The sequence below is a fragment of the Musca vetustissima genome, unplaced genomic scaffold (genome assembly GCF_032173495.1).
Source record: "Musca vetustissima isolate MV318-11 ecotype Yass unplaced genomic scaffold, APGP_CSIRO_Mvet_v1 utg5888, whole genome shotgun sequence".
In the NCBI taxonomy this organism is placed as follows: Eukaryota; Metazoa; Arthropoda; class Insecta; order Diptera; family Muscidae; genus Musca; species Musca vetustissima.
This window is the reverse complement of record NW_026885167.1, coordinates 441892-513980: the sequence shown is the minus strand read 5'-3', so window position 1 is coordinate 513980 and position 72089 is coordinate 441892. Positions and strand designations below refer to the sequence as shown.

General features: G+C 33.5%; 2 protein-coding genes and 2 non-coding genes across 4 annotated transcripts in view; 1 reads left to right on the top strand and 3 right to left on the bottom strand.

Annotated features, from left to right (window-relative positions):
- The window catches only part of LOC133332307 (probable cytochrome P450 4s3), a 12190-nt gene extending 845 nt beyond the window's left edge, over positions 1 to 11345 (bottom strand). Inside the window, exons 1-3 of the mRNA XM_061540710.1 lie at positions 11195 to 11345; positions 4156 to 4609; positions 3390 to 4099 (exon numbers count right to left, since the gene is read on the bottom strand). Coding sequence (XP_061396694.1) covers positions 3390 to 4099; positions 4156 to 4609; positions 11195 to 11345 — 1315 coding nt within the window. The remainder of the gene's footprint in view (positions 1 to 3389; positions 4100 to 4155; positions 4610 to 11194) is intronic.
- Positions 11346 to 24021: 12676 nt separating this feature from the next.
- LOC133332300 (MAP kinase-activating death domain protein) lies at positions 24022 to 66633 on the bottom strand. The gene is made up of 22 exons (XM_061540703.1): positions 66443 to 66633; positions 64331 to 64695; positions 63563 to 64085; positions 61869 to 62230; positions 61667 to 61793; positions 60994 to 61026; positions 57469 to 57566; positions 56997 to 57180; positions 56071 to 56937; positions 55810 to 56010; positions 55556 to 55612; positions 52068 to 52431; positions 51609 to 52003; positions 51051 to 51542; positions 49023 to 49139; positions 48608 to 48865; positions 48311 to 48550; positions 47208 to 47480; positions 46981 to 47148; positions 29942 to 30014; positions 29729 to 29775; positions 24022 to 25394 (listed from the first exon to the last, which is right to left on the bottom strand). Exons 1-22 carry the CDS (start codon positions 66563 to 66565, stop codon positions 24141 to 24143), a joined length of 6621 nt encoding a protein of 2206 aa, XP_061396687.1. The 5' UTR covers positions 66566 to 66633; the 3' UTR covers positions 24022 to 24140.
- Positions 28885 to 28955, bottom strand: Trnag-gcc (transfer RNA glycine (anticodon GCC)). The gene has a single exon. It is a non-coding gene; the product is annotated as a tRNA-Gly (tRNA).
- Positions 29245 to 29315, top strand: Trnag-gcc (transfer RNA glycine (anticodon GCC)). The gene has a single exon. It is a non-coding gene; the product is annotated as a tRNA-Gly (tRNA).
- Positions 66634 to 72089: the final 5456 nt, after the last annotated feature.

The following is a 72089-nucleotide window of genomic DNA, read 5'->3' as shown; positions in this document are numbered from 1 at the left end:
CTTTTGGAACATACAAAGGTTCTCCTAAGATTATTATTGTAACCGACAATAATATGCACATAATATATATATATATATATGATATAATCTGTACATGATGTGAATAGTGTTCAAAATGTGTTGCCAGTGTCCGGATTTCTGCACTTTATGAATTATGAATTATAAAACTTCAAATAAAGGCTTCTTGTCAGAGAGAGAGATAGATAGAGAGCGAGAGAGAGACTGAAAACAAATTTTGAGTGTGTTTGGTGTTGGCTTTCTATGGCACAGAAACTCTTTATCATTTATCATGCTTCGGAATGTCCGATTTTGGTCAAGTATGCACCGTTTTGTTCTATGATTTGTTTCCATTTTAAAGGTAACTTCATAATGCCTCTCTCATAGAAGTCCTGCTCTCTATTTGCAAAAAACTCTTGTAGTCGATTTTCACAATCCTCCCTAGATAAAAATTTGTATACCCTTCACCACACTGTGGTACAGGGTATTATGTCATTGAGCATATGTTTGCAACAGGCAAAAGGAAACGATATAGACACACGGTTCCTTTTGAGAATATGCATAGAATCACTTTCTGAGTCGATTAAAATTGCAGGTCGCATTTATCATCCGATTTGGATGAAATTTGGCACAGCACACTTATTTGGCCCAAGGACGAACCCTATTGAAATTGAAGGAAATCGGATCAGATTTAATTATAGCTCCCGTATATAGTTTCGGTCGATTTAAGGGGACCCCCCATTCTCGGTGTCAATTTTTTTTTATTTAATTCGAAACTACATTAATTCAATAATGTCCCTACAAAATTTCAAGGTAAAATCTCAAGAACTCTTGAAGATATAGCCGATTTATTGTGTCAGCATCAAGTGACGGCTAAAGGGCTTCTCAAACTTTAAACGCGTTTTTCTCTTTTGCGAATGACGAGCACGATAACTTAAAAACTAATAACCCAATCGATTCCAACTTTTTACACGTTTCTCTGTGAGTGTATAGCTATCGTATGAACTAGGATAAAGCCAATCGGTGAAGATCTTCCTTATTTTTTAACTTGGTGTTTGGTAAAAAAATCGGCGATTTTCCAAAAATATTTTGTCAAAGGTCCGCCATTTTGTTAATTTTAGAGCGAAGTCAATAATCCTAGTTTATACGAGAGCCAGACATGTCCTCTTTCTAACACCGTTGGAATTTTCAGATTCCGATGTTCGAGTGAGGAGTTATCATGCCCGCCATCGAAAATAAGGACTTTTCTTTGAACACAAAAAAAAAGAAAAAAACAACAAATTTTGGTAAATTATTTTTCTTCCTTTTTAAATCTTCAAATATATATATGTGCAAACTTACAAACCTTAACAAACATTGGTATTCATTTACCAGCCCATTTAAAATCTTAAAAATAAAAAATCGAGAAAGGGGCGGGGGTTCCCTTAAGGTAAATGGTGCGCCAATGTCCCTAAATATCTTTTGATTTGCATTAAATTTGGCATAAAGTTCTGAATTATGCCCAAAAGGATGTGTGCTAAGTTTCGTGAAAATCGGTTCAGATTTAGATATAGCTCCCATATATAGTTTTGTCCGATTCTATGTAAATGTTGCTCCAATGGCCCTATATACCTTTCGATTTGCACGAAATTTTGCATATTATACTGAATTATGTCTAGAATGATGTGTCAAGTTTCGAGAAAATCGGTTCAGATTTAGTATAGCTCTTATATATATTTTCGTCCGATTTAAGGTATCTAAATTTGGCACCGTGTACTCAATTGAGTTTGGAATGACGTGTGTTAAGTTTCGTGAAAATCGGTTCAGATTTAGATATAGCTCCCATATATAGTTTTGTCCGATTCTATGTAAATGGTGCACCAAATATGCGAAATATTGCATAGTGTACTGTATTGAGGCTAGAATGATGTGTGTCACGTTTCGAGAAAATCGGTTCAGATTTAGATATAGCTCCCATATATATTTTCGATTTGCACGAAATTTGGCATAGGGCACAAAATAAGCTCCTATATATATTTTCGTCCGATTTAATGTAAATTGTGCACTAAAGACCTATAGTTTGGCCGACCGGCACACAATTTTGTACAATGTACTGGAGTTACTATAATTGAATGTTTTGTACGTTGAAGTACTTTTCGTGCCTTTGAGATGGAAATTTGTCCCTATCATAGATCGTGTGTTAAGTTTCGAGAAAATCGGGTTAGATTTAATTTAAGTTCGTTCAATTTCATGTCAATGTTCCTTCGAAAAGGGGACGTCTGCTTCTACTTGTATTCTAAGTGAGGTACATGTACAATATGGAAAAAATAAACTATGAATGTGTAAAGTCTTCAATTTTCTCACACCTTACAAGGAAATGAGGGACTTCTATAGCTTCTCAATCCGAGTGTGTAAAAGATATTCATCTGATGTATTTAGAGAACGTGAAATCTGATATTGCAAACAATTCTGCATCTTTAAGTCAAAAATTACGATTTTTGATTTATGCCGGTCTTGCATCAAATGATCGGTATGTGAATGGGGTATGCTGCACTAAATTTTGTCTTAATGAAAAAAACGTTGAGTTGGGTGACGAAAATATATATGATGGGTATATATAAATCTGAAGCGATTTGGGCAAAACTTAATATACATCTTCGAGACTCAATTATAAACGCTGTGCAACTGTACCGATGTGAACGAAATTGAATACACCTCTTAGACTCAATTCTGTACGCTGTGCAAAATTTCGTCTCAATCGGACAACAATTGGGCATTTGGTGAACATTTAAAACTATTCCGTACGATGGACGAACGTTGGGTCTTTGTTGCATCTTTTACAAAAAATCAAATGAAGTCATGTATGAGGACTACATCTAAATCTGATCTGATTCGAAACGTAATACACGTCATTATAGGCTCAATTTGGTTCGATGTACAAATTTTCCTCTAAATCAAACAAACGTTTCGTATTTTGGACACAATTTATATGAAAATGGTCGATGGTACCAATGGGGCGTTATATACAAATCTGAAACGATTAGAAATTTAATACGTAGACCCTAGACCCAATTCGGGTCTATCGGACAAACATTGGGTGTTTGGTTCACCATTTAGATGTTATGGTTCAAAAATAAATATGGGACTTATATCTAAATCTAAACCGATTTTAAGGAACTGATCCGATTGCACGTCATTTTAAATTCAAATCAATATGCTATGCAGAATCTTGTGTAGATAGGAAAAAGACAGAGTCTTTCGTGAACCATCCACATAAAAACAGACCAAAATATATGAGAGCTATACCTAAATCTAAACAGATTTTAACGAAACTTGACACACATCAAGGTTTTCCAAATTTCGTCTCAATCTTACAATCCTTAAATATAAAAATCTTTTCTCAACTAACTTACCAATACAGTTTCTCGGCCCAGCACTAAATGCAACAAAACTGAACGGGTGCAAATCTTTTTCATTCTTAAAATATCTTGAAGGATCGAATTTTTCCGGATCGGGATAATAGGTTTCATCACGATGTACCATGTAGGCTAAAATACTGACACTAGCACCCTTGGGTACCGTCAGCTGACCAACTTGTAAATCTTCGTTGACAGCACGTGAATAGAATGGCACCGATGGGTATAAACGTAATGTTTCCTTAATGATGGCCTCCATGTAGGGCATGGATTCTTTTTCACGACCCTCCATAGCCATTGCCTCTTCATAGGCTTGCTTTTGCACTTCCGCATGTTGCGATAACAAATAAATAGCAAAACCAATTGCAGAACTGGTCGTGTCATGTCCCTCAAACATGAATGTATCAACTTCTTCACGAATTTCACGATCCGATAGTGGGACACCTTCCATTTGTGAAATCAGCAGCATGTCCAAAAATGCGAAACGTTTCTTTTGACCAAAACTATCACAAGACTTCTCGGCTTCCTGCATAGTTGTGATTTTGGAATCTTGTAACATTTTACGCCTTAGTTTAATTACACGATTGGTTTCGTCATGTAGAATTTTCAAGCAGGCATCACGCTTGCGGCCATCCTCCGTGAATTTAAAGAAGACATTATTCCTTTGCCAAAAGTTAAAGGAACGTTTGTGTAAAATGTGACAAATTCTAAAACAAATAAATAAATTATTTCAAAGAGTTTCAAATTTACTTCTCACACTCACTGTTGCACCGCCTTAACATAATCCGATTCGGATTGCATTTGTGCATTCTTCTTAATACCCATGGCCGTTTCACAAATAACATCCAAAGCGAACAGCGTAATATAGGGATAAATATCGAATTCTTCGCCATTCGCCTTCTCCTCTAGGCGACGCATTAGGATACGACAATTTTCCTCCATTGGTCCTTTAAATTCACTTAGAATACGAAAATGAAATGCTGGTGTCAGGAATTTTCTTCTTGAATGCCATGATTCTCCACCATTTGTTAACAGACCCTTGCCCAGCCAAGGCTCGACACTACTGTAATTCCTAGATTTATGCAAAAGATTATTGTTGCCCAACAACTGTTTGACATCCTCTGGGTCGGTAAAGAAAACCATCAAATCTTTGCCCAACCAAATGCGGAAGGTTGCGCCGTGTTTTTCACGTAACTCCTTAAACCATGAAAGGATTTCTGGAAGAAATTAAAAAAAAACAACAAATTATTGCAATTACAAATTATAAAGCATTAAGAAAATAACCAAAGGCAGACTGGGCCAACTACATGCTACAGTGCATATATCTACCGTACATGTATATTGGATAGGGATGTTTTTATTTCAAGCTACAGTAATATTTACCGACTTAAACCAAACTAATGTGCACCATATGTAGTTTTTAGAGTGTTTAAACAAAATTTAACACACGTCCTTCTAGACTCAATTCAGTACTTTGTATTCCGCCTCGATCAGGCAAACTTTGGGAACATGGTGTACCATTTGCATGAAATCTCGATGTCAAAAAAAAATTAATATGTTTTTTTTTAATTAATTCGAATCTGTACTAATTCAAGAATGGCCCTACAAAATCTCAAGAAAAATCGGTTCCAAATTTTGACACGTTTCTCTGGGAGTGTATAGCTATCGTATGAACTAGGATAAAGCCATACAGTGAAGAACTTCCTTATTTTTAACTTAGATAGTTGTAACAATAGGCGAATTTCCAAAAAAATCAAAGGTCCGCCTTTTTTTAATTTTGGATTCCGGATTTCGATGTTCCAGTGAGGAGTTTCATGCCCACCATCAAAAATAAGGACTTTTCCTTAATCACTAAAACCCACAACAACCAAATTTTGGCAAATTATTTTCTTATCTTTTAAATCTTCAATTATATATGTGTAAAGTTGCAAACCATAACATGCTTTGGTATTCGTTTACCAGCCCAATGAAAATCTTGAAAATTTTAAATCGGGAATGGGGAAGGGGACCTTCCCGGCTGAAAATATATATTGGAAATATATCGAAATCTAAACCGATTTCAGTGAAACTATGCTATTATAGAATCAATTCGTTGTTATTATAAAATCAAGCGTTTCAATCTAACAAACCTTAGGTATTTGGATCATCATTTAAATTCTTTAAAAATTATACGCCTATAGACATTTTAAAAAATCTACGCCTATAGACATTTTAAAAAATCTACGCATATAGACATTTTAAAAAATCTACGCCTATAGACATTTTAAAAAATCGACGCATATAGACATTTTAAAAAATCTACGCCTATAGACATTTTAAAAAATCTACGCCTATAGACATTTTAAAAAATCTACGCCTATAGAAATTTTAAAAAATCTACGCCTATAGACATTTTAAAAAATCTACGCCTATAGACATTTTAAAAAATCTACGCATATAGACATTTTAAAAAATCTACGCCTATAGACATTTTAAAAAATCTACGCCTATAGACATTTTAAAAAATCTACGCCTATAGAAATTTTAAAAAATCTACGCCTATAGACATTTTAAAAAATCTACGCCCATAGACATTTTAAAAAATCTACGCCTATAGACATTTTAAAAAATCTACGCCTATAGACATTTTAAAAAATCTACGCCCATAGACATTTTAAAAAATCTACGCCTATAGACATTTTAAAAAATCTACGCCTATAGACATTTTAAAAAATCTACGCCTATAGGCCCTTTATAAAATCTACGCCTAAAAATCTTGGTATCCTCTACAAGAATCTGTGCCTATAGGCCCTTAAAACATTTACGCATATAGACCCTTGAAAAAGGGTATAACAAACCTACGCCTATATACCCTTAAAGGGAACCCCACCCATTCTCGATTTTAATTTTTCAAGATTTTCAATGGGTTGGTAAATCAATACCAATGCTTGTTAAGGTTTGTAACTTTGCACATATATAATTGAAGATTTAAAAGAGAAGAAAAATAATATACAAAAAAATTTTGTTATTGTTTTGTTGTTGTTTTTTGTAATTAAAGAAAAGTCCTTATTTTTTATGCCGGGCATGGTAACTCCTCACTGGAACAACGGAATCCGAAAATTTCAACCGTGCTAGAAGGAGGCTCTCGTATGAACTAGGATTATTGACTTCGCTCTAAAATTAACAAAATGGCGGACCTTTGAAAAAATATTTTTGGAAAATCGCCGATTTTTGACCAAAAATCAAGTTAAAAAATAAGGAAGATCTTCACCGATTGGCTTTATCCTGGTTCATACGATAGCTATACACTCACAGAGAAACATGTAAAAATTTGGAAGCGATTGGGTTATTAGTTTTTGAGTTATCGTGCCCGCCATTCGCAAAAGAGAAAAACGCGTTTAAAGTTTGAGAAGCCCTTTAGCCGTCACTTGATGCTGACACAATAAATCGGCTATATCTTCAAGAGTTCTTGAGATTTTCACTTGAAATTTTGTAGAGACATTCTTGAATGAGTGTAGAATTGAATTAAATAAAAAATTTTGACCCCGAGAATATTATTTTACAAAATCTAATATTTTTAAAAATATTTTTAAACAAGTAAAACCGTGGTGCAGTTCTGCCTGGCCGAACATTTTTTATCCTCCGCCATGAATGTTGGGGCTATGACAAAAGGTTGATCGATATATTCCATCTTCAATGTCAAACATCCCAAGAATAGTAGCAAAATTCCAAAGCTATGTCATGGCCAAATACACCATCATGGTGGCATGCACTCATTGGTATAAAAACTGGGCTTGCAACTTGAACGTACCGAAAATTAGCCAGGACCCATGTGGTAGTTGGCTATTAAAAATACATTGAAGATTTTCTAGGAAACATGTACATATATCGAAAGTGTTCTGCAAAACAAAATTAAAACCACCTCGGTTGGAAAATTCTTTAAAAATGTCAAAAATGAATCGAAAACGTTTATATGGGGACAATGACAAAATATGGAATTATACAAAATATTTTCTGCAAAAAAAAAAAAAAAATGTACACTCCAAGAACCCGAAATGCTAAATTACAGCTACTTTTGTGAGAAAATTTCGAAGCTTAGATAAAAAAATGACTTACACCTTCCAAAAACTCTGTAACACCTATAATATTGTATCCAAATCGGTGTAAAATCGTATGACATCGATCCACTCCTTCTAGTATTTCCCCCCCAAAATTGTGAAAAGTTTTAAATTTCATATGGAGCGAACGGAATATACATATTACATCCAAAATTTGGACATCATAAAAGCCTAGATCAAGTCCGAAGATGAGTCTAGTCGAACCTCTACTTCAATATTTTTTAAAACATTTAAATTTCATTTGAGGCGAATGGAGTATCCGATTTTATCCATTAATTGCACATCATAATATTTTCCTAAACCTACATTAAGTCCGCAAATGGGTATACTTCTGGTACTGCGCCACAGATAAGAATATATAAGTTATACTAAGAGAATAGTAAATCCTATCTTAATATATAAAAAAAAACTTAGTGATATGTGAGTGACTGGCAGATCATCGCCCAAACGAAACGACTGAAGATAGAAGCTTGAAATTTTGAATGTCGAACTAGAAGGGTACGAAATGTACTTAAAGGCACAAAATATGACACCCTTTGTATTACTCAAACGGGAAGAACTAGAATTCTAAAATTTGGAAAGTTAGAAAGATGTGCAAACGAAACGACTGAAGATAGAAGCTTGAAATTTTGAATGTCGAACTAGAAGGGTACGAAATGTACTTAAAGGTACAAAATATGACACCCTTTGTATTACTCAAACGGGAAGAACTAGAATTCTAAAATTTGGAAAGTTAGAAAGATGTGCAAAAGGGTTTTTTCAAAATTCGACCCACTAAAAGTACTAAACTTTAATACATCTAGTTCTTCAACATATATAGCTAGAATCTTGAAATTTTATATAGAATACAGGTTGGGAAGTGGTATTGTTAAATATTGTGAATTATCCAATCGGCAACACATATATTTAATGGTATTTAGAGATCCCTAAAGTGATTAGTTACAATAAGAAATGGATACAATTCATGGTTACTTTTAATAGACACATAAGTAGTCATTAGAATAAACCAGACTTAGAATTATCTAGAATGAGAATGATCGAGAATATGTACCAATTAGATAAAAGAGGTTGCAACATAGAACGATTGTCTCAGTTGTTGTGTATAAGTCTCAGTTATAAGTTAAAGTCTCAGTTGTGAAGTAAAAGCTCTATTGTTAAAGTGTCGTCATAAGTGTGAAAGTAACGAGTGCTGTAAAGTTTGGAGTTTGTGTAAATAAAGTTTGAAAACCCCTCGAATATAAAACTGTGTTTTTTATTTGCTGTGGACATCACTGGATATTTGAAAAACTAATTTTCAACAGGTATGGTATGTATGGAAATGGTTTTAGAAATTTGTACTTATGTAAAGTACTAAATGATACTAAATTTGGTACATTTTGCATTTAATTGATCGTATAGAGACTGAATCCCAAAAATGAAAATTATGATTGGAGTACAGGATTGAGTTAGCTTTAACAAAATCTTTTCTTATGTGTTCGAAAAGTACTATATGGTACTAAATTCGGTACAAGTTGGATTTAGGTGATCAGATAGAGCTAAAGTCTTGAAATAGGAAATTGAGGTAATTTAGGAAATTCATAATTATGGACACGAAAAGTGCTAACTGGTACTACATTTCGAACAATTTTGGATTTTGGGTGAACGGATGGAACTGAAATTTGGAATTAAGATTATTGATGAGCTTTGGAAAATCGTATTTATGTGTACGAATAGTACTAAATTTGGGTAAATGAGAGAGCTGGAATGTGGGTAACAGACCGAGAGTTAAAAAGAATACCAAAGGGTTTTTGGTAGTAACTGGTACACCATTTAGTTAAACTTGAAGTACGTATGGAGGTAGTCTTCAAAATGTGTGCTAATGTGTTCCACGCTGGCACTAGAATGTAGTCCCGTTGGCCTTCGCGAAATCTAATATACAGTAAAATCTGCAAACAATTGCAGATCCCATTCCGGATGGCCACATTATCCGGATTATCGAGTGGTTTAAATTTATATCATTTAGTCATAATTCATTCATTGAAAAATTTAACAATTTAAATTTAATAGGTACCATTTTTTGTAAATAATCCAGATTATCCGAGGTCCGGATTATCGAGATTTTACCTTAACTGTCGGCAGCACCGACTGACAATTTTTTACTTAACTGTATCGAAGTATGCCCACATCCAAAAACTCGGAACGTCTCTTGGTTAAAATATGTGGTTATATCCCTCAAAATACCGAAAATGATTTGTCCCGTTATATAAGAGCTAAACATATGTGTACCAATATATCCCGTTTGTAATGACAACATCCCAGGAGTAGTAGCAATGCATCTTTCAACAGACGGACATGTCTAAATTGACATAGAATTTTATTCTGAATAAGAGTATATACCGCCGGTTTTACATGTAAAGGTAATAAGTCCATATTTTACTCAACACTACAAAACAACAACAAACAAGTGAAAATGCATTAAGTTCGGCCGGGCCCAATTTTTGGGATCCCTCGACCTCGTACTAAAAAATACCAAATTGCTGTGAATTCGGTTGAAAAACGCACTCAAGTACCCCAAATTTTGTGGGCAGATTTGTGGACACAATAAGAACTTAAAGTACTAAATTACAGCCAATTCGGTCGAAAAATACGAACAAAACCCCAAAATACTGAAAATTGGGGGGTATCGTTATATGGCCGACTATCTCAATTCGTTTAGATGCTAGAATGATTACAACAAACAGATGGGTATGGTTAAATCGTCATAGAATTTTATGCTGATCAAGAATACAGTATACGTTCCCATGGGTCGGAAATGATTAATTCGATGAGTTACAAACGGAAAAGCAAACTTAAAATACCCTCCATACTTGGTGGAGGGTATAAAAATGTCATAATTGTAGATTTTTTTACTAAATCGATTTGTTTTTACTTATTGGACATGTCGGTATCAAAATCTCAATTTCTAGAAAAAAAAATGACTTATACCCTTTTAATGTTAAGCCAGCGATATATTTTATAAGTCTCCGACAAATATTCCGAGGTGTTGCCAACGGAACGCCAGATTTAATATGCACTCTACTGTGGAGGGTGCAAAAGTATTAAAATGATAATTTTGTTCAAATAGTCCATTATAAAAATTATAACTTATAAATTATCTCAGGTCGTGCATTTTTCGGGTTTCAGCCATATTTTTATTTGGCCTAATGAACACAAAGACCCCTTTTCAAATAATTAAACAAAGAGTAACAAATAATTAATTTTTTTATTGTGGAATACTCGAAGTTTTGTTTGTTTGCATGCACCTGATAAGTACTGTGTACCTGAAAGGGTATAATATAATTTATTTTGGTAATTATAGTTCGTCATTCAATTTTCTATATTTTACAATTTTCGATTTTTATTACAAAAACATCTGCTCTATAACTAAACACTAGTGTCTAATGAAATGTCATTCATACGTCATCAACGACCAAAGTCTGGCAATCACTACTTATCAGTCCAAACATAATCATTAAGTTCGTGTGTAAGGCACTCATCGTGCATCGATGATGATGATAAGATCGCTACTATTTGATATCAAAGTCCATTTTGATATCACAGTGGCACATGTAGGTCGTGTATGTTGTTGTTGTACATTAAACACACAACAGAACTAGTTCTAATTTAATTTATTCAATATCTGATTGCACTTAACATTTTTTTTTTCATTTTCATTCTAAAACTTACGTCCTTTTTTAACATTTTCAATGAATTCACTGATTGTGGGACCCGGTACCGATTGAGACCATTGTCGTAGTTTGAGAAATTCCATAATTTTTGGCAAGCTACGCATAAACAGAGCCCATAAGGCGAAGGCTATTAAAGCCCATGTATTCATTTTGATTTGTTTGTGTTTGTTGTTATTGGTGTTGTAGTTAAAAATAAGCACAACTCGTTTATTTGTTTGTTAGTTAAAACACGCTTCTACTTGTAGAAAAATCCAACCGGGCCCCCAATGGAACGACGTGTGCACGCGTAACCAGTTAGATAGCAACTAAATGAAGTCGAATGAAAACAAACAAACAAAACCAGAATGAGTCTATGTTTTTTAGTAGCAGTTCCCACTTCGCTGGCAGCTATGATGTTTACTAAAGAGAAACGATCGGAACTAATCGCTCTCTTATGTTGTTCAACTAAGAGTTGGAATGTTATTGTAGAATTTATTGATTGTAATTTATTGTTATCTGTGGTCAGTTTTAGTTTTAAACTTAACCTAGTTTTTGGCGTTCATTCATGATTGTTGTAAATATATTAGGGTGTTCGGGTTTGGATATGGTTTATTTTTTACTGAAAATTATTGTTAAATAACAAAAATTTAAAGGGCAATGTGTACCACTGTAAAAAATTTCCACATTACCTGCCAAGTATTTATTTCGCCGTTTTGAGCTTTTTAAATATGATGCAATATCAATTTTATAGACAAGTTTGTCCTGGAATATATGTGAACAACAAAAATGTCTTTTAAAGAATTTGTTTTTATTTTCTTAACACCGAAAATATAAAGAAGAAAGTGGTACTGCACATTACCCGAAGTTCCTCTAATGACATTAAAAAAAATAAAACAAGTAAAAAGTGTCAGTCGAAGTTCCTCTAATTACATGAAAAAAAGTAAAAAGTGTCAGTCGGTGTTGCCGACACATATATACCCTCAGCCTATGGTTTGTGGAACGCAGATTTTATTATTGGTGGTATAAAAGGTATATGTTTTTATCAAATAATTGGTTCTCTTTGGGAGGACCGGAGGTCCTATAGACCCAATTTTAGGATTTAATGTAGGATTGGAAAAATATTACGATTTGCAATATTTGGATCAAATCGGACATTCCATTATCTTGATAATAGATTAACAAATTTTCTAAAATATAGACACATATGAAAGGAAAATTATAGGTCCTTATGAGATTTACACGTTTTAAAATGTTGACCCTTTGTGACGGATGTGGGGGAGGCTGGGGCACCTTCGGCATCGGGGCACCTTCGGCAATCGCGTTTTCGATATGAAGCTCTCACCGTACATCACTAGTTTCGATACATAGGTATCGAATATCGAAATAAATAACTGACACAAAGTTTGAAATTTCTAGCTAATAAGCTTATTTAAATATATGGGTTTTTGTATTTTTATAGATATTTCTGTAATATTTCAATTCCATTTCGTAAGTATTTCGTGTATAAAACTTTTAAAATTTTTGAGACAATATTATTAACTACGATGTGTATTTGTTATAAAAATATTTAAAAATAAAATGTTTTACAAATCTGATCGAAAAAAATGAAAAAAACTGTAAAAAGTACATTCGGGGTACATTCGGCATTTCAAAATGGGGCACATTCGGCCATATACAGATTGTGCAATATTATTTCCTTAAAATGATTTTGAGTTTGTCTTTAAACTAATACTTTAATATGGCTCGAAATTGCATATATAAGATCAAACGTGCTTGTATTGACGAAAATGCGATAGAAAACCCCTATTTCTGATGGTGTGTGCGACCTTGAGATGTAAACGTCCACCGCTAGAAAATAAAGCCCTATAATTCAAAAATTGTGTGGCGTATTAATACCAAATAGAGCCTTTAGAGGATCAGAATTTCAACCAGACTGATAGCGATGACAATTACCCGGCTATGACTATGGTGCCAAATGTGCCCCATCAAATGCCAAAGCTACCCCGGGTTGGGGCACATTCGGCAAATTTGACTTTTTTTACAAAACTGCAAAATTTTTTAACTAATACTATTTTTTTATATCTTGTTGGTACTATTTTTTATAATTAAGTGTCAGAGGACAACAATCAGCCATCAAGTTGTTATATATGTTGAATAAGTACTGAGATATAGAGCTCTAAAAAAAGTGCCGAAGGTGCCCCAGTCTCCCCTACTAGAGGGAGTGGACTGATAAGTCCCACGTTCCAACATTATACAGGCATAATTAAAATATTACGTTGTGCAAAATTTAGTTTTGACAATTTTGTTTTGGTGGATTGGACCCAGTGATTGTTCCCATCTTCGATATAGCTAGTTAAAAATATTACGATGTGCTTTAGATGGGATTTACAAGTTTTCAAAATTATGACGCTTTGTGAGGGATGTAATAGAAGGAGTGAACCGATAAGTCTCATCTCCCAACAATAACAAGTATAATTAAAATATTAAATTCAGTTGCCTTTGGTTTGAATCGGAAGCTCTTTTTGCATGGTATTATAAAATACCTTTTCAGCTCAATTTTAACAATTTTACGGGGAAGGTACCAGATGGAGTGGACCGATTTCCCCCTCTTGGAACTTAATAAGAGTTTGAAAGTAATTTTACTATGTGCACAATTTGGGTCATATCGGGTTTTCTATTAGCTTAATATTGGATATATAAATATTGAAATTTTTGACCATTTGTGATGTATGAGAAGGAGTAGACCAATAAGTCCCATCTTCTGATTTGATCTAGAATTGGCAAATATAATAGGTTGTGAAAAGTTTGTTTCAAATCGGATAGTCCGTTCGCTTGATATAAAAATCATTTTTAGTACAAATTTTGACCCATTGTGTGGAAGGCATGAGAAGGAGTAGACCAATAGGTCCCATCTTTCGATTTTACCTAGGCTTGGCAAAGATAATAAGTTGTGCGAAGTTTGGTTCAAATCGGATAGTCCGTTTGCATGATATAAAAGTCATTTTTAGTACAATTTTTACAAATTTTTGGGGAAGTGCCAGCAGGCATAAGAAGATTTTCCACATATTCGAATTTAAACTAAGTTTGAAAGAAATATTACTATGTACAAAGATTGGGTCTGGCGCACCAACCAGTGAGACGAACGGGCATTTGCAAATCGACTCCAAATTGTCTGAAACAGATTTAGTCCAAAGAAACATGGGCTGTAAAACCAATATTCGAAGGGCGCACATTTTTGCCGTATCATGTTATATATACCCCAATAAAAAAAGTCCTGCCGGGCGGAACTATTTCACCCTCCGCCAACAGTTCGTCCTGTTGAGAAGAAATTAGATTGGAAAATACGCCTTAAGAATCGATATTTATTTAATTTAATTAATCGATATATATTTGCAAACCTATTTTTAACCTACAAGAAGACGGAATGCAAATTTACAGTTACTTTTAATAGAAAATGCGGCTTTAACCTTAAAAATGCGCTACGACAAAGCATGTGAAAATACAACTAAAACTTTAAAATGTTGGGAGAATATGGCTTCGACAAAGCTTCGTCATCTTCGTCGGTTATTTGTCACTGTTCTTGCATCTTGCCATATAAATTTGTTTTGTATTGGTTCTTGGGAAATTGTTCGCCGCTAGGTGTTTCTTGGTCAACCTCGATTCCATTATTCATTGGGATTCCAAATTTGTAAATAATATTTGTATTCCAACCGGCTGGTATGATTTTCAGTTTGGTATCCTCGTACTTTACTTACTTAGCTGGCTTGTTACAAAACGGTTGTTCCATAAAAAGTGCTTAAAAAAGATTTCCAAGCGCGTCGGTCTTGTGCGCAAGTCCACCAATTTGGATGACCACGTTCCAAGATGTTGTTTTCTACTTGGTCTTTCCGTGGCGTTTTTATATGGCATTTGAGCTGGGGCATTTTCATTCATCCGCACAACATGGCCTAGCCACTGTAGTCGCTGCAGCTCAATACGACTGACTATGTCGATGTCCGCGTATATATTGTAAAGCTCGTGGTTCACCGTCGACGCAGATCGGCCCGTACGGGCCGAATTCGAATTATTTTGTGAAACACTAACTTGTTGTTAATTTCTTTCCATCTGACTGTTATTCTGATTGTGTCGAAAGCTTTCTTGAAATCGATGAACGGTAGAGATACGGGAAGTGCATATATTGTTCTATTATGGCTCGGTAGGTGGACATTCAAATTACCTAAAATTTGGAATTGAAACGGGACCGGTTGGTAAACAATATCTTCAGAAAAGAAGTGTTCGTATAAATATCTGGTATTTATATCAAAATAATTTGGAAAACACATATGCGAATTTTATAATAGCATTGTCTGAAAAAAATAAACAACGAAATGCCAAAATTCCCACAATCGAGTAAGTGGAGAGACAGATTGTCTATGTCAAAACAAAACACAGCCAAACAGTGATTGGTAGTGTTTTCTTTTTTGGGAAAGAATAGCAAAAAGGAGAATAACAAATGAGCATAAGTATTGGTAAAGTAAGACAAAGAAAGTAAATGGTTTTGATATTAATAAATATTTTGCATATTTAAAAAAATAGTAATATTCTCACAATTATAAGAGGTTACTCGTATTGTGAGGACAATATGAAAAAATAAAGTATGAATGAAATTATAAAAATATCCATATTCTAACATTAACATTATCACACTTTCAAATTTCGGGCTGATCCTTGCGAAATGTTCAGAATGAAGTTGTAAAATTACAACTATAGTTTTTAGTATAGACAGTTTTCTGTTCGAGCACCACGGAATTTTACATGGAAAATAGCATAGACGTTTTCTCCAAGAAGACAGGGTCTGGAGAAGTTGCCGGCATATGAAAGCAAGTCTTATGCACTTTATTCACAGAGTTCTATGTTACAAAGAATAAAGATTTAGATACCCTGAAAATTGAGGTTTATATACTGATTTTGTCTTCGAGACCAAAATAATTCTGTAAGAAAAATAAATAAAACAATTTCTTATGTTGCTTTTTGCGCATTTACCAATTGCCAGAACTTTTGTTTATTGTATTTGTAATTTTTTCTTGGTATTTTTTGTATTACATGAAATATGTTCATATATATTAATAGTTGTTTTTATAGCTTTTTTTTATAATAATGTTTAATGATACTATGATTTTTTTTTTAATACAAACATTCCCTACCTAGATTGCCTTCAATTACCATTTATTAAATGTATAGTTATTTATTTATTTTATTTTTAGTAGTCGTTTTGTTTTATTTTATTTTGCGTCCACAAATTTCTGATTATGTTTTATTTTTTCTTAAACATTCTCTCATTGTATAATTATTTGAATTTATTTATTTATTTTTTTTTTTTTGTTACTTTTAAATAGGAGTTTCTTTTTTATTCATTTTTGTTATTACATCAAAAAACATTTATACAACATTCACACATCGATTTACATACATATTTTTGTAGTTAGTTATTATTTTTAAGTTTTATTTATTTTAGTTATTATTATTTAATTATTGTTAAAGCTTTTCAAGGACAAATTTTAGTGTTTGTATTTGTATTGTGTGTAGTCAATAAGTAGTCATAATTATTATTCAGTTAAGGGGAAACTCTGTTCTGTTTTCTCTGTGAAATTTTCATTTATTAAGTTGAAATGGAACTATGGTTATTATTTTTATTTTTAATGGAAAATAAACAATATCTGTAATAATTAACAAAATTCACATTATATATTTTAGCTATCTAGAAAGTGAATATGTAGTTGCTGATTAAAAAATTTATAAACAATAACAAGTTGTAAATTTTTAGTGTGATCTGGAGATGTGAAAAAAATAAACAAAATCAACTTTTGTTCTCAATAAATATAGCTGCATCATAGTCAAATATTTTTATTTTGTTTTTTTGGTATGTATAACAATAATAATTAATTAATAATAGTAGTTAATAACAAATGTTCAGTTTAGTTATGTGTATTCCACTGTATAAGCTTGTTTTGTTCATAGATTTAAAGCATTTCATGTTAGATATGAATATTTTCGTTTGTTTATCGATTTTGTTGGGGAGAAAATGTTTTGAATCGATCGTATGCCAGTAAAAGATAAAGAACCAGTTGGAAATTGTGTTTTCTAGAGACTGTAGATTTCTAAAATTTCTTCTGACAAGTTAAAAGCCTTCTATAGATTGAATACACTCCAGGGATGCGAAATGGAATTATACAAATTGTACTGGCTATCAATAAAAAGTGTATTTTTTTCAGTCCGATTGTACTTTTTATATACTTTTTAATAAAAATTTTATTGTTATTAACAATTAATAAAAACACACATTAAGAATTTATTTTTATATACACAAAGATAAAATGAAAACTTAAAAACACCACCTAACACCTCTAAAAATTTGTGATTTATAAGGAAACATATTTTAGTTCATTTCTGACTTCAGCCACCTTTGACCAACAAGTGCATATTGTACATATTGTAAGAACAAAAATAACAGTAACAAGTGAGAAGGCGTTAAGTTCGGGCGGGCCGAACTATGGATACCATCCACCACAGGTATACTGACAGATACTTGAAATGAAAATATAGGGAACATACCAAAAAGTGGACCTATACCGACATTTCTCCAAAAACCGATTATGTAAACAATTGTGTACACCAAATACAAATTTAAGCAATTCGTAATGAAAACACCAAAACGTGGACTTATAATAATACACTAATAACGCATGGAATACACAATCCTCAAACCACTGCAATTTATATTACATAGTGTAGGAATTAGCGAATATTTGGGGTTATAATTATATGAGGACTGTACCCAATATTTTTGTTTTGTGTCTCAATTCTTTCCTTCAGGAGGTATAATTATATGGAGGAGATGCCTAAATGCTGGCCGATATATTTCTTTATTGTCAAGTTCGAGTTTTTTTATTACGATTTACTTAGAAAGCGGAATGATTACAACCGATGGCTAAATCGTCTTAGAATTCCATAATTTGTATGGTAAACCTGATTATTTCGAGTAACGATTATCCCCTAAACTATGGTAGAATACGCCTATATGGGGACAACCCACGGAACTAATCAGCTAACTATTTAATTATAAGAAGGGGGTTATATAGGAACTAACCCTTAAAGGGGGGCGAATATTAATAAAATGCCAAATTACAGCGAGTTCGCCCAAAATACCGAAAATTGTGGTTGTCTTATATGAGGGCTACCCGAAAAAATTGGCCTATATTTTTCTAATTTTTTGGTAAAAAAATTTGGTACCCAATAAAAACCATTGTACCAAATTTCAGCGAATTTGGTTTAAAAACGCGCTTAAACCCCCAAAATACCGTAAATTGGGGGGTACCGTTATATGGAGACTACCAGAAAAAGTGGACCGATATTTATAATTTGTAGTGAGGACATGTGATACCCAAAAAGAACCCAATGTACCAAATTTCAGCAAATTCGGTTGAAAAACGCGCTCAAAAACCCCAAAATACCGAAAATTGGGGATGCCATTATATGGGGACTACCCGAAAAAGTGGACCGATATTTATAATTTTTAGTGGCGACATTTGGTACCCAAAAACAACCCAGTTTACCAAATTTCAACGAATTCGCTTGAATAGCGCGGTACCCTTATATGGACCGATATAGCCCATCTTCGAACTTGACCTGCCTGCAGACTCTATGCAACATTCTCAATTCCTTCAGAAGACAGCGTGATTACAACAGACGGACGGACATGGCTAGGGTCGAAAATGAAAATTTCGATGAGTTACAAATGGAATGACAAAATTAATATACCCTCCACACTATGGTGGAGGGTATAAAAAGGCGATTCATACCATATTGTATGTTTAAGCACTTATAATACTTTTAAGTGAGAATAATTTGATACAATTTAGAAATAGTGCTAAATATGTCATTGGGGTGCTATTGTATTTTTGACTTCCAAATAGTGCTAAAATTAGTACAATTGTACCAACTTTTGCATCCCTGATACACTCTGTATGTACTCTGGAAACAAAAGACTTTAAACATCTGTAGATTTCCAACTATAGACATAAATCATTCTGTCTGGGTCTATTATAATTGAAGATATTCTATAGGAGACTGTAGATTTCTGAAATGTCCAATTTCCAATAGATTTCTTTTTGATATCCAATGGACAGATGGCATTCTTTAGTTAGTTAAGTATTGAAAATCTTCTATTGGTAATTTATATACTGAATATAGGGGGATTGTCCTTTATAACAGAAACCATATTTCCGAAAACCGAAGGTTTTCTATAGACAGAATACTTTACATAGGTCCTCTGCCAGCTGATGATCTTCCATAGGCAGTAGATCCACAATAGACATAATTATTCATTATCTATTCTATAAGCATAAGAACTTTTAGAAGTCTACTATATTTTAAAAATCTCCTACGGGTCTTCCCAAGACTGCAAGTAGATCTATTTGCAACTTGAAAATCTTCTACCTTCTTTAACATTCTGTCTGAATATCTTCTGCAAGGCTTCTGTACACTGAAAGAAATTCTTAAATATGTTTTTTCCAAAACTGAAGACGTTCCAGACGTCGTTTCTAAACTAAAGGCCTTTTACTGATATATTTTAACTTAAAAACCAAAAAGTAAGGAGGTTGGTAAGTTCTACCGTACCAACCTTTTTTAAACCTCCATCATCAAAATACCTAGAATTGGTGAATTGAAATATTCCATTTTCAATACCAGACATCGTAGAAGTGGCAACAGTCTATGTGAATAATTTTCAAAGCTCTATCTTGAACATTGCCGATCTCTATCGTGATTCCAAAACACATACGGATAAATCGACATAGAATTTTAATGTAAACAAAAATATATATACTTTGTGGGATCTTCTAGTGACAGGTATGTAGGGCATCAGACGGGCAGCCCCGCCCTATGGCTGAAAAGCAGCGTGACCGTTGTGCCACTAAAGTGGCAATTTTGCCACTTTTTTCCGCCTTTGCTACTTTTGTGATACTTTTTCATTTTGATACAAAATGTGCCACTTTTTGAATTTTTGTGAAACTTCTTGTTACTTTGTGCCACTTTTTTAAAAAAGTACATAAATTAAAGCGATTTTTCATAAAACATAAGGCGGAGCGATTTTTAACTAGGTTGCGTTTTTTAACAGACGGAGCAATTTTTAACTAGGGTTCTGTTTGTAACAGACGGAGCGATTTTTATTATTATTATTAGGTCGCATTCGCATTTGTGTGTTGGTCTGTTCCCGTACTGCAAGAATCTACTAGATTTTACTATTTTCTTCGATAACATAAAGGAAAATTCGTTATCGTAGTACGGGAACAGACCATGTGTGTTTCGATTTGTAGAATTTTCGATTGCTATTTGTGAATAACAGCCTGTTTTTGTAAAATTCCAAACGAACGAATTCGAGTGACTTATGCCATGCTCTGACGGGCATTCGAACAACGTAGTTCGCTCTTAGAATTACGTATATGAATTAACCCGTTCATACAACACTATTCTTAATTAATGTCATCAGAGTTTTTTTATTTCAAACTTTTTGTTTCTTGTTTCACACCAAAATTGTAACATAATAATAATATAACATATAATAAAAAAATAATTCTCTTTCTCCTGACTATAATATCAACCCCTATCTCTTAACTTTTAATTCATGTTTTCCATTTTTCTGAAAATATTGTTGTTTTCAATACATTTTTATATTTTCTCACCTCAAATGTCACATTTAAAAAATGGGAGAATTTTTGTTTGGGTTTCCCCACTTTTGTTTCTCGTTTTGTACGCTAATTAGAACCAAGGGGAAAGAAATGCACATTGCATTATGTAGACAACAAAATTTACATCCTTCTGCATATATAAAAACTAGAATTGTGGTTACATTTCATTCATCATTTTCAATTTTACTGAAAAAGTTTGAAGAATTTAAAAAATTTTTCATGCTGTCAAAATTAATTTATTTTCGATAAATTCTCTCAATTGTTAGAGATGGGACAAAATTCTTGGTGATTCAGAGAGTGATTCGAATTGAACAACGTACAAAAGTCGGTGTTCGCTCAGACAATTGTGTATGGGGAACTAAGTAATTACTTCATAATTTAGGGTCGAACAACGAATGAGAGAGCGAAGAACGCTCGTCTTTACATGGCATTACGACCAAACTCCTTGGTTTTAAAAAATATGTCATTTATTTTTGTTTTGAATCAGAAAACCTTTATAAACATAAATAAAGGTTCGGTCGTAAGTCACTCGAATTCGTTCGTTTGGAATTTTACAAAAACAGGCTGTAAGTAATTAAAAAATAAATGTTATTCAATAACAATATATGGTCTGCTCCCTTACTGCAAGAATCTACTACTTTTTACTACGATAACGAATTTTCCTTTATGATATCGAAATAAATAGTAAAATCTAGAAGATTCTTGCAGTACGGGAACAGACCAATAGTATATACCGCTTATATATTGTAAGAATATGTGACTTTATTTAGTTTTTTTTCAGTTTACTGTATATTAAAATACACATAAATGAATTATTTGTAATGTTTTATATATGGTATGTTCCCGTACTGCAAGAATCTACTATTTTTTACTCCGATAACACTTTTTTTCCTTTATGATATCGAAGAAAATAGTATAATCGAGTAGATTCTTGCAGTACGGGAACAGACCAATAATTTTTTATTAAATTAAAAGTAAAAAAAGTGTGCCACTTTTTGTGACACTTTTTCATAAGTTATCTGCTACTTTTTTTAAAAAATGATACTTTTTGTGATACTTTTTGAAAATTTTCAGCGGTCACGCTGCTGAAAAGTGACCAGTCTGTTTGAAAAGCGACCAGCGATAGGAGCAACCTACTGGAATCGATCATTGGCTCCTCCCCAATACACCAGGACCAATTGAAGAGGAAAATATGCATTTCTGTAATTTTAAAGGGCAAAGCCAAATTTCTCCAAGTTTACCAAAGTTAGGAAGGCACTAGTCCCTTAACTCCCACTCCTAACTAGTTCATTTGAATCACTCTTTACTTGAATCATTCTCATTTGAATCACTCTTTTTTTTGTATTTTCGTTCGCATAGTTCCGATAGTTCATTCGTTGGGGAATAACCTTGGATAAAAAGGTTAAAAAACGAAGACTGTGGGAATCAGAAATAGGAACGAGACCAGATAAAGGAACTAGATATACTGAAGTAACAAAACAGCTGGAACTAGTTAAGATTCTTCCTTCCTGGGGATAGTTCCAATAAAATTGGTCGTTTCGATATTGTGGAAATTAGAATACTATCTTATCGTCTGGCGTACCCTGAAATGACGTGTTATCTTTAATTTTAATATTCAGTTGGTTTTACTATAACTCATTCATGTACGTTAGAATATCTTCCCCAAGAGTAATTCTACAGTCAATTTTGAAAGGCAGATATTGAAAGAGCAAACTCCTTGCAGTGACCCTAGTAAAATTTGGTTAGAATTTAAGCCTACCTCAGTTTTGAATGGCAGATAAACATTGATATTTTTAGCATCATGTGAAGAAATGCTAGTATAGTCCGCTGAAAGATATATATGTGCTCTCTACCGTAGTCACTGTCCTACCGAATGATGTAATAATTCCCTTAGGAAAATAGTGAACGACTGATGTTCACTTGGCTTTACGGTAATTCATGAATGTACGCTGGTCAAGCTCAACCAAGGGTTTATTTATTTAGAAATGGGGCCAGTATTTAAGCGACCTTAGTTTTCGAGAACGAATATTGCAGCAGTTACTCTAGTAAAGGAATCAATGCTTTTTGATGAAAGAAAAGTCGGATTTGTCTTAGTTTGCAATAAGAATACATCGTGGGTCATTTGGTATCCCCTTCCAGCAAATGGATTATGCTTGAGTTATAACTGGTTCCAGTTCTGCAGACAGTTTGAATACCAATATTGACAGATTAAATTTCAGCTAGACTGCTCATAATATCTGAATTAGTAGAGAAGTAAATTTTATAATTCTCACAAAAAATGCACGAAGTGGTCTCATAGTTGAAATTTGAGAACATGATGGAATTCTAATTGAATTAATACTATGGATACCAGTTTGAGTTAGAGAGAGAGCTGGACAAAGTGCTAGCTGTAGAAATGAAAGAAAACCTAGTAGATTAATTAGCTTGCATTCTAGTGCTAGCACTAGTGGAGGATATGATAAGAAGCCCAACATCTAGCATTGGTACCGGTGAGAGATGTGCTGATGGGTAAGCTAGATGGGGTGCATGCCGCAGAACTCGAGATAATGCTATTAGAATAACTAGACGATAGTAGAAATACTCCTGGATTTAGAACTAGTGAGGAAACTAGTCTTAGTACAAACGAAAGGCTAGACTGAACACTAGCGGAAACCAGAAGGCCGTGATTTCAATCATCTGAAATTTCGTGAACTACAAATGTATTTTTAAATTTACAAATTACAATCGTTTCGAAATTAAATCTGCAAAAGGCGTATATCTGAAATTTCAAGAAATACTTCAATATACTTTCTCTTCGTATGTACCTTCTCAAAATTTGGATGTCACCTGGACAATCGATTAAACCCCCACTTCCTCCCCCTATGAATACCCTTATTATCATTTGAACTTTAGTTAGTTGTGTTTAGTTTTTAGTACTTTTTAACGTTTTGAATAGATTTTTGTTCTTGTTGTTGTTGTATAGGTTTCTTGAGTTAGAATATTTACTTTTGTTCTTATTGTTTTTCTATTTATTTACTACTACATCTATAGCCAAGGTAGACACATGGAACGGCAAGCTTCCCGCGAATGAGGTTCATCACCAGAACGACCACCGCCTCCACCACCACCAGAAGCAGAATTACTGCCAGCTGCATGGCTCGCATCCTTGTGGCTCGAATCCTTGCCACCATCTTTCCCGCTATCTTTCCAACTGTCCTTCCCGCCACCTATACCGACAATTTTGAAAAATGAACTCCTTCGTCAGTGTTTGCGGTGACCTTGGGGCGATGTGGAGCTGCTACCGCCACCACTGCCACCACCATTTGAACCGGGCGAGGTGGATAGTGAGGAACCCAAACTTACACTGCCATATGAAGGACGTTTTTGTAGATTGTTGTAGGGGGAGGGTATTGAGGAGGGTGAGGGAGTGGTACTGGTTGTTGAGGGCGCAGCAGAGGTATTGGCTGCCGATGAGGCGGTGCCTGCTGTCATGCAAGTGGTGAACAAAGCGGCAGTGTTAATAATCGTTGGATTTGGTGTGGCCATGGATGAGGCGCGTTGCATGGTGGTGTGACGTTTGGGTATGACAAATGCCGGTGGTGGTTGGGGTGTATATTGGGGTGGTGTAGAGTTGGTGGAAATTTGTCGTACAAAGGGGCGAACACCGCCACCTCCTGACATTTGGTTTGTGGGCATGGTGGAATGTTGTACTGAACCACTGCGAGCTATGGCACCTGTCCGGGGTGGAATGGCAGGTGGGGGGCCGGGTGGTGGACCACGTGAAGTCCGTCCCGTAGAACCGGTGGAGGGTGTGGGCGATGTTGCCACCAAACTTTCTGTAGAATGTTGTGATGGTATGCGAGGTGGTAGTTGTGGCAGAGGGCCAGTTTGTGAAACACTGCTGCTTTTGCGGGCCCCCAGTGGTGGATGGGCCTTGGGCTGCGAGGAGATTTTCTCCGATGTAGATTTTTGTAATTGTTTGTGGGAAGTTGTTGTGGTGGTTTGGTGTTGGGGTTGTTGATGGTGGTGGTGTTGTTGTTGTGGTTGATATTGGTGTGATGATGGAGGAGGGTGTTGTTGCTGCTGCTGTTGTTGTATGGCACCCCTGGCATTTGTTGATGAAATTGTTGTGGTAGCCGTGGTATGAGTCCTAGCATTGGTATGAACCAAACGTGACTGAGGCTGCACCGTGGATGTTGTAATGCTTGGCTTTTGCATTGGCTGGGTGTGACGTATGGTTATGGTCTGCTGGCGATTGCTATTCTGTTGCTGCGAAGGCAAATGTGTTGTTGTCCTGGAGCAAGATAAGGTGGTGGTTGTGGAGCCACCTGCAGTCGAAGATGTGGCTGTATGATGCTGTTGTTGTTGCTGCTGCTGTTGATGTTGTTGCTTCTGCTGGGCATGTATATCCTGTATTTGTGGTGTAATAACAACAGGATTTTTCTTTTGATTTTGATCTTGTCCCGCAGCCACATAGGAGAAGACACATAGAACCGAATAACATATTTGATCGGCCTGTTCGCATTGGATTCAATTCCAAGGTGAGGGAAGAAATTTGTGTTAATAATTTTCTTGTTCTTAATAATAAAACAACTCTAACATTTAGCTAGGAGATGAAGATGAGTTCAAGAAAATAATATCAGAGAGAAAGAAAAAATAAATTTGAATTTTCTGCCAAATGAAACGCATGCAGTGTTTTTTGGGTTTTAGTAAAATTGTTTAATCTTGTGTCTAGATTATAGGTTTTATAAAAAGCAAAGTTATATATTTTTTAGCAAATTTACTACTTTTTTAATTTTTATTGGAAAGTGTTAGCATTTTTTATTTGGAAGAAAAAAGTGTTTTCTAGTGTTAAAAAAATTTTATATAAATCCCCCTTCCTTCTGGTTGGGGATTTTTCATTCTTTGCAAGGGCTTCTATATATCCTGGTTATCATCACAGTTGTCTTTGTTGGCATCCTCTTCTTCTTCATCGCTTTCATCACTCGATGAGACGGTGTATGAACTTCCTGCTCTTTGTTTCAAATATTTTTTACCGGTCAAATTATCATTCGAATCCTTGTAACGACGATGTTCGACAATATCCGGGTGTTGCATCAAACGCTTGGCAAATTTTATACTAAACATGCGATGTAGGCAAAATGCAGCCTCCGCTGCCTGTTAGGCCCAAGTTTTTGGATATATGTTGCAATTTTGTTGGTTAGTTTTGAGGTAGTGTTTGTTGTTGTGATTAGAGAGTTAGTAATGTTGTTTTTGAGTGGTGTTGTTGTGTTAATTTTTTTGTTAGATTGGTGTGTATGGAGGTTCACATGAATTTTTGTTTGTTTTTTTGGACAAATACATAAATGTATGTATTTTACATATATATGCATATGTTTGGTTATATACATACACACACACACACAAATTGACATATACATAAAAAGAAACAAAAAATTATATTAAATAATTTAAAGAACGAAAACAAATTGAGAGGATTATTTTTATATTGGTATATATATATATACAGACATAACAGAAGTCGGTTGCAGACATGATTTTTAATAATCAATAAAATATTAATTTATATACTTAAGTACTACGGAATATGTAGTCAAAAATTGAGATTATTGATAGACTATTGATCACAATTCACGATTTTAGTAGAGAAAGAGAGTACCAAATATCATAAAATTTTTTTCAGAATTGTTTAAAAAAATATCCACGCACAGATAGTCCTTCAAAAAAAAATGTTTTATAAAAAAAATAACCGACCGTTACGGAACTGTAACTATCTGCGGATGTTTATTCTGAGCCTAATATTTCGTGATATTTGCACCCTCTGGCTCGATTAGGGGTCAACAGGCATATTTTACTAATATTACTAATAATCAGTACAGATATTCTAATTACTTGGCCAGTTTACCTTCGCAGTGGGTTGTGTTGTGATGTTCGGCTTATAATTGTGGCCTATAGATCGACCCTAAAAAAAAAATTAAGTTTTCGATCCACTTCATCCCAAAATTTTAAATTCATCAAAAATTATAAGCGTTGTCCTTGACCTTAACTGGATCCTCATGGAAAATTTCAAAGCGATCCGCGCTATGGGTTACTGAATAATATATGAATACGTAATGACCTGTAAATATGTAAGTGTAACTCCCACATTCGAGTACATAAGACAATATAATTGGTATCAATTTAAAGGTCAACTAATCCTCTTCGATATACTATCAACTTCTCGGGTCTATACCCTTCAGCGCTAAATATATACGCCATAGAATACAAATTTTGTAATTTTTCACACAAAAGTCACTCTCCATTTGACCCGTTAATTGTTGACCAATCTTTATCAAGACATGCCTATACTGCCTATTCAGACATGCATATTCTTTTGCCCGTTCTCCGTGTAAAATTTCGCGATGTTCGGGCCATAATTTCGGCATCTGGAGCGACCAGAAAAATAGACAAAAATTAAGTATTTGGTCTGTTTCATCCCCTAAATATTAACCGATCTTTACCAAATCGGGTCGTTACCAATAGAAGATTGATCCACAACTGTAATCGTAAAGTTGTTAAAATTGCCATTTAAACATTTTAATTTTTCTACGATATTTATACCCTTCACCACACTGTGGTATAGGGTATTATGTCTTTGTGTATATGTTTGTAACAGGCAAAAGGAATCGAGATAGACCCATGGTTCCTTTTGAGAATATGCATAGAATCACTTTCTGAGTCGATTTATGCATGTCCGTCCGTCCGTCCGTCCGTCTGTTGATGTTAAATTGTAAACAGAGTACAGGTCTCATTTATGATCACTTATTTGGCCCAAGGACGAACCCTATTGAAATTGGGAAAAATCGGTTCAGATTTAGATATAGCTCCCATATATTTTTTCGTCCGATTTAAGGTAAATAATGTACCAAAGTCCCTATATATCTTTCGATTTACACGAAATTTGGTATATCCTACCGAATTAGGTGTAGAATAATGTGTGCTAAGTTTCGTTAAAATCGGTTCAGATTTAGATATAGCTTCCATATATAGTTTTGTCCGATTTTATGTAAATGGTGAACCAAAGTCCCTGAAAATCATTCGATTTCCAGGAATTTTGGTATAACGTATTGAATTATGTCTAGAATGATGTGTACTAAAGACCCATTGTGCACTAAAGATCCATAGCTAGGCCGATTGACACAACGTACTGAACTTAATATAAATTAATATCTGGCCCGTTTGCTTGAAATCGTTTCAGATATAGATAAATCATAGCTTTCATATATAATTTCGACTTATTTATGTTAATTGTACACCAAATGGGTGTCTGATTGAGATTAAATTTTTAACAGTGCAGCATACCGAATAGCGTGTGTCAAGTTTGCTTTAAATCGAATTACACAAATCTGTCCCACAAATGAAATAAAATTTAGCATCGGTTCTAGAAAGACATAAAAGTCACATATTTAAGTTCGTTCAATTTCATGTCAAAATTCCTTCAAAAAGGCGACGTCTTTTCGGATACATATGTAGAATATACCCAAAGTGGTGAAGGGTATCATATAGTCGGCCCAGTCCGACTTTACTACTTTCCTTACTGTTTTTTTTATAAATTTTTTTGTAGTGCATATTTCAGTGTAACTTTTTCATATTCTCTTCGCTCATGACACTTTTGGGTAAACATATGACATTAAATAATTTATAATTTTTAATCCATAAAATGTCAAATACAAATTTGTGTATTTACAGATAACGATTTTTTTAAACTTTCGTATTACATTGTTGTAGTTTCATCACACATTACAGATAATCACTTATCACATATGCCTTCTATTAATAAATACTAATAACATCGCCTTATATTCAATATGTTGTTGTATATTCCCCAATATAACATGTTCCCTTGTTAGGATTAAAAAATGTTTTTCTAATAAAAAATCTAAGAAATCAAATTTTAATCTGCTGAATAGAAAAAACTTCCTTATTGGAACACATAAATATTATTTCTAAGAAAAAAAAAGTAATTTGCATCGGCCGGGAATCGAACCCGGGCCGCCCGCGTGGCAGGCGAGCATTCTACCACTGAACCACCGATGCTTGTGTATTAGTGTGGTTAGTATTTATATATTTATTTGTTATTTTATTTAATTTTAAGAATAAAAAATGAGAACTAGCGACTTGAAAAATATTAACAACTAATTCATTTTTTTGTATTCGAATTATATTTATAATTTCCAATTGGGAACTATTCCAATTGGTTAAGTTTTTTAAATAATATCTATTTTAATATTTATTTACTATTCAAAACCTGAAATCACAAATCTTGAAAGAGCATTTAAATATACATAGAAACGATCTTTTTGGTAAAATTTTACTATTTTTATAAGCATCGGTGGTTCAGTGGTAGAATGCTCGCCTGCCACGCGGGCGGCCCGGGTTCGATTCCCGGCCGATGCAGACGCTTTTTTACTAATATGTTGTGTTCCAATAAGGGAAATTTTTCTATTTCCCCGATGCAGATTATTTTGGTTCGAAAAGTCTTTGGCATGTAGATATACGCTCGCATTCTAATATGTTAGTTCAGAATCCATAAATAAATATCGTTGCTATCTTCAATCATATATATTCCGATGTTATACACACCGTTAATTTATTGTTTGATGTAGTATTAATATTTTTATTTACTATTCTAAATGTTTGCAACCGACTTCTTATTATTATTTATTTTTTTTTTTTTTCAAAATAAAAATCAAATGTGTTAGAAAAGATGAACATGTTTTAAAACGTGCACAAAATCAAAAATGATTGCCTTAATATTTGATTTGGAAAATTTCAAACAGTTTAGCAATAAATAAAAACTTCACACTTACCATGTTCGATTTATATTTTCGTTGTATTAGCTGACGTGTTTTAGGATCTGAAATGAAGAAAAGGGAATATAAAATGTAATGTTCCCAGTCTGATTTCCGATTGCTGATTAGATTAGGGGTAGTGTTCGATAATATTGTTCCTATTGTTGCGTTTCGATTTTTTTTCAAAATTTAAGTTATGTATAAAAGTTTCAAGAAAACCTCAATACTTACTATATTCTTCCAATACGAAAATGCCACCTTTTTGTGTAAAACACTTTCGTATATGATCCAAACGAACGAAAAACTGAAAATGTAATTTTAGAAAAAAAAATTAATTCAATTAATTTCAATTTAATTTGTTGTTGTTTTTTGTGAGTGTATTATTTTATTTCTTAATCAACTTTCAACATTATTAAGGGGGGATATTTTTTAGGGGAGGTTAGGGTATTTTTTTTATTTTTGTCAAACAACTTTCCAATACTGTGCTCTCTAAAAACAATAAAAATAACTCAAACCACATGCATTCAAATTACAACAATTAAGGCAATTAACAATGGATTTGAAAGCATTTAGTAATTTATAAAATATATATTTGAGAAAGAGAGCTAAAGATACATTTTTCAATATTGCATTTTTATTTTGTTTAAAAAAACCTTTTCTGAAGGACTACCAAAGCAATATTTTTATGGAAAATCAGGCAAGGACATTTGACTTTGGAATTTTTTGTAAGTGTAAGGAGATGTTACTTTTAGATACTTTTGAAGAATATTAAGGCCTATATTAAAAAAGTAAATGTTTAAAAGGCTATCAAGCTGTCGATTTTTAAAAAAAATATTTATTTGATCGAGGAAATTTAGAAAATAATGTTTCCGTAATTTTTCCAAGCCTGGAATTTCTATAGAAATATTTTCTGTACGACAATTAAGGTGCGGATTTCTGTAGGACAATCAAGGCGTGGTTTTTCTAAAGAAACAATTGCTCTACGACAATCAAGGCGTAAATTATTTGAACGAATATTTTCTATACGACAATTAGGGCATGGTTTTTCTAAAGAAATATTTGCTGTACGACAATCAAGGCGTGGTTTTTCTAAAGAAATATTTTCTATACAACAATCAGGGTGTGGATTTTCTAAAGAAATATATTTTGAAGGACAATCAAGGATTGATTTTTTAAAAATATTTTCTAAAGGACAATCAAGGATTGATTTTTAAAAATATTTTCTGAAGGACAATCAAGGATTGATATTTAAAAATATTTTCTGAAGGGCAATCAAGGATTGATTTTTAAAAATATTTTCTGAAGGACAATCAAGGATTGATTTTTAAAAATATTTTCTGAAGGACAATCAGGAAATAGATTTTCTGAAGCATTTTTTTCTAAAGGAGTGTCAGTGCAATAGGCGTGGATTTTCTAATGAATATTTTCTCAAAAAAAAATCAGATGTTTCTTAATTTTTTTTGAAGATCTTACAGTACAAGATTCGTGGACTTTTAACTCTATTTTCTGAAGGAATATTCCCATTTTTGGGAATTTTTTCTCAAGGATTTTCATTACAAGAGGCGTGGATTTGTTAAGCAATATTTTCTGAAGGAATATTCCGATTTTTGGGAATTTTGTGTGAGGGATTTTCATTTCGAGAGGCGTGGATTTGTTAAGCAATATTTTCTGAAGGAATATTCAGATTTTTGGGAATTTTTTCTGAAGGATTTTCATAACAGGAATATTTTTTAGATTTTTTGAAGGAATTTTTTTCTGAAGGATTTTTATTACAAGAGGCATGGATTTGTTAAGCAATATTTTCCGAAGGAATATTCCGATTTTTGGGATTTTTTTCTGAAGGATTTTTATTACAAGAGGCGTGGATTTGTTAAGTAATATTTTCCGAAGGAATATTCCGATTTTTGGGAATTTTTTTCTGGAGGGCTTTCAGTAAAAGAGAAGTAGTTTTTTTTCTGGAGGTCTTTCTTAACGATAAACAAGGAAAGACGTTTGTAAAGGACTATTATTGTATGGATTGTTAAAAAAAATACTTTTAGGAGATCACCAGAAAAATAATTTAAAAAAAAATATTTTCTGAAACACTAACAATGAAGGATATTTAAATATGTTTACAAATTCTACTATATATATTTCCGACCTGATAGTGAAATAGATCCAAAAAATCATAATTGTATACATTTTTTAAATTTTCTTTGTACCAACCGACATATTGCCAAATTTTGCAGGATTTAACCAAAAAAAATAATGGCTAATAGTATTTTAATGGCATTTTTTCTGAGGGACTAGTAGAGGAAGAATAAAAGAATATATATTTTATGTGCTTTAAATTGTTTTTGTAACGTACTATCAGAACACCAATTTATTGAAGAAAAAGTTTAAAGAATATATTTTTATAAAAATCTCCTCAAGCGTTGAATAATAATAATATTAATAATTTCTGAAGGTATATCAAAAATATAACTTTAGCTCTCTATATTTGATTTTTCATGGTTATATAATTGTAGATAATATAATTTGGTTATATATTTAAAAAAATATATTTAATTTTGTATATAAAATAATTATAGTAGGTGTTTTAAAGCAGATAAATAAAAGCAGTGTTCGAATTTATTAATAAAAGTGGAATCAAATGAAAATCAAATTACAGATAGCAGTTAAACATAAAAAGCTCTTTTTACTTAGACAGCTAAGCTAGATATAGATACGCATAATTAGTGGTGTTGTGTTAGGGATTTTTTTCTAAAAAGCAAAGCCAATTCAATGAAATTAAAAAAAATAATAATAATAGCAAATAGCATACAAATATTTTTCAAAAATGCAAAGCAAGCAAATTATGAGTTAAAAGTGTTTTTGTATTCGTTTTTTATTTTAATTCAATCTTTTTTAGTTTATTATTTGTACTAAAAACTTTTACAAAAATAAATAAACATAAAAATTCTAATTAGCACTTGTGAGATGGTCATTTAAAGAAAATTACAGGAAACTTAAAAGAAAAATTAATTCTTATAATTTGTTTTCGGTTTTTATATAAAATTCAATATCAGCCGTATGAAACAACGAAAATCTTTCTTTTGTTTATAGGGATTTGTGATTTTGGTGTTTTGCAGGTGATGAAAATCAGCGCTAATTTTTTTTTATAATTTAAACTTATTCAGATTTGTTTTGTGAATTCTGTTTAAGCCAACAACAATAAACTGAAAAAAAATACACAGCCGCCGGGGATTAGAAGGGGGGTTTATAGAGGGCAAATACGTTGAAGAACACCAGGTGTTGGGTATGTGTATTGGCATTGGTGTAGATATGTCACTCTCTTGAAAGATTCTAATCCCAACAGGATTAACCATTTTCGCTTTGCAGAAAAATGTAGGAATTAAAGATCCTTTTTAGATGTGACTATCTCCAACAATGAACTGATGTATTGTGTGTAAGGAAATAAATAAATATGTTTCAGTTCTTGGTATGATTGAGTGTTTATATTCGATATATCTTATCGATGTTCTTTGCAATAATAATATGGGAATAGGAAAATTGTAATTGATTTTTTTTAGTTGCCTCACACTGATATATAACCGTGCTGACAATTGAACTTCTCTACTTTTCTGTTTTATTATTATTTTTAGTTTTTCTATTGATCTGTTTGTATAGGATTTGTATATATTAGGCTATATAAAAATCCTATACAAACAGATAAATCATTTTGTATAAATTCGACCAATATATGACCGTAGATGTGTCCTGTGCTAATGGGCCTTCTCATGTTTTTGAATTGTTCATATGTGTTTTATAGATCTAATACCATCTATAAATTTATTGCTAACTAATAAATTTATTGCTAGCTAAGCTATGGCACCTGTTTCATTGAATTTTATTCAAAACATTTCTGTAGTAATTTTAAAATTTGAAATTCAAAACATTTCAGTAGAAATTCCAATTGTAATTCATATTCTAAAATATTCTATTTTAAATTCAAATGATTTCATTTGTAATCCAAATTGTTTCATGTATATATTTTGAATTTCAAAGGGAAACATTCGAATTTCAAAGAAATATTTTGAGTTACAAGTAGAATAATTTGAATGACAAACGAAACGTTTGAATTACAAACGTCGAACACCAATTGAAATATTTTGAAATTCAGATGAATGACTCGAATAATAAAATAATTGTAATGAATTACAATTGGAATTTTCTAATCCAAATTAAGTAATTTTCTGAACCCACAAAATATTGAATCAAATTTAAGAGAGCACAAAACAAAATGGCGTTCTCTTTGTAAACTTTTTACTCGAGAAATTTGGCCGAGTAAAAATGGTAAACAGGAATGCCTACTTTTTTTTAAAAATAACATTTAACATTTTATTTACATTTGATTTAAGAATAACATTTCTTGTTAAAATTTGTCGACTGACTACTATTTTTGAAATGCTCGAGGCTACAAACGGACGATTTTATCAAAAAGTACTAGATGAATGGATGAACCGGACCTAGTTCCGATCGCTCCTTTTGCAGAATAGTTCCATTGAAAATAAATCGTTCCAGAACGAGATAACTCTATTAAATACCATGATTTATTTACTATAACCTGATTTTATATATTTCTATCTTTTGAGTAATTTTCTCAATTACCGCTTTTTACAGGGTTATATTTTTTTCAAAAACTTTTTTTATGAAAATAATTTTTTAGTTTCGCTTTTGAGTTTGATTTTTTTTGTTTTTTTTTTTTTTTGGAAGAATTTTTTTACTTTGTGTATAATATATTTTTTCTGTTTGTTTTTATATATTTTTAGACAACCAAATTCAACTACACAAGCAAACTAAAAAACTAAATATAAGGTAAGATATTTTATTAGTGTTATTACTGTTTTGGTAGTCGTTTTAGCCAGGTGTTGTATTTATTGTTGTTTGTTTAAAATGTTTATATAAAACTAAAAATTAAATGTGGAAATTGATAAATAATATAAACTGATAGAATAATACGTTATACAATTTTCCACCAGAATCTAGTAATTGTGAAAATAAAGTATAATATGCTCAACGGGAATTGAACTCAAAGTTAAGCCTTACAAGCCTGATTCCAAACAAATTTATAAACTATATTTAAGTATTGAAATATAGAAGCCCAAAAATGTTTTATATAAAAGAATATTCTCTCTCGTTTAAGGCATTGCCTTAAGGGCACCCACATGACTTAAAACTTTCGATATGAGTACTTGAAGACTTAGAGGATAGGAAAATGAATTAAAATAATTTAATTTTTGCTCGGTGGGCATGATTTTCGATAATTTAAACCATGGTACAATAACAATAGGAAAGTTAAGTTGATGGTATTTTTCTTTTGAGATATTTTCAAATTCAGTTATAATTAAAATTCAACATTACAGCACTCAAAGGAAAATATTTCGGAGTATTGGGAAGAATTATTATTATAATCATATTTGCAAGTTCACATTGTGAAAAAAACTTGACATTCCATTCATCTTCCGCGATGTTTTATTTATTTAATAAAATTGTAAAAGTATACTAAATAAACAATACAACCTGTTGAATATGTTTATATGTAAATATGAGACTATAAGGCATTACACAAGACTATATTTTTTATTATTTTTGTCAAGTAATCCTACCCTTTTCTATTGTACCATGACAGAAACATTCTAAAATAAGGAAGATATTCACCGATTGGATTTATCCTAGGCCATACGATATTATGGAACAACCTGCTAAAATTTGGAACCGTATTAACACTGACACAACCAAATACCAGTAGGTTAGTGTAGGTTCGAATTTAATAGAAAATCAAAATTCCAATGGGTGGTGTTCCTATAATGTTTTAGAAGCTCTCTTGTCGTTGTTTGAGTCTAATAAATCGGCTACATCACCTAGAGTTTTCAATATTTTCACTTGAAATTAAACAAAAAAATATTTTTTTCCCCTGATAGGCCTCCGGAAGACCCCCTCAAGCACTCATATTTGTTGATGTGCACCACAGTTATCTTTTTATGCGATACCTCCCGAAAATATTTTCATATTGGGGGTATAAGAAAACCGCAGAAGGAAAAATTCGTCATAGGTCAACTTTCGAATATAATGCGTGTTCATTTGTTTGCTGGAAATCCTATTATACATGGAGAGATAGCTTTATATATTGATTTGTAGCCATTGCATTGCAGTAATATATATATATGGGCAATATTGCCAATTTTTTATTATTCCATTTTCAAAAAATCTGCTTTTTTGTTTTTGTGGTACATCAATGATTTTTGGTACACATATAGAGAAAAATGTTCCGACTCCGAAACCGTTCGCGATCAAATTTTTGGTTGATGAGTGCAAAAGTTATCGAGGTTTTAATTTTGGGCATAAGAAAAAATCTTAAAATTACGCCGTTTATTATATTGACCAAAAACGTTGATATATATCTTCCTCCATAAAATAAGAATATGAATATATTATAATAATCGCGATAAAGTTGCACATCTTCGCGAAATATGAGAAAAATAAAAAAATATAGGAAATTACAAAATCAATTTAAAAATATCAACATAATCTAAACACCATGATGAATCAAATGATATCAAAATCACACAAGTCCGTGTAGCGGTTTGTAAATTACAGCGACTACAAAACAAGATATTGAGAAAAAATATTTGTTTTTGGTTCGAAAAAATAATGTCATCATATTTATTTTTTAATTCTGTACAAATTATTTATTTTTTAATTCAGAAAAAAATTTCGCTGAAAAATTGACATATATAATAATCACTTTTTGTGTATAAGTATACGCCTTGCGGATTATATCAAGACCCTTCCGATAAATCTTAGGGTTCTATAAATAGGAATATATCTTAAAATAAAATAATAATTTAAATTGCGTCTAAATCACCTAATTCTCAAAATTATTTGATGCGCATGCGGCTTCCAGGAAGTACTGAAGTTTATCTTCCAATCCATATATATTTTGCGAAATTTCATTTGACGGTTAAGATGAGATGTCCCCATTTGAACATTGAAGTGCCCAAAAACTCGTAAAACGCGAACAATTTCCGAAAACTCCATATGCTATTAACGCGCATTCGATTTCGGTGTGCACCCTAAAAAAATACATCGATCTACACCGATTTCAATGTGATCATTAAGAACCATGGATGTGCCAGCTCACACTTTTTTTGAGATAAATTGGGTACATCGCTCTTTCGGCTGAAATTTTTAAAGTTCTCTTTTCGGAAAAGATCAAAATCCGTATGAGGGCATTTATTGAAGCGGAAATGATCCACAAAAACGCAAATAAATCCGCGATATTTTCAAAAACATTTTTTTGCCAAATTTCGTGTTTTTGGAAGGCCAGGTCGTCTCTACTAGACGAATTTTCACGAAGAAGATTTTATATCATCCGAAACGTAAAAAAGCCTTATTGATCGCGGGTATCCATAACATTCAGTTGACAGATCTAACAATTTGGCACAAAAAATAGGTTTTGTAGAAATTTGATCGCACAATATTCGCACCTTCGGATGAGTATTACTCTGAAGCTGTGCATACTACATACACAAAATACATATCAGATTGCGCAGATTCGCGACTACAATAATCGATTTTTATATATTCCTGTTTGCATATTAAAGCTAGAAGTAAAATTAAAAAAAAAACACTCAAAATAGAGCTTCAAAATGTCAGCATCATTTAAAGGTAGATGCAGTTAAAATTTTGAAAAATGATACATAAGGGGCTTAGTCCCCATTTTGTTGGCTTCTAGTTTTACTTTGACACGAACACAGTGAAATGAGTGGCTTAATCACAAATCGATAGAGAACATAAAAAACTGGTTCACCTCAACCTGTTTTTACACATTTGTTTACGTTAAATTAGACACAGCTTCCACCAAAATAAAGTTTGGAGGTTAATATCATGAACAGTTTGCAACGACAGATCAATTGACCCAAAACTATTCACTTTTTTTCATATACTTAAGTAATTCCCGAGTTATAAAGGGGTGAACCTCCGCTTCAGCTATGTAAAAAAATTGGCAATATTGCCCATATATATATTCAAAAAAATATTGCCCATATGATCTTGGGTGGCGTCCTCAAAGACGTCAAAAGATCCATGGCGTCTTCAAAGATCCATGCTTCCTAACCCTATTTGTATGTGTTTCAATATATTCAGTAAAAATTAGTTATTATGTTGAACTGTCAAATTCGTCTGAATTATTTACTAAAATATGCGCAAAAAAACAAATTTGGAGGAAAAACCGGATATTCAAATAATAAAATCGGTTTCGATACCACCATATATCCATATAATTAGAAATCTAGTAAATAAAGGTGCTAAAATTTTTGGTCCGGTATCTCCATGTATCTCGATATTTTGGAAAGTTTGAGCACATTTTTCTATTCCAATGAATGTATTTCAGAATCTCTATTAATCTAACTACGAAAAATAATCAATTTTGACATAAATTTCGAAGACCTAATTTAGAATATTTTTTGGGCACTATACTATATTTCGACTCTGACTATGGTAACCCTATTATAATATAATGGAATCTGCATGGCTCTGCAAATTTCATACGAAAAATTAGAAAATATATAATATTAGAAAATACGAAAATATGGGTCCATGGGCTTAACATACATTCAAATATATATACACACACATTTAAGGCTACACTTAGAAACATTTTAAAATAAAAACAAAAAAAAAAAACTTAAAAATTAGAAATAAAAATTGAAAAAAGTGATGGCGTGATATTTATTTGTTGTTGTGTAACATGTGTGGCGGTGGTGAGTGGTGGTGGTCGTGGTATTGGCGAGTGGCTACTAATTTTTTGGCTTTGGAAAAACTTGGCTTTGTTGGTTGGTGGTGGTTAACATGAATTGTTGTAACATTTGGTAGATGCTGTAAAGATTGGTTTCTTCTTGGTGTGAGTTAAGTGTTTTTTAACGTTTAGCCCTAAAACTTCACAAATAATTAACGCAACAACTTCGATAGAAAGACAAGAACTAATAAAAATAAAAAAAAACAAATGAAAGGATTTTTTTTGCAAATTGTTTTTCATGGTAAATAACTTAAGTACAGTTACAGGAAATACATTTTTTTTTTTTTTTGGTAAAGAACAGTAACTAACAGAATATTTGGTTAATTAATTGTTGTTGTTTTATTTTTAATTTTCATTAAATATCAGATCATTATGCAATAGTATATAAATAATAACAAAATTAATGAAACCAAAATAGGAGAGGGAAATGTAATTTTCAGACCAGGAAAAATTAAAAATAAAAGCGCATTACTTTTGTTTTTTAATCAACTACAATTTTATTTTTCAAAGAAACAAAAAGATAACACAACTTAGGTTAGAATAGTTTTTAGTTTTTTAAGGTTGTGGGGGATTTTTTTTATAAAACTAAATTATAACGAGTATGCTTAAACACAATTATAAATATAACAAAACTTAAGGTTGTTGTTTTTTAGGATTTATGTTTTGTTTATTAATTTAATTATTTTTTAATTTTCTTAACAAAATATTTGAATTGTTGTAAAAAAATTAATACCTCAAAGTCCTTTTTGTGGATTTGTGATGATTACGATATTTTTGGTTTTGTTGTTGTTTTTTTTTTTTGGTTGTGGAAGTTCAGAGAAAAGAAGAAGAGAAGATTTTTTTGTTTATATATCATTTTCCATGAATGTTGAAATTTTGAATTTATAAAAAAATACAAATGTTCAAACAAGGAACAAGGCGTAGAAATAGAGGAAACCCAACCGAAGATGGTAATTTCAGATGACAAACAATTTTATGTTGGGAATAATGGATCCGCACAAATATTGAGTCGTTTACAATATTTTTGATGTTGTTGCAATTTAACGTTCAATTTTTTTTGTACGACAGAAAAATCAATGGAGAATACAAAAGAAAAAGAAATAGAAAAACAAGGAGAAAACAATTAATAATTAAATTAACCAAATTTTAAGACTGATTTTTGTTAATTTTTAGAAGATATGCAAATTAAATTAAACACAAAAATTCACAAAAAATAAAAAAAATAATAACTCCAAACCATTACAAAAGCTGCAAATGTAAATGAAATGTCAAATAAAATGATTTTTTTTTATTTTTTGAAAAAAAAAAACTTATTTTTATTTGTTTTAAATAGCGAATGTACAACAAGGACCATCTCAAAAGATACCAATTTAGAAAAAAAGAGGAACTTAAACACATTTTCATTGTTATTGTTTGTTTTGCAAATTTGAAGAAGAATTCTTGTTTTGTTTTGGAAATATTTAAAAACATTGAATTTTAGTTTAAAAAAGCTGACTGTCACACTGATATTTTAAAAAATAGGAATAATGAAATTTATATTGTTCTATAACATGTTCTTTTTTTACTGTCTGTAGGCTGTTTGTTGTTGTTGTTTTTGGTGGTTAGTGTTTAGAAGAAAATAGACGGAAAATATTTAAACCAAAAGTTTTGTATATATTTTTTCGATTTTTAGTTTATTTTGTTGAACATTTAAGAAAAAAAAAGAAACGTAAACTATTTATTGAAAAAAAATAAATATTTTTCATAGGGGAGTAAGAAAAAAATATGCAATTTAAGGTGTTACAAATATTTTTTTTTTTTTTTGTTTTTGGTTTTATTTAAAAAAGAGAATAAACATATTTTTTTGTTGGGTGGGGAGGGTAGAAAGTTAAATATATTTACAAAAGATCGTTAATTGAAGTTAAATGATTGTGTTCGTAAAAGAAATCAAATAAAAAAATATTACAAAATAAATATGTAACCTATTGAAAATAAATCAAAACACATATAAAGGCATAATAAATATTTATTTCACGAAATAAAAAATAATATATGAATATAATTGAAATATTCTGAGCGTAGTAAAAATAAATATGAGAACAGACCTATCTTGATTATTATGAAGAAGTTATAGGTTCATTTATCAGTTATCAACACAAAATTGGTTTCATGATTATGTTAGTTGGAAGTTAATTATATGTAGAAGATCGATTTAATCAGAATCCAAAATATGAGCTTCAAAAGAAGGAGTGATTGGAGTTTACTTCTTCGAAAAAGACGATGGAACGACTGTCATTCCGGAGCGTTTTGGTCTTATGATAACCGACTTTTTTGCCTACTATTAAAGAGTCATTTGGATATCATTTTCCTGTCCAGAATGACTTCCATGTAATTAAATTCTATTTATACTACTATCTTCCTATTTTGTTTCTAGTCAACTTGAAACGTGTCTAAGGAATGGGTAAGTGTTTCGGTGACGGCATTGTTTAAAACTTCCACGATATCAGTGCAAACAATTCGTTTATTTATTTTTTGAAAATTTCAAGTTAAGAAATATACCTGCGACAAAATGGTACACTGTGAAGAACTGACGCAGGGGATGAGAGATACAAAGCAAAGCTTTGATTGGCTATGATATGACAAAGCCCAGGCTTATCATGGTAGCTCTTTCATCTCAATACTATGGAAAAACCAATACTATGATAAAGCTACGAAAAAGAAAACCAAACCCCTCAATATTCTGCGAATCTGTACTTGGAATGTGCGCACGTTATACAGAACATGAACAGTTTTCCTTTTGCGGATGAACTCAAGAGGTACAAAGCCGATATAATTGCCTTACAGGAAATGCGATGGAATGGGACATGCGTAAGTAATTCTGATGATTTATGGGTGACGGGAGAATAAAAGTCCTCGTCTCCAGATTCACTCCAGTAGATGAGCAAATTGCTATAATCCGCATTAAAGCGAAGTTCTTCTACATCAGTCTTATTTGCACATTTTTTACGAGCGCCTAGAAACTGCATATGACCGCTGTCCTGGCCATGACATTAATATTCTGCTAGGAGATTTTAATGCAAAAATCGGAAGGGAAAATATTTTTGGCCCCACCGTTGGAAAATGTTTGCCTCTATGAAGAAACTTTTGATAACGGCAAGAGGTTGATTTACTTCGCGGCAGCAAAAAACATTGTAGTTATTAGCACCAGATTCAAGCATCTCGATATACACAAGACCACCTGGATTTCTCCTAATCAGGCAACGAGAAATCAAATTGATCATGCTGTGATAAACGGAAGGCATTCATCCAGTGCTTTAGACGTTCGATCGATAATATCGATTCAGATCAAAACCTTGTGGCAGCCAAGGTTCGTACTCTTCTTAATGTAGAAGCAAAGGTGCGATCTAAAAACCCCACAGCATTTATCCTGTTTTTTGACGTTCGATCGATACGAGGTGTGATTACTCCGCTCAACTTACCCACCTTGTCCCGATAATAATATAGAAACACAATGGCAAAGAATTGTCCACTGCCTATAAACTGCAGCAAAAACAACACTTGGGTAAAAAAAAACCACCATCAAGAAACCCGTGGTACAATCAGGAGTGTCGTAATGCTACTGAGTTGGAAAATGCAGCGTGTAGGGCACCCTGCAAACAGTAGCAAAACGCAATGGAAGAGAGAATTATCGGGTGAAAGGGAGAGACGAGAAACGTACTATCAGAAAAAGAAGAAAGAACAAGAAAAACTTGAGCGTGAGTGAATCGAGATGTACAGGAGTCAGAATGAAGTCCGGAAATTTTACCAACGAATAAAACACCAATCCGAAGGCTTTGGTGCGGGTACATCCTTCTGATGGAATGAAGAAGGAAACCTGGTGACAGATACAAACATCGTGTTGAGAATCGGGAAGGAGCAGTTTGCAAAGCTTCTGGTATCATATAGTCACCGAGAAGAAGAAGATACCGCAGAACCAATAATATATGACAGTATAGATTGTATACAACGTAGCCAAGATGAGGTTCGAGAAGGTGCCGATGCATTACACAACCGAACAATTCAAGATCGGTGGTCAGGAGCATGCACCAGCTGATTAGTACAATTTGGCTAGATGAATGCATGTCCAATAATTGGAACCTCAGCATCCTGTGTCCCGTGCACAAAAAAGGAGACAAAACGGTATGTGCCAACTATACAGGAATTAGTCTCCTTCCCATCGCATACAAAGTGCTATCCAGCGTGTTGTGTGAACGACTGAAGCCAAAGGTCAATGACATACCAATGCGGTATGGTCCTATAATATCCACTATAGACCAGATTTTCACACTGCGCCTAATCCTGATAAAGACCTACGAAAAACACATCTACACATTCCACCTATTCGTCGACTACAAAGCCGCATTCGACCGCCCAATTCGCTCAGAGGTGATCAAAAACATGTCTTCGTTTGGTATTACTGCAAAATTAATACGGCTATGCAGGATAACTTTAAATGGTACAAGGTCAGCAGTTAAATTCGGAAAGGACCTATCGGAGCCCTTCAATACCGAACGCGGGTTCAGACACAGTGACAGTTTGTTGTGTGATCTTTTTAACATCCTGCTGGAAAAGGTCTTAAAAACGCAGAGGTGAACAGAAATGGCACTATGTACACCAAATAACACATGTTACCAAGCTGATGGTATTCATTTGACTCGGACCAACTGTGGATCTTGAGAACTACAGCTTAAAGGCAATCAAAGATTTTATATACCTCGGTACCGCCATAAATAAAACTAATGACATCAGTTTTGAAATTGGGAAAAGGAACGTGTTGGCCAACAGATGCTACTATGGTCTAAGTAAGCACTTTAGAAACAAGGCCACCTCCCGCCTGACCAAACGCACACTCTACAAGAAGCTGATACTACCCGTGCTGTTATGAGTACTTGCTCAAGCAGATGGGGCAGCTCTTGGAGTGTTTGAGAGAAAAATTCTCCGAAAGAACTACGGGCCGGTCTGCGTCGACGGTGAATATTGGCGTCGAATGAATCACGAGCTTTACAAAATATATATTCGCCGTCTTCGATATAGTCAGTCGTATCGAGCTGCAGCGACCACGTTGGCTAGGCCAAATGAAGGAGAATGCGCCAGCTCAAAAGGCATATAAAAGCGAGCCAATAATTAGATGGAAAGATCAAGTAGAAGACAACAACTCGGAGCATGGTATTTCCAATTGGAGGTTATGCGCACAAGATTAACGCGCTTAGAAGTATTTATGGAACAACCGTTCTGCCACAAGCCAACTAAGTAAGTAATAAATTCTGATTACATGCTTCCTCGTAAAATGAAAATTAAAGGTAAAATATTACATTTCCTATTCGACCTTCCTTTTCATATATTAACTGGTAAGTGTGCATATATTTACACCGACAAAAAATTTAATAGTGATATAATATCGTATTGAAGGCATGAAAAGACACTTAGGATTACAATTTTGTGTGGCATTTATATATAAACCTCTTCATAATATCATAAACAAATTTTCAGAATAATAGTATAATCCTAACAGTAATTAATTCTATTATAATACCACTCATCACGTACACATTAGATTCGTTTCATTTTATTTTTGGATGAGAATTGAGTTTTGAAATTAAAAACAAACAAAAAATCAAATAAATGAATACCGAAGAGTACACATCGAAAATTTACAATAAGTAAATTATTAAAATATATATTTATACGAAAAATGTAAAGCTTTTATTTCGCTTTTTATTGAATTTATTATAGAATATATTTTTTTGGACATATTTCGCAAAAGTTTTACATCATAAAAGTAAATAAATAAAATAACAAAAGAACAGAAAAAGCTTATTAAGAGTGTGAATAAAATAATTTTTAAAAAATTATTTATTTTTATTGTTTTTTTTTCTTCTTAAGAATTTGATTTGTTTGCTTTGTTTTCTCAACACAATTATTTAAAAAAAATGTTGTTAAATATTTTTTTAATAAGAAGAAGAATAAAAAATGCATTTTTAGCATTCAGTACATTCACTAGCAGCATATTTTTGTTGGGTTTTGTTGTAATTTTTATTTGAAGTGTTAACAAAATTCATTTGTGAGTTTTATTTCATTTTGTAGTTTTTTGTTTCTGTTTTTTAAAGGCAAAAAATTGAAATAAAAATTTTGGGATGATATGAAATGTAGATATGATTGCTTGTATTTATGGGGTATATGTGTTTGTGAGTGATATGTCTAAGATGTCTATGAAGCTAAAAATGTTAAAAAATGCGTGACTTCTATGGTGATATTTAAAAAAAATTAATATCGCTATGATGTATGACTATGTGACATGATTTAAAAAACAAAATATTATATATATGTTAATAATGCATTGAAATTAAATTAAAAAAAATGTGATAAAATGCTTTCATTTTTCGAGGTTTAATTGGATACAGTCTTAACTGACATTTTCCAAATGATTATAAGACCAAGCATGAACTTTTTAACGAATTTTTCTTAGGAACTAAAATTGTTCTTTACATTTTTTTCCAAAGATATATTGGATGTTTTCCTTCTTTTCTAAACATTATTCAGATTTTTAGTATTTTTTCCTGAAGTATCTGCAAATTAGCGTGAATTTTTTTTATTTATATTATCGGATGGACATTTATTAACTATTTAAAAGACGTTCTTCTTTTGATTTTTTTCTAAAGTGCTGTCAAACTAATGGGTTTGTTAAATAATACTTTTTGAAGGACCAATAAGGGTGGCTATTAAGGCGTTAGGATTTTTAGAATATTTTTTCCGAATGACTTTTGTATCTATAAATTTAAGGAATATATTTTGAGGGATTTAAGGGAGTGGATATTTAACCATTTCGGTTTGAGGCTGATAGGTTCATGTTTGACATGGGCTACATAGAAAGTTATCACCCAATTATCGGTATTTTAAATTTCATAAATGACATATTTTTCCATCCATAATTTGACATTTCGATCTATTCAAGGATATATATGTAAATGTCTAACTGTAATTTGGGACTCCGGGTTTTTTGAGGGCGATAAACATTTATGCAAACAATTTTCGATATAGGTCCATATTTTGACATAGCTTTATACAAAAGGTTTCACTCCACTGTCGGTATTTGTGAGGGTTTTGTAGCTGTTTCCAACCAAAGTAACAATGATTTCGCATTCTAGGTTCTTGAAGGGTAAAAAATACCGTTGAAGAAACCCACATCCATTCCACATTTGACATTTCGATCTCTTCGAGGGTGCCATGTTTTGAAATAGTCCCTATATAAATGTACAGTCAGCACTTTCTAACCGAAGTGCCTGTAATTTGCCACTCCGGGAATTTGGAAAATGAAAAGTGTCGATATGTGTCCATATAAAATTTGCATAGTTCCCTTATAAATGTTTCACCCATTTGGCATTTGTGAGGTTTTATATCTTTTCAGAAAAAAATACTAAGGGTCCATGTTTCTCATCGACAATATCAAGGATTTCCTTGTCTGTAATTTGGCATACCGGTTTATTGGAGTGCAAAAAACATGATATAGTCGCCATAAAAATGGGCCTCTCAATTTTCAGTATTATGCATTTCTGATAAATAACAAAATTATTTCCAATAAAATGTCCACATATATCTTCAAACAAATATTTTCTGATCGATCGTGAATGACTTGTATACCATTAAATGCGAATTATTTAGAAAAGTGTATCTAAAATTATTGTTATTAATAATGGTCCAATTAAACCTCTTGTTAAAATAAAAATTAAATTGCAATGATTTGAATGAATATCAAAAAGAAGAAATACACTAAATAATTGTTAAAGTATGAAAGTGACAACAAAAACGTCTATACGAATATTTTTAGAATTGGAAGAAAAAAAGTTGAGAAGGTCCTTGCTTTTGTCATTAACAATTGAATAACATTTTCCAACGGCGAAAATGTTTAATTTAAACAAAACAAAAAGAAAATCGTGAATTATTTCTTATAACATTAACTAATAACAAAAACAAAATACAAATAATAGAATTAAAAAAAAATTAAGGACTTGTTAAGTTAATACAAAAAACACGAGTTATATAGTTTTCTTTTTTACAATTTGAATAGACATGATTTTTATCATGAAATTATAAACTTAAAAATGTTCGAAAAACTTAAAAGTAGAAAATATAAAAAAAAAACATAAATTTCACCTTCCCATTAAGGACGAGAACGGACAACGTTCATTAATATGAAATATTAATAATTTGATATTTTTTGGAATTTTGTTTTTGTTTACAATGAGAGACAAAAAAAAAGAAAAATATTTCATATTTTTCGGTTGTTGTTTTAATAATTATTACAAGAAAAAGGAAGGAATTAACTTAAAAAATTTGATATTTTCAATTTTTTCTTTTTGATAAATACAGAAAATACAAAAGCAAATATGGAAGTTAAAAAATAGATTGGCAAAAAATTCAATCGCTCGCCACTTACCTTGCTGTTGGCAAATAACAAACCAACACCTTCAAGGCACACTTGTAACAGGCCACCCTCGCCCGTATTCATGTCTTGGACGGGAAATTCACCGCCCAACTCCGGAACATTGGTGGGTGTACCACCACGTTCCATGGCTTCTTTGATGCAGTTGTACAATTCTTTGCACTGAAATTGAAAAATACAATTTTAATTACGGATTCGCATTAATCCTCGTCCCGACCCACCTTTCGTGTATAGTATTTGTGCAGCTGTGTCTGTCCACCATTACGTCGCCACAGACATAAGAGTTTTGTTTTTGGTGAATATGTCATATTCACCAGACGTTCATACCACCACCGTTCGACAATGGTACCATCCACTGACCGCAATACCAGACCATCGTCTCGAACTTCCATAAAACGTAATGGGCCAGAGGCATCTACACCTTGGTGAACCGTGAAACTTTGACGATGTAATAATCGTGATCCCAATGGTTTCAAATCGATGTCATTGCCATTCTAAAAGTAAAACAAAAATATAAGAAATATTTAAACAAAAATGAATTAGACTTCGAAGAGCACATAGCTATGTGTGTTTGATTGAAAAAATATATATTTAAAGGCTTTTAAATTGAGGAATAAAAACCCTAATATCATAACCACACAACTTATTTCATACTCATAATTACTAATTGCTGAATGCCCATATTTACCCTATTGCATTCTTAAATTAGTCAAAGGCCCCTTTACCCCACCCTCGTTGCTTAGTGATCATTAGTAGGTAATTATTGGCATTCGGTTAAAATTGTGACATAACACTTCTTAGTTCAGACAATTAACCACTGATCGTTCGTGTCTACGCTACAAACGCATGGCGACATCTAAGGGCCATTGTCGAACTGAGAGGTAATTTGACACCATTTTATCGAGGTGCCCACCTTTACCCTACCATTTCAACCTGGCATGTGTTCTTTTAATTTATTTCAATAATTTTCCCATATTAACCCTATTTATATTTTTTAGTTATTTAAATGGCCTAAACACTTAGTGATCATTAGTAGGGTAATTGTTGGCATTCGGTTACAATGGTGTCATAGTACTTCTTAGTTCAAACAATTAACCACTGATAGTTCGTGTCTACGCTACAAATACGTAGCGCCATCCAACAGCCATTGTCGGAACTGAGATGTAATATGACACCATTTTAACGGGATGCCCATATTTACCCTATCATAGAATCTGACATGTGTTCTGTTCATTTCTTTCAAAAATTTTCTAGGTACGTATTTTTTTTAAACATATTTTTAACTATCCTGGTTTGAATTTTTTTAAATATGAAAACTACTTACCAAATTATTTATTTGATCCACAACATTGTGAACTTCTTGAGCATAGACCAAACCAATATGAGATTTACCCAATAGCCGACGGATTTTACGGCGTATTTCTTCTTTATTCACATTCAACATAACCAATATTGCTGTCAGATTATAAAGCATCGTCGATAGCAGACGATCTTCATCATGTTCCAAGCGTTTACGCTCCGAATCACTGAGGGCCTTATAACGTTCCATCATTTCAATTGGGCCCTGAAATAATGTATTTTATTATTATTACTGCTATTTAAAAATTTATTACAAATTTACCTGATCCATTCCAATCATATCACGTTCCTGGCTGACAGCATCCAGGAAGGCGTCTTCCCAAAATTGCATTTGATTCCACAAATTCGAACGATCTTTACCCAATAGACCCTCAAACAAATATACTCGAGGACTATCGGGTGATGGTGATGAAGAGGTATTTATTAAATGACCACCTGTATATCGAAAACCAGCACTCAGTGTGGATTTTCCAGTCCACATATTGCCTGAACTACGTTTAGAATCCTTTGAAGTTGTTGTCTAAAAATAATTAACAAATATATCATAGATTTCATAATATAAAAACGCAAATAAAAGCGGAAAATATTTGGTGCAAAAGTCCAATGGGAATCAGCTCTGAAGGACCTCTCTCTCAGATGTTATTTTAACATCGCGACTTTTCATTTCGTTTACTTACATTTTCATATTCGGTATCTGAAACAGTTGAACGACAACTGGATGGCATGCGAACATTCAAACTACCCACAGGCAAGAGGTCACTGACAACCGAAAGGGCACCCGTAGAACCAGCCGCCTAGGAATTTTTATAAGGAAGGTGGGAAGTTGGGGGTTTGTGAAATCGCATCAAATGTTAAGAAAGCACAAATAGTTTCATATTTCTAAGCTAATGTTCTACGATTATGTTATGGAATAATGTTGAACATGTTTTTTATTAACATCAAACTAATTTTTGGTTATTTTCTTTTTATTTGGATCGAGCTATAATATTTGTTGTTGTGAAAAATATTTGATTGCTAATTTGTTTCGAGACATTTGATAATTAAGTAATTATTTAAGTTGAACTATTATTTAGTATGAATTATTAAAAAGCTGTTTACAACAACGACAACAATAAATAAATATAGGATGATTGTGAAAAATGGGGAACGGGGGCTATGGACGATATACAGACATACATATGTATTTACAGATGAATGACCTAGTATCTTTGTTTTAAATCTATCAACGCTATTAATATGGGGGAGAACTGCAGTTTATGACATCAAATAATGGCGGGATATAATTTTCAATGATGAGAAGTTCGAGGAGGTTCATATGTGACTATCTCAATTTAAATCGAGAAATGGAGAATTAATTGAATACAACACTGCACAAAATTGAAGGAGACATTGTTCCTAGGCAACGGTAGATGGCAGAACAGTCACCTAGAACAGGCTGCAGCAGATCAATCAAGTCCAGGCAAATTGAACAACAACAACAACATAAATCCCATAATAAGATCGATGTACCAAGATGCAGAACTTTCTATTATTTTCAACTCTTTTGCCCCTACTGTACTGTACTAGATTAAATAATGAATGAAGTCTGCTCTCAGAGAAGAGGCTATTCCGATATGAAGTCTTTCATGACAGCTCGAAGTCTTAGATTATGCAGATGATATATATCTCTTCTATTACAATATGTAGAATATACTTTTCATAGACTTAGGGAAAACTTTCACACCATCAAAGTCATTGTTGTGAAATTTCCGGAAAATTGTGACTAGAACTCGAAGATTATGCGAATGAATCACAACTCGATGATTATGCGAATGAATCACATGACATTCAACATGCAGTCAAAATTAGAAGACCTAAAGAGGTTGGCTTGCATTGTTGAACTTGATATTAAAATCAAGAAAAAATATGTTTCAGAAAATTAACAATACCAGTGCTGAAAACAATAGCTTCTGCTATATATGAAGCACGTAATGCGATGGAGAATTATCGGGAGAAAAGGAGAGAAGAGAAAAGTATTTCGATGGAAAAATCAAATAGAAGACAACATCTCGAAACATGGTATTCCAAATTGGATGAGTTGCGCACAAACCGACGTGTTTGGAAATCTTTTTTAAGTTCGGCTTAAGGAACAACCGTTCTGTCACAAGATATGGATTGGGCATTATTTTATTGATGTCGAATTTTCCTTTGAGGTTTTGTTATGGTAGCAACACCTTTCCGTTCCAATTTCACTTTCTTACTGATCTGTGGTTTGTTGTTATGTACCTCTTGGGTATGATTTTGTGTTGGAAAACTTCCTAACCCTTGGAATGATTAAAATTGTTATTCATTTCCAGCCAACAAACGGCTTGTACAAATAGTAAAGTAAAAAAGTGAATTATAACTTGTCATTAAATATGTGCACTACTAGCATTGAGAAAAAGGAGGAAGGAAGGAGTGCATGTGGTGAAGTACCGCTGAGTTATCGGAGTATCATGGCCCTGTAGATACATGCCATTGGACGCTTCAATGTTCCATGAGTTGGCTAAATATAAAAATCCAGATCTCAGATGTTTGAAAATATATATCTAAAATCCTTTCTCGAACTTCTCATCATTTGAAAAATCAGCCATATGGGCAACAACAAAAAATGGCATATATTTTTGGATGTGCAGCAAAAGATACGATTAAAAAACACAAAAACATCTCAACACATTCATACTTACATCAGAATCAAATGAGGTCAATTTACTCAATAACGCCGAACGTTTCTGGGCCAACATATCTTTAAACATTTCCGTTGTCGACTGGCCATCCTGACTATCGGCCGTCGAGAGACGCCTATTGTGTCCAATATTCTGGCCACTCATACCATGAATTGTGGGGCCCGAACGATCTGTATGGGTAGAACTTTTACGTGATTCTTGCGGTGAAGCCCATTCACTGCCGAGGCCCGAATGAGAACCATTTGGACTTGAAGGAGATCGAAGATTTTCACGACTACCCATTGGACTGGTGGCATGACTGGACAACAAACTCGATGACATATCACTGGCATCGTTAAGCTCCTTGGTCCAATAATGGGTGTGAGCAATTTCCATCATTTGGAAAACCGATGCCATGCCACCTAAACCGAAATTGGCAAAGGTTACCTCAAGGCCAGACGTAATGGCCTGTAGGCATTTCAGCATGCCCTTCCAAACGGGTTTGGAGATGCACTGAAAAGGATTTACATCAAATAATAATTATTATTTTAAGACTTATCACATCTACTTTAAACTTACCATATCATCGATGTGATCATCGGGAGCAATTTTTTTATCCAATGTCTTGTTGAGCTTACTGAGGACAAATGTCCGGTAGGATTCATCTTCCATTAGTTTCTTGAAACGATTCATTTTCAGCCAACCAATACCTTCACCGGCCAATACCTGGGTGGTCATATCCTTTAAGAAGGCTTGATTTTCGGCATTGCTGTGTGACCTTTCCTGATTTTGTTGTCGTGTTATTTCTTCTTGAGTTTTGTGGGGCCCTGAATGTTTTATTAAGGGTGTACGTTCTACCAGACCTTTACGCCCAGGGAAAGGATCAAAGCCAAGACCACTTTTTGATTTGGGACCCATGGTCTGTGGATGATATTGTTGTTGCTGCTGCTGTTGTTGAGGTTTTTGTTGATTTTCTGCAAAAACAAGTAAAATAAAAAATTTGAGTCATCCCATAGAGAGCCGTAGAGACAGACTTACTTTTTCCTCCAAACATTCCCGAAAACATGGTACTGGTCGATGAGGCCAATCCATTAAAGTCCGTACCAATATTGGAAAAGAAATTACTGCCACTACTGGGTGAATTTGTCATTTGTTTTTGTGTTGCCACTTGACCGGTGCCAGTGGTTGGGGCTTGCATTGCAGCTCCTGTCTTTTCATCAATTTTTATTAGACCCTTTTTACTGGCAGCCTCCTTGGCAGTTTTTGTTAAATCTCCCAATGTTGATTTGCTAACATAACTCAGATCTTCGAAAGTATTCTTGCTCACACCCGCTGCCTGTTTTGACACCTCCAAAGCCTGCTTGGAAGCTTCTCCAGCTGCCTTCTTGGCATGCAAGGTTAGCTAATTGAACGGAAATGAGTTTATTTTAATAAATTAGTTTTCTATAGAAAAAAGAGGTTCTAGACATTCCAATCTACTTTTTTTTAAATAGTGCTTAGAGATACTTTTGAATTTTAAATCTAATAAAAAATGTGGAGGATAAGGAGGCGTATGTGCTGTGTGATTTTTAAATTTTTTTTTTCTGAGCTTATTTTTTGAGCATGTTACACAAATACGCATGAAGGACACTAAAATTAATTAAGCGTGGGTTTTTTATACTAGGACTACCTAACCAATAAGCGTGAATTTTTTAAAGAAGATTTTCTAATGGATTGCCATACAGAAGAATTTGTATACGAATATTTTCTGAAGGTCTTTCTAAGAGTGAGTTAAAAAAATCATTTTCGGAAATATTTTCGAAGCAACGATTTATTGGCTTTAACGTGGTGAAGTCCAGACTTGGTCCCTCTTTCATCTCAATTGTTGACCATCACCCGTTGAAATAGTGAGCTAATATGTGCCGCGAGTTCACCCATAAAAACTATAAAAAATGGGTTGACACGTCGGGTTAGTTGCCTAAACTCGGAAAACCCCTTCTACTATGAAAAGGCAAAGAAAATGAAAACCAAACGCCCTTATGTTGACGACCCCCGTAAACGTATAAAGTATGACGATCTGCGAATCTGCACTTGGAATGTGCGCACTTTGTACAGAACAGGCGCAGTTTTCGCTTTGGCGGATGAACTTAAGAAGTACAAAGCCGTATTGTAGCAGTCATGAAACGAGACATGAATTTGTCTGCGGATTTATGGGTATCAGGAGAATAAAAGACCTAGTTTCCAGATTCACTTCAGTAGATGAGCGAATTGCTATAATCCGCATAAAAGCGAAGTTCTTCTACATCAGTCTTATTTGCGCCCAGGCTCCGACAGAATACAAAGATGAGCAGACCAAAGACATATTTTATGAGCGCCTAGAAACAGCATATGATCGCTGTCCTGGCCATGACATTAAAATTCCGCTAAGAGATTTTAATGCCAAATCGGAAGGGAAAATATCTTTGGTCCCATCGTCGGAAAAGTCAGCCTTCACGAAGAAACATCCGACAACGGCTTGAGGTTGATTGATTTCGCGGAAGGAAAAAACGTGGTAGTTAGCTGCACCAGATTCAAGAATTATTTTCGATATACACAAGGCCACCTGGATTTCTCCTGATCAAGCAACGAGAAATCAAATTGATCATGTTGTGATAGACGGAAAGCATTCATCTAGTGTATTAGACGTTCGATCGATCCGAGGAACGAATATCGATTCGGACCACTAGCTTGTAGCAGCCAAGGTTTCCACTCGTATTAATGTTGTAGCAAAGGTGCGATAAGCTGCAAACCCAACAGGAAGCCGAGGCTTCCTCCGCTCAACTTACCCACCTGCTTGGCGAAAGCACTTCTTGTCTCGATAATAGTATAGAAGCACAATGGCAAAGAATTGCCCACTCCCTACATACTGCAGCAAAAGCAACACTTGGGTACCAAAAACCACCACCAAGAAACCCATGGTACGATCAGGAGTGTCGTAATGCTACTGATCTGAAAAACGCAGCGTATAGGGCAACCCTACAGACAGTAGCAACACGTAATGTTATGGAGAATTATCGGGAGAAAAGAATAGAGGAGAAACGTGTTTTCAGAAGAAGAAAGAACAATAAAAACGTGAGCGTGAGCAAATCGAGATGTACAGGAGTCAGAATGAAGTCCGAATGAAGTATTACCAACGAGTAAAACACCAAACCCAAGGCTTTGGTGCAGGCACATCCTCCTGTAGAGATGAAGAAGAAAACCTGGTGACAGATACAGACAACGTGTTGAGGATTTGGTATCAAATAGTGGCGGTGAAGACGATATCCCAAAACCAATACGTGATGATGGTATTGAGTGTATACCACCTAGCCAAGATGAGGTCATAAAATCAATTAATCGGCTCAAGAACAATAAAGCAGCAGGAGCTGACGAGTTACCAGCCGAACTATTCAAGACTGGTGGTCAGATGCTGGTCAGGAGCATGCACCAGCTGATTAGTACAATTTGCCTACAGCAATGCATGCCCAATGATTGGAACCTCAGCATCCTGTGTCCCGTGCACAAAAAAGGAGACAAGACGGTATGTGCCAAATAAAGAGGAATAAGCCTTCTTACCATCGCATATAATGTGCTATCCAGTGTGCTGTGTGAACGATTGATGCCAATGTCCAAAGACATTATTGAACCATACCAATGCGGTTTATATTTTTTTATGGAGGACTATCAAAGGGTAGATTTTTTACAAATATAATATGGAAACCCCAAAAATGGGGCGATACCGCTATATTAGAACTCTGTCAAAGCATTGATGTATATCGAAATTGTTCTCTAAAAATATTTTTTGCTCTCCACGGAACTCGTAATTCCAATTTGCAGCATCCTGCAGCAGCATAAAATACCGTAACATGTGTGGGACCTTATTAAGGGAGCTATTCTAAAACATGAATCGACACTTATAATTTTTGGTAGGAAGATTTTCTACTCAATAAGAATTCAAAATTTTAAGTTATAGCCAATTTGGTTCAAAACGTGACCAAAATATAGAGGCGTGTCGTTATATGGAGACTACACCATAACGTGGACCGATATTTCCCATTTTTAATACCAAACGTCTAAGGCGTAGTAGCAATGTATGTGGAAAATTTCACAATTCTATCTTAAAATATTGTGAGCAAAATGGATTTAGTGTTTTAAATTTGGATTCATGAATCAGTGGCGCCCAACTTGTTTTGCTTTAAAACATGAGATTTCAAAGATAACTAATTCTACTAGAGTTAGATTTTCAAAAGCGAACCAATTAGGAATGTTTCGGATTTTTGATTAATAAAATTAAAATAATGGTTTGATTTTTTTGCAGAAAAGCGAATATGAAGCTAAATATGTGGGGTTTATTTTTTATTTTGTAAGAAAACCAATTTTGGGAAACACATTTTTAAGCCGATATAATTATCAAAATTTTTGAATTTTTAGAAATTTGGAATTTTGATTTGTTTCTCTGCGGTGAGAAGAAACCTGTGCTAGGTGGATGAAGGAGTTTTTCGTTTCGAGAAAATTTCTTTTTTACAAACCTTTTCAAATGTTTGAATCATTTTATCATCTATTTCTAGATCATCATCCAGAGAACTCTAAGAAGTTGTTGAGATATATAAAAATATATATGTGTAGTTGTTGTTGTTGGTGGATGGGGAAATTGTTGTTTTAAGAAACGAAAATTATATAAAAACAAAAAAATCATATAAAAAACACGCACACATCAACACAACATTTAGTTCCTTTGAAGTCCTGAGCCGTAGCTCAGTATGTCTCAGCTCATACTACCTACCTTATCCATGTGGGCCAAAATACCCTCTTGACTACTTTGCCGGGTGGTTTCACGTACCAAATCTTTGGCATGGGAGGCAATATTTTCAAACAGCGAACCCTGAGAACTTTGCCTGCCAGGGCTGCTAGAACTCGAACCAGAGCTACCGGCTCTTGACAGTATATTTGTGACACTGGGTTGTTTTACCGGAGTTATGGGGGGCTAGAAGGGAAAATGGTTATATTTTCTTGAATTTATTTCGATTTCCTCTCCCTCTCTTACCGGTATTCTCTTTTCACTACTGGTCCGTGACACCGGCGTCTTAACACACAGCGTGGTAGTACCCTCTGTCGTTTCCTGCTCCACACTACCCGCTTTTATGGTGGCCTCCAATCTCTGCGCCACCGGTGCTGCCAATTCAAATGACTTGGAGGGAAAATCAAATTCCGAATCACGATTAAAACTAGGTGAACTTAAATCCGAACGACTCGATGACGATGACATTGGACTTTCCGGACGATCATCTTCATCCTCTTTGGAAGACATTTGTTCAACCATACCTTCCGGATATTGCAGTTTACTTGGCGGATGATAGACCAAGGCTGGATCTAAGTTTGTGGACAATGTTTTCGGAACATTATGTTGACGATTGTGCGACCCAAAGACATCATGCAAGCTAGGCGATAAATCGGATGAAACCATTTCTGAGACAAAATCACTTAACGATGAATATGAGGAACTCGAGCTATCAGCACCCTCAGAATCGGAACCACTCTCATCGGTGGCCGCAGATTCCAATTGTTTAAGGGCCTTCATGGCACCATTCAAGGAACTATTATCATCCCAAACGGCAAAACGGATGGGTGTTAACGAGTTGGCAAACCATTTAGGTTTGTCGCCCACTTGCTGGGGATCCATCACCCCAGTTTGTACCCTTAAAAATGCCACATTGGTTGGAGTCAACGACCATTCGGCCAAAAATTCCACAGCCTGAGTTTTGGCAAACATATTTAGGAACTGTGATGCTCTAGGTCTTGAACGTAAAAAGCTATTGATTTGGAAAGCCACTACGGGTCGGGGATAGAGTCGCAGGGTGCGTGTATGTTCGGCAAAGTTGGCCAGTGTGTTTTGGGAATTGAAGAAACGTACCTGGAAGAAAAAGTGGTTTTAAATATGTAATAAAAAGCGTCATAAGAGAAATTTCTTACCATGGCAACCCTGGTGGCCACATCCACCGAATCAACATCGGTGCCAAAGACAAAAGGATTCAAAGCCGGTGAATTCATGGGACTTGGCTGACGTGACATTGCCCCCTGGGTAGATACAGAATTTCTTTGGCTCGCATAGGCCGACTGTGAGGGGGATTGGACAGGCAGGCGGCTTTGTGAGAAGCTAGAAAACATTAATTAATAATAATTATAATAAGCTTTAATTAATTTATTTATATAAATTAAAAAAATTTAAAATTAAAAAAAATAGTAAAAACAAATTAGTATTAAATAATAAAACAACAACTAAAAAATATAATAAAATTAAATATCAATAATCAAAACGTAATTAATTAAATTTGTTCATATTAACTAAAATATTTTTTATACTTAAAAAATAGTATTAATTGTTCACATTAATGCTATTTTATATTTATTTCTTTTTATTTTATATTAATTTTATTTTACTTACCCCAACATTCCCGAATCGGTCATACTATCCCTTGGCGTTGGTATCATTTGTTGTCCTGGTGGCATAACCGGTGTTGCATTGGCCATTGAATTTAAAGCCTGTTTTATTGAAATTATTTAATTAATTTTGAAATTTCAAAACAATACATTATTAGGATATATCTAACTCAAAATCATTATAGAATTAAATCTAAAATGTTATTTTACTTGGATAGGGGGAATATGTATTTCAGTATATTTTATGGTATGTTAATGGGCAGTTGAGTTATGATTGACTGTTTCTGTACAGTTGTGGTGCAGGTTACAATAAGCTTTACATGCAGAGGAAATAAATAAAAAATAGATAAATTATAAGAATGAAATGGATACGTTAAAGAAAAAATAGTAACTCGTTCAATAATATTTACAAAAAAGTATTTTATTGGGAACAGATTTGTATACCTTTCACCACACTGTGTTTTATGTTTCTGTGCATATGTTTGTAAGAGGCAAAAGAAAAGGAGATATACCCATGGTTCCCCTTGAGAATGCATGGCATCGCCGTCTATTCTATTAATGTTAAATTGTAAAAAATACAGGTCTCATTTATGACTCGATTTTGATGAAATTTGGTTCAAGGACGAACCCTATTCAAATTGGAGAAAATCGGTTCAGATTTAAATATGACTCCGAAGGTTTACCCGATTGAAACAAAATTTTAACCAGTATATTGAATTCAGTTCAGTTTGATGTCTGTGAAGTTTTTTGTTGAAGTCGGTCCAGATTTCGATATATAATATATAATTTGTACATTTTATGTAATATGGTACACCAAAAAATCCCAATATTTGTCCACGATTGATCAAAATTTTGCAACAGGTGAGCTAAAATAAGTCCAGTTTGATGTCTGTGATATTTTGTTGTGACCATTACTGAAACCACCAACACCACACACGAAACAACAGGTGAGTTGCTATTGCCACCTGCCCCGATCACGGTGAAGTGAATTGGAAAAAAGCCTCTTGCAGGAAGTTCGACGTACCTCTAGTGAGTTATCCTAAGCCATTGGAACTAATCATTTCCAAGGGCCCCAGTATAAAGTATATATATTGGACGTTAATGAGTTGTCCAAATCCACTACGCCTACAGAACGCACCGGCGCCCCAGTCACCCCCCAGTACCAAATGTGCCGAAATACATTAACAATAAAACCTACCTGCCCTAAAAACAGAAGACTATGTTTTCTTACTCCTGTCGCTGACAGATATAAATTTCTGTGACGGATACTGGCCGCCGGGACCTTGACCCAGCAATTCGGAAGACAATTGAGTCGTTACATGACATTTTTCATAGATTTCAAAATAGTATGCATATGGTTTATTATTGGTTCAAATATCTGAAGAGATCACAATTTTTTTCGCCCCATTCCATTTCATTGGTCTTCCTCTCTTGTATGTACCAAAAAAGGTATCTTTTATAATATAGTAATTATATTTGAAAAAAAAAAATATATATATATATAATATAGTGTGTTTTCAATTTAAGTTTCGGTAATTTGGTACTTCTCAATGGATAAATAAACTTCATACATATCCCTAGATTGCAGGCACGTATTATGGTGGAAGATTGTACAGGCCGTGTTAATAGACCTTTGGATAAAGAAAGCTACTACAAATTATAAATATGGTATTGGGCAATCGGGCATGCCTAGAAGTTTGTAATTAGGAAAAAATAAAATATTCTTTGATGGTCAGATGCAACGAAAAGTGTTCGTTGTAAAAGTACTAAAATATACTTAATGTGCTATTTTTTGTTCTATGGGGATCATTCTTGGTATGTAGGGTTGTGGTAAGAATGCTGATTCGGGCTAAAAGTGTACAAGTTATTCTAATGCTCCACCAATTTATTATCATTAATATAGGGTTGTTGTAAGGTGTTGTGACAGGTGCATACTTTTGAAATTGGCTACGTTTTTTAAGATAGAGCATGTATGAATTAAAGAAAATAAATTCATCCATCGTCATACATTCGATATTGTGATGCACTATGCCTCGAGTTCATATTAACAACGGTCAAACCTAGAAAGAATTATAGTACGTAGATGGAATTTTGTAAAAGTCCTTACTACTGGCCTAAAAACAAACAGTTGTATAGATCGGACCAAGATTTGGTATACCTCCCATATAATGGCTCTTGAAAAATTAACTCTTTCGGCCTATAAAATCGTTAATATTTACCAAATTCAACGAACATTGGCATCTACTTAGGCGTAAAAATCAACTAACGAAAAACTGAATAGATCGGACCAGGTTTGGTATACCTTCCATACAAAGGGTCTTGAAAAAATCGCAAATGTAAAGTTTTCCTCAAACTGGATGAAGATAGTAATATGTGTTTTAACTATAAACTCACTATAGTTTTTCTGCTTATGATATCATATATCGGCTTATGATATATATTTTTACCAAGTAATTGCAAATTTTATGTACAATGTTATATGATTACGATGTTCTGAATCCGTCGTAATCCTTCCTATGTGGCCCTCAATCATTTCTTGAGTGGCAGAAATAACATATTCAATCCTTACCTCATAACCATTTCATGAATATGTCATATTTTTAAAGAAGGTGGTCACTAAAAAAATAAATAAAAAACTTTTAGAGCCGCAAATCGCAAATCCTAGAAATAAGCAAATCGACATTCGATTAATTTTTGTATAGAAACGTCTGAAAGTCGAAGTCGACTTTTGAACTGTGAGGAAATCACAGTTTCAAGATCGACTTTCGATGTTCTTCATAAATACTTCATTTATTATCAAAAAACCCAAGTTGCCTAAAAATTATTATTTCCAGAACTTTATTTTATCTGTTGATAACAATTTATATAATAAATCAAAATTAGAAAAAGTCCAAAATCGGTTTTGAACAGGTTTGACAAAAACGAAAAATCGATAAAATCGAACAGTCTAACATTTTACTTTTTGGTCAGAAGCAAAAATCTAAAAATCGACTTTTGCTCTGGACTGCGTATCCCTAAAGCACATCCAGCTGAATTTTTTATATGTTGAAGATAAATCGGTGTGGAAATCTGTAACTTCCTTCGGGAGCTGTCTATCATGCGCACCATCCTCCAGAATGACAGACAGACTGAAAACATTGAGGAGGACACCCTTGTATAGAGGCTAAACCGACAAATTTTGAATATTCCTCTTAAGAGATATTCTACCTAATGGGAAACCCAATCAAAACATTTCGAAATTAAGGAGCCACTATAATATGGGGATGTTGAATCGATATTGATAATTTTTTAGTAATATACATTTTTACCCAATGTGACCCAAAACGACAGTCAATTCGTGGCTTAATTATCTTAAAATAAATCTATTCTTAAATTAACACAAATACTAATACATATAAATAAATACATATGTACAGTCGGATGAAAAAATAATAAATGACAAACAACATGCAATGACATACAATAGGCAGGAAGTCGGGGGAAAATAGATAGATATAAGATAATATTCACAGAGAGATAAGATATTTACACAAATTCCAGCTTCATCCATTAGTTGCATAGCCTGTGTGGTTTTTAGTTTTTTTGTTTTGTTTATTGACAAATGACACACGAATTAGATGTTATATGATTTGTTGTTGTTTTATTATATGATTTATTTAAATTTGTTTACAGCATAGAAAGAGATAGAGAAGAAAATTAGAATAAATTGTTTTTAAAGGAAAATATTTTATTTTTTTATATAAAAAAAATAATTTTTAATAGTTAGCCAATTTTTAAGAAAAATTTAGAAAAAAATAAATAATTCAATCCAATTTATTTATAGAGAAATAAGACAATATCATAAAATTTGTGTTAGTTTATGAAAAATATAATGTAATGGTTCGAATTTATGACTGAGCTGTACATTGACAAAGCTTGACAGATTTGATTATTTTTGTTTCCAATGAATTTTGGACAATAAACATTTATGTTTGGCACAATATACACGTATATGTATGTATGTTTCATTAACAATGTACAATTTTGTTTCTGGATGTCAAATAAAGGTCATTCTTTAATCAACCGCGGAGACATAGACCAAATTAGAGACTTTAACAAGGATAGATAGAAACCACGTCTGAATTTCCAACGACAACCAGAAACATTGGACCCTTATTTCAAATTCGTAATAGATCAAAGTTACAAAATTTATAAAAACATACCTGCTTTAAGTGATTTTTCAAAATGGTACCCTCTGGCTCGGGAAGCGGTGGGATTTCATCGTAACCTCCTGAGGGTGGCGTCAACTTAGTTGAATCTAAATCCACAACCCAAATATCATCGGGTAACCTAAAATACAACAACATAAGAAAAATATGTATTCGAAATAATTTCAAAATTAAAATTAATTTTTGAATACTTTACCTAAAATTCTTTTTATAAACCAGAAATGTTGCCGGCACCCCTATAACAAAGGGTGTTGGCGCCAACAGTAATTGTTCGGCACAACTCAAACAAGTTGGCAACAATGGTATAACAGGAAACATATATTCCAATGGATATAACATTGTTACAAATGCCATGACTGACATTGAAAGGGCATTATAGTCACGCGATTGAAACAACACCTTGTTCTCTAACATTATCAGTGTCCAAACCTTCAAACACGTCTCCACACCCAATAGCTCGAGTGGCAGATGTAGTGGGAAATCAACCAAGGAGAAACGTGTATGATCGGGTAGGGCAAATGTTAGCGGATCATGGATTGTGGGAGAGAGAACACCAACCTGGAAAGAAATAGAAAAAAAAGACAGTTTAAAAAATTAATAATTTTCCATATGAAAAAATAATTCAGATACATTAGCCTAATTTTTTTATATGAAAAAGTATCTAAGATAACTAAGCCGATTTTTTTCTATAGAAAAAATAAGATTTTTTCAAATTTTCCATAGAAGAAACCCTCAGAAGCTTTTTTTTTCATAGAAAAAATATGCCCCTGAACCGAGGCTGATTTTTCCTATAGAGAAAAAATCCTCAGTTAACTAATGCTGATTTTGTTCTATACGAAAAAATGCTTAAAGAACTGAGACTAATTTTTTTCTATACGAAAAATATGCCTAAGAGAACAGAGGCTTGAAACTGAGGTATGATTCTTTTTCTACAGGAAAAGAATCCTACGTAAAATGAGGCTTGTTTTTTTTTCTATAGAAAAAATGCCTGAGAGAACTGAGTCTGGATCTTTTCTATAGATAAAATGCTTCAGAGAACTGAGTTTGTATGTTTTTCTATAGAAAAATGCCTCAGAGAATTGATGCTGGATTTTTTTATAGAAAAAAATCCCTATGCTATGGCTATGATTTTTTCTATACGAAAAAAAAATCTCAGACAATTGAGGCTGATTTTTTAATTACAAAAATTCCGAAGAGTACTGAGACTAGTTTTTTCCTATACAGAAAAAGTCCTCTGTAAACTAAGGCTAATTTTTGCTATAGAGAAAATATCTTTAGACTGATTTATTTTCTAAAGAAAAAAAGACTTAAGAAAACTGAGGTTTAATTTTTTCCTATAGTGAAAAAATATCTCAAATAACTGCCTCAGAGAACTGAAGCTCAATTTTTTTCTTTACGAAAAAATGTCTCAGAGAATTGAGGCTAGATTTTTTTTTTGCTGTAGAAAAAAATGCCTCAGAAAACTGAGCTTTGATTTTTTTCTATAGAAAATATGCTTCAGAGCACTGCGGATAAACTGTTTCTATAGAAAAAAAATAGTCAGTGAAATGAGGCTGAATTTTTTCTTTAGTAAAAAATCCTCTCAGAACTGAGACTGATTTTTTATAGAAAAAACTCCTTAGAGAACTGAGGATGATTTACAAAACTTCCGAAAAGGACTGAGACGCATTTTTGTCTATAGAGAAAATCCTCATGAACTGAGGCTATTTTTTCTATAAAATATCCTTACATTGATTTTTTTCTGATGAAAAAAGTGCCTCAAAAACTGAAAAAAGCCTCAGAAACTGAGGCCGATTTTTTCTATACGAAAAAATACCTCAGAGAACGGAGGCTTATTTTTTAAATAGAGCCTTAATAAAATAAAATAATTTTTCTCCCATTTTCACTCACCTCAACCCTTGTTGATCCCGGTATTGGAACTGGTGTCGATAACAATCTTAAAATCCATGTTTCAATCTCTTTGACATCGTGCAACATTATCGATGATGTCGAATCAGTGGCCAGACCTGTCAACACTGTCCACACATTGTCTTTGTATTGTTTCTGTGAAGAGGCACCCAATCGCTTGGGCGACGACGATTCATTACACGCATCGATTATCTTCTTCAGGATGAACAGACATTCACGAAACGTTGTAAAGAAGGGATGGTGGGAAATGATGCACAATGATGTCAGCGATTGATTACGCAACTTGGTGCGTTTTCTTGAGGCACGCGGTGAGGGTGAATGACTTCCGCCAGACTCAGAGTCACCTGAGGGTGCCATTAGACCTAATTTAGGTACTTGCTGCTGCTGTGACATGTATTGACCACCATGATTACCACCGCCATATTGGCCATGTTGCGTATCGGAATCTCTGCGGGATGTCATTTCACGGTCTGAATCACTGGGTGCGACGTTACTTCTGTAGTCGCTAGAAGAAGTTAGAAGGCCGTAACTATTAAGAGAATTATATCAAAGTGCAAAATGTTAAGCGCTACAAATGGTACAAGCGAAATTATATATTTACAAAAAGAGGGGGTACATTTTTATTTTTGGATTAGGATAAAGTCAGAGAGAGAGGGAGGAGGACTACTTATCTACTCTAACTACAAAGCATGAATCCAATTCGATGAAAAGCTTTCTTTACTGTTTATAACTGGTCACATTTATACTTGCCTACTGAATGCCGAGTCAGAACTTCGTTCCATACTTTTTCGCCATGATTCGCGGCGAAATGCCGAACTACGCCGGCCTCGTCCACTTTGTGCTGTCGGTGTTGTACTGTGACCCTGTGCCTTATCCGCATTCGGTTGTGGTTTATCAACGGGCCGGTAAAAATTCACACAAATTCCATATCGGGTCTTACCCGAATCCTTATCAGTCAATGCGAACACAAATGAGGTCATATCACGTATGGCGGAGCCAGTTCGTCGTGGCCCCACCGTCGTACATCCTTCGGGTTGACAAAAATACACCATATCCAGAGGTAGCGGAAAGTCAGCATGATCAGATGGTGGATAACGTCGTAATAGTTCGGGAATCTGAAAAAGGAATGTAAAATTTTGAAGAACTCTCCTTTCGACGAGAACTCTGCTATAGACAACAGATTCTTTTGTTGATTTTTTTCTATCGAAAAAAATGCCTCAGTAAACAGAGGTTTGTCGATTTTTTTTATGAAAAAAAGACCTCAGTGAACTGAGGTCTGTCGAATTTTTTCTATAGAAAAAAATGCCTCAGTGAACTGAGGTATGTCGAATTTTTTCATTGGAAAAAATTCCTCAGTGAACTGAGGTCTGTCGATTTTTTTCTATGGAAAAAATACCTCAGTGAACTGAAGTGTGTCTAATTTTTTCTATAAAAAAATGCCTCAGTGAACTGAGGTCTGTCGATTTTTTTCTATAGAAAAAAATGCCTCAGTGAACTGAAGTATGTCGATTTTTTTTTGTATAGAAAAAACTAGCCTCAATGAACTCAGGTCTGTCGAATTTTTTCTATAGAAAAAATACCTCTGTGGACTGAGTTCTGTCGATTTTTTTTTCTATAGAAAAATATACCACTGTGAACTGAGGTCTGTCGATTTTTTTCTATGGAAAAATGACTCGGTGAACTGAGGTCTGTCGATTTTTTTCTGTGGAAAAAATTCCTCAGTGAACTGAGGTCTGTCAATTTTTTTCTATGAAAAAAATACCTCAGTGAACTGAGGCCTGTCTAATTTTTTCTATAGAAAAAATGCCTCAGGGAATTGAGTTCTGTCTTTTTTTTTTGTATAGAAAAAACTAGCCTCAGTGAACTGAGGTCTGTCGATGTTTTTTGTATAGAAAAAAACTAGCCTCAGTGAACTGAGAACTTTTGAATTTTTTTCTATAGAAAAAAAAAGCCTCAATGAACTGAGGTCTGTCAATTTTTTTTTTTTGTTTTGGAAAAAACTAGCCTCAGGGAACTGAGGTCTGTCGATTTTTTTCTATAGAAAAAACTAGCCTCAGGGAACTGAGGTCTGTCGATTTTTTTCTATAGAAAAAACTAGCCTCAGGAAACTGAGGTCTGTCGATTTTTTTCTATAGAAAAAAACTAGCCTCAGGGAACTGAGGTCTATCGATTTTTTTTCTATAGAAAAAAAAATAGCCTCAGTGAACTGAGGTCTGTCGAATTTTTTTCTATCGACAGTTTTTTTATAGAAAATGAATCCGTATACCTTAATTCACAAATTTTTTGGGGCTGATTTTTTTCTATACGAGAAAATATTATGAAAACTGAGGCTATACGAAAAAATTCTCAGAGAAAAAAAATTCTCACAATTTTTTCTATACGAAAAAACTCAAGAAAAATTTGACAGACCTCAGTTCACTGAGCCATTTTTCTTCTACAGAAAAAAATTCGACAGGCCTCAGTTCACTGATTCATTATTCTTCTATAGGAAACATTTCGACAGACCCTTGTTCACTGAGGCATTTTTCAGACCTATGTCTCTGAGAACTGAGACTGATTATTTTCTGTAAAAAAAAAATCAACAGACCTGTGATTTTTCTATAAAGAAAAAAGTATCTGTAGATGCATCGGACAATGACTCAGTGCATGTGACTAATATCTTTGGTCAATCCTTTTGCTTGTATCCTCGTGTAGTCCACACGAGTTTCAATGGAAAACAATTCTTCTAAAAGTAATTAAGTATTGCAGTTTTTTGCAAAGTTCTTCGTAACATTTGACTTGATGTCCTTTATTTGACGAGGGGAGTTTTTTGTTTTCTTTTTATGTGGTTTCATTGTCCGTGTCGATTTTGTGTTTACTCACTTGCACCGGAGGTGTTTTGTTGCCCGGCAGTCCTTTGTGTATGGGCGGTGTAGTGCGGGCTCCCACAATAGCCAGGTAGTCGACCAAACGTGGACATAGTGAAAGTTTTTGCTGTTCGGCCATAATTGCTTTTGTTTTGTAACACAAATGCACTAACAGCAACAACAACAACTAGGGATGTTGCTCTGCTTCCGGCTGGGCTGCTGGACCTGTCGCTCCTTGTGAAGTTGAGAAACTTTGTTCGTCTCCCCCTTTGTGTGAGTGTGCGGTTTGTGTGTGAGGTAAGGACGTTTTACACAACTTTTCAATTCAGTTCATTGTGTTTAACTTAAACATCTGTAATGAGAAGAAAAGAGTGGTGGAGGGTGAGATAAATATAAGTACAAGTTAGCTTTAAGTGTTGTTATTGGTTAGTTATATAAGGCTGGCACGTAAAGTTAAAACTAATGCAAGAAATTGTTAAGCTACAGGATAATTTTTTGTTATATGTATATATACATAATGTATACATTGTAAATGTACATATCCTTATGCTCCAAGAAAACATAGGGAGAGAGTGCGATAGTGTGAAATGTACATATTTCCTTTGTTCTCTGCAGGACTTCTGATTATTTCTTAGCACTACATTGGCTAAGGACATGAAATTGTACTCGAGACTACTCCTTGGGGTATTAATTAAATGATTATTATTCACTTAAAGAAAAAAAAACACACACACATATTGTGGGAATGAGTGTGTATGTTTTAACCGCAAAGGTCCTAATAAAGACTGAGGATGATGTTAGGTTATCTGGGGAATTGTAATTCCATATCATTCAGTTTCAATTTCCAACTACGTTTCAATTAAGTTTATTTGTGGTAGAAACACAATTTATTTTTTGTTTTCATGAAAGGGATATTTCACTTTTAAATTCTTAGTATTTCTTTGGTCAGGATAAGATATTGATTTTTTTCAAGGATTTAAACCAGTGTCTGAAATGGTTATATTACAAAACGGTACACCAATATTAATAGTTTTTGGTATGAAGTTTTGACGGATATTTCATTATAATCGGGGGCTGAATCGAGAAAATATCGATAATTTCGGTAAATAGATTTGTTAACCAATATTGCGATAACTATTTCAATAAAAGTTTTAACCAGTTGCGGGACCCCTTCTTCGGATTTAATATAACTTTCATAGAAATGTCTCCAAATGCAATCAAAGGATCAATTCGAATACTTCGTTGAATTATTTTTTTAATATGAAAGTTTTTGAAGGAGGTATCAGAAAGAGTATGCCTATGGGATTCACCTTCGAAGATAGTTCCTATCTTCGGAGTATAGCAATGTTAAGGCGACCAGATTTGGGAAATGAAAATAGATGGCGTCAGGAAAAAAATTAACAATTTATTTGTATTTTTTACAAAACGGGGAACGAGCATATTTTACTAAAATTGCAATAAACAATAATCATGGTGTAATAAAATAAGGTAAAGTTGTTGGTAGAAAGTAATACTAATATCACACGAAAACTCAATTCAGAAAACTTGGTATTCATTTAATGTTCATAACTTACAAAGATTGCACTCAACACCAACATATCCAAAAATAGATAATTCTGAAATTTGTTTATTCATTTTCTATTTATTCGTATTTTATTGACAAGTCGTATCTATAATTATACCGTGGATCAAGGTTTAAGAAATATAGATGGATAAGAATGATTTTCCTCTAATGAAGAGGACGTATGGTCACCTATGGTCAATGGATCATCTCGGACTCTCCATTCACTTGAGAACCGACGAGTCCCATCATCGGCATTGATTTCGGTTGGGAATATTACTATGTACAAGCTTTTGATGAAATTCAATATTCCATTCCCATCATATAATACTTCCCCCATGCTTTATATCTGAGTCCTGTTTTTTCCATAGAAAAGCATTCTCATGCTTAATTTTTCTATCGAAAAAACTAGTCTCAGTAAACTGAAGACTGCCGAATTATTTCTTTGGAAAAATGGTCTCAGTGAACTGGGGTGTGATGATTTTCTTCTAAAGAAACAAACTAGCCTCAGTGAACTGAGGTTATACCCTTGTTGTTCATGTTTTATACCCTTGTTGTTCATGTTTGTAACAGGCAAAATGAAACTAGATAGACACATGGTTTCTTTTGAGTATATGCATAGAATCACTTTCTGAGTAGATTTGTTCATGTCCGTCCGTCTGTCCATGTTAAATAGTAAACGAAGTATAGGTCGCTTTTATAACCCGAATTGTATGAAATTTGGCACAGCTCATTTCTTTGGCCCAAGAACGAACTCTATTGAAATTGAGAAAAATTGGTTCAGATTTAGATATACCTCCCATATATATATATTCGTCCGATTTTATGTAAATGGTATACCAAAGCCCCTAAATATTGAATGATGTGTGTCAAGTTTCGAAAAATTGGTTCAGATTTGGATATAGCTCTCATATGCATTTTCGTCCGATTTAATTTAACTGGTGTAGCAAAGTCTTTTGGTTTGCACGAAATTTTGCAGGCCGTACTGAATTAAAAGTGGAATGATGTGTGTTAGGTTTCGAGTAAATCGGTTCAGATTTAGATATAGCTTCCATATATACTTTCATCGGATTTAATGTAAATGATCCTTATATATTCTTCGATTTGCACGAAATTTATCGTAGCTTACTGAATTTAGTCTACAATGATGTGTGCTAAGTTTTGTGAAAATCGTTTCCGATTTAGATATAGCTCCCACATACAAATTTTCGTCCGATTATGTGCATCCAGACTATAAATCTGCCCGAATGAAATCAAAATTAGCATAAGTTGCAGAAAGGCATGTGTATGTTCCTTCGAGGGGACATTGGCATGAAACTGTTAGGATACATAAGTACAATATACCCAAAGTGGTGAAGGGTATCATATAATCCGACTTTATTTCTTTCCTTACTGATTCCATTTCCCTCATATAAAACATAACATTTTCGAAATGTTGAACCTTTATGGGGAGGAGGGAGACCAAAAGGTAGTGAACCGATTAGCCCAGTTTTTAAATATTATAAATATTAGGTAGAGTGCAAAATGTGGATACTGCATTCAAATTATATTATAAAATGTATTTTCAGCACAATATTGGATTTTCTAATATATCCTTAATCGTAGCATTAATCTTTATTTTATTTTTTTTCATCGGTGACTTCAGTTTCGAGAAGAGGAAAAAAGTCATTGGGATCCAATGACCATATAAACCGGACTTGAGGCTCGATTTGTGAACTTTATCATTTGGAGAATTGGACCTCGGTTTCCACGTCAGAATCATGATGTTTCGTCATCAGTTATGATGCCATGCTAGTCTTTTTGCACAAAATTTAAAAATTTGGAACTTAAAACATAAATGAAAGCGCTTGACAATAACCGAACGATATGCCAATATTACCAACATAATCTGAATGTGTTCATTGGTTGTTGGGGATTCTTCATAAAATCACAATATTCCAAAACATGGGCCAAAATTGATAAAGCAATTGGGAGGGCACATTTAAACATGGACCAATCTTAATAACTTCTGGTAGAAATGTTTGTAAAGAAATGGACCAGGAATCCAAATTTTGGCAAAAAGTATATTTTACGTAGAGCCTTCTTATAAGAAGGGAAAAATAAATCTATTATTTGTTCGGCAGATGGCTGTAGAGAGATTTCTCGTAAAGTATCGATTAAACAATTTCAGATTTATGCTCGATGGAAGGGTGGCATTTCGCAGTAAAAACATATTTTGTTATTTTTTTGTTTGGTGCATTCAGTTGTGAGTTTCAGGGTGTTAAAAATGAGAGTGAACAAAGAGAAAATTCGGTACATCTTACAGTTTTTCTTTGACAAAGGCGAAAATGCAAGACAAGCGGCTGAAATTGTGAATGGTGTTTATGGTTACGATACTGTAACATCTAATTATGCGTAATTTTGTTTTCGTAGATTGCGTACAGGAAATTGTGATGTTGATGATGCACCTGGCACAGGTAGGCCGGTCGTCGATATTGTCGATAAAATCGAAGAAATGATCGAATTGACCGGCATGTTGGGAGTCGTAACATCGACCAGGAGCTATAAATCGACCATAAAATTGTTTACAATTGATCAGAATTGGTCAACGGGAGATGTGTCGTGTTCCACCAGGACAACGCTCGCCCACACACATCTACAATGACTCACCAGAAACTTCGGGAGCTTGGTTGGGAAGTTTTAATACATACGCCATACAGTCCCGACTTGGCACCAAGCGATTATCATCCTTATCTTGCATTGCAAAATTTCTTTAATGATAAAAATTGGTATCTAACGGTGATTGTGAAAATCGACTACTAGAGTTTTTTGCAAATAGAAAACAGGTCTTCTATGAGAGAGGCATTAAAATGGCAACATCTCATAGAACAAAACGGTGCATATTTGGCTTAAATCGGAAATTCCGAAGCATGTTAAATAAAGTCCTTCATTTCATATAAAAATAATAGATTTCTAATATTATTCGACGTTCTAGTTTCCCTGGCATTTTGCAGGGTTATGCTCTTAAACTGTACCAAGTTAGGAAAAAAATTTACGTCTGGTGCAGGCAGATTTTTTTTATCAAAAATTATACTCGTTGCAGTTAAAACAATCGTTCTATAACCGATAACAGTATTACCGTGAGAAAACAAATGATTTGATCCTCCAAATGTTGACCACTCTTCGAACCACTGAATGGTCTACTTTACTACGTTCGCCGAACTGATTTGCATACTCTGGACAAATTGATACTCTCAAAAAATCGGAATTTAGGGTTTATCGTTATATGGCGGCTAACCTAAAAACCATATTGATAATTTTTGGTAGGACGATTTTCTAATCAAAATACGAAATTATAGCCGATACATACAATTTTCAATACATATCATCCTAGGAATAGGATGTACAACATCTTAAAGCTCTATCTTAAATTTTGCTAGGATGTAACTTAATGTTTTTATTATACAAAAATCAAACCTCAGTTAAATAAGATTTTTTTCTATAAAATAACAAGGTAGTGAGGTATTTTTCTTATAGAAAACATCACTCCTCATTAACGAGAAATGATTTTCTATCGAAAAAGAAAACCAATCTCCAATAATGTGGATTTATTTCCATACGAAAAACAACATCACTCCTCATTACTCCCTTTAATTGCCTCGGTAAATGCTCTTCGGAAATTGCGAAAGGAAATAATTAGACCCGTAAATGCAATTTTTCACCTTTGGGCCTCATTAAAAGTGCCAGCAATTAGTTTGTTTGTTGCTTTGATATGAGAATATATGTGCATACGTCTGTATGTATGTTTGTATGTACTTAGACTGTGATGATTTGTCTCAATGCTCTATAAACCGCATTAAATGAAACTTGGGCACTAACAGAAAAAAATTTTAAAACAAATAGTAAAAAAATAAAAACTACTAAACAAATTGCCTTCAAAGACCTACATTTTTTTATTTTATTTATGTCATTTGCATGGAGAGAAGAATAACACAATCCAGCACACACAACCACCACACTCACACACATATCTATGGCAGACAAACTCAACAACGGATCTTAGCTGAACAGAACATAGAACACTTTGTAATCAAACCTGATTTCCTTCCGTTTCCTATTCAAT

Bases quoted from the DNA above. Each gene is read 5' to 3' on its own strand.
- LOC133332300 (XM_061540703.1), bottom strand. From the start codon at position 66,565: ATGGCCGAACAGCAAAAACTTTCACTATGTCCACGTTTGGTCGACTAC. The intron at 61,027-61,666 runs GTATGTTTTTAT...AAAACCACACAG, and splicing joins TGAAAAATCACTTAAAGCAG to GCTATGCAACTAATGGATGA. The intron at 29,776-29,941 runs GTAAGTATTGAG...TCTTCATTTCAG, and splicing joins TTTCGTATTGGAAGAATATA to ATCCTAAAACACGTCAGCTA.